Source organism: Henckelia pumila, chromosome 4 (genome assembly GCF_033568475.1).
Source record: "Henckelia pumila isolate YLH828 chromosome 4, ASM3356847v2, whole genome shotgun sequence".
Lineage (NCBI taxonomy): Eukaryota > Viridiplantae > Streptophyta > Magnoliopsida > Lamiales > Gesneriaceae > Henckelia > Henckelia pumila.
Window position 1 is genome coordinate 8,059,625 of NC_133123.1, and position 72,089 is coordinate 8,131,713.

Here is a 72,089-nt window from a genome sequence, read left to right on the forward strand (position 1 = left end):
ATGATGATGATGATGATGATGATTTTTTTTATTCAAAATTTGAAATTTAATCGGATATTATCATTATATTGATTTTCAATAAGTTTTTTATGTGTAAAAATATCCATAAATATTATATATGACAGTATACTAATTTTCGGTTCAAAACTTGATAAAATGTTATATTTAAAAAAATCATTTATTTTTTTTGTCTCCAAATATATGTGAAAATATTCATAATGTTATGTATATAATAATGTCTCAAATTTCAATTAAATTTTTTTTATGTCCATGGTGAAAATTTTCATAAATACAATATATGATAATTTACAAATTTTTTGTTCAAAATTTGAAATTTCATCGGATTTTATCACTATTTTTAATTTTAGTTAATTTTGTTTTGTCCATATATGTGTGTGAAAATTTTCGTAAACGCTACATATGATAATATATCAATATTTCGTTCACAGTTTGAAATTTGATCTTGTGTCATCAAAATTTTTAATTTCAGTTAATTTTTTGCTTTCATATATTTGTGAAAATTTTCATCAATGATATACATGGTAATGCACTAATTTTCAATTAAAATTTTTAAATTTAATTAGACGTTATCAATAATTAATTTTAATTTTAGTTAATTTGTTATGTATATATATATTTAAAATTTCAATAAATACACTCTATGAAATGTACCAATGTTCGATTCAAAATTATACCGAATGTTATAATTAATTTTTAATTTTTAATTTAATTTAATTTTTTATATATATAAGTGAACACTTTCATATTTTTGTACGATAATGCACTAATTTTTCGGTTCACTTTGAAATTTGATCGAGGTTTATTAATAAATTGTAATTTAATTTAATTTTTTATCCATATATATGTACATTTTTTCATGAATGCTATATATGATAATGTATCAAATTTTGTATATTTACCATATATGCAAAATGTTTTATGATATATATATATATATATATATATATATATATATATATATATATATAACAATCTACGAAAATCCCTTTAAAATATATATTATATAAATTAATATTTTGACTTGAGCATACTTGAAATATATAAACAATGCTTATAATATAAAACCATGATATATATATATATATATATATATATAACAATCTACGAAAATCCCTTTAAAATATATATTATATAAATTAATATTTTGAATTGAGCATACTTGAAATATATAAACAATGCTTATAATATAAAACCATGAAATAATAATTCAATCAAATAATTTTATATATATAACTAATACACGTAAATTCTTTTCAACTTTTTCTCGGTTTAGAATTGATTCACAATTCCAAATATGAATATATGTATCTATAATAATGTACAAAAATAATTGGTTCAAATTTATTTTATTTGCAAAAATTTAATTAGCCAAAATATTAATAATAAAAACTATATAATGATTAATACTATAAATAAATGAGTAGAACTTTAGGAGACGATCTCACGGATTTTTATCTGTGAGACGGGTCAACCCTACACATATTTACAATAAAAAGTAATATTTTTGTCATAAAATAATATATATTACTCTTTTATGGATAATCCAAATAGAAGATCCGTCACACAAAATTGATCCGTAAAACCCATTTCGCTGGAGTTTTTGTGTAAATAAATATAAAAATATAACAATTTTCAATTCAAAATTTTTTATTTCGTTTACATGATTCAGAAATTTGAATTTGTTTCAAAATATAATTATGTTATAAAAAGGATAGAGATAAATATTAGTGGTATAGACATTTTGTATGGAGCTAAATACATCTGAAAACTTGCTTAAGTTCATATTTTGATATATTTATAATATATATGAAAATTATTCCATAAATGATAAATATAATATAATATTCCACCCAATCAAATTTTGGTAATTTACCATATATTTGTGTGAAATGTTCAATAAATTTTGTGTGTGTGTTTTCATATAGATATCAATTCACTATTTACCTTTTTACTGATGAAATTTTGAAAAGTATATCATATATACAAAAAAAAATTACCATTTTATTTGAACACAGACTTAATATATACAAATATAAAACAATGATATAATGATTCAATTAAAATACACAAATGACTCATTTATTTTGATTAGATTTATCCTTGAAGTAGACACTTCAATCTTGCATTGGGTGCTTAAGCTACGATTGGTTCGTTGTTACGATTTACATTCATATGAAAATAGGGAGATATCATTTTGTAATGCATATTTCCATCTGTTGATGTGCATATATATTGTTTCTTATTGATGTTTATCTATCGAAAAAAATGCAAATTTGGTTATGTATGTTTGTCATTTTGCAATTTTGGTCTTTTATGTTTTCATATTTCAGTTTTAGTCTTGCATGTTTCAATTTTTGGCAATTTTGGTCTTTTTTTACTCGAAAATGCTTACGTGACACTGTATATGTCAGTTCCACATCAACATTTAATTCGTGCCACGTCAGCTCCACGTCGAAAAAAGGACAAAAACTGCCAAAAAATAAAGATAGCGGACTAAAACTGAAATCTAAAAATATAAAAGACTGAAGTCTCAAAGCGACGAATATACAGGATCAAAAAAAAAAATTCCCTTTATCTGTCTATAAATGTGAGTGTAATTTACATTTTAATTTATTTTATAGGTCACATATATGGAACAATGAAAATATGGTTTTATAGAGAAGGTGTAACCAATCCTAAAAAAGAAATTCATCTTTTTTCTATTAAAACATAATTATTGCATAAAATAAAGTGAAATATAAAATCAATTCATATTATTAAAACACGTGTATGCGAGATTTTTTATAATCTTTTTTTTCGAAGATGTTTGAATTCAAGAGTTTTAGAATTTGAAAAATATGGACGTCATCGATGTAAAAAAACTTTTTGTTACCTTTTTTTTTTGCTTTATGAATATATTACATTATTTATATATATATATATATATTTGTTTACTTTTTATTTTTTATTAGCTTTAATTTTTTACTTATGTTTTATTAATCTATCACATTCCTTATCATTTTAATTTTTTTTTCTGGACATTGACAAAATGTTATCAAGAAATTTTCTCCAGAATAGTGAATTTAATATTGTCGTTGTAAGAAATTTTTTTGTAATTGAAGATTTAGTTTAAATTCTATTTTTCTTATATTTCTCATTTTATTGGCGATGATTTATTTTTTTATATATTTATTTTTTTGTCAAAAACAAGTTACCATGTACTTTTTGGGGAGAATGTGTTTTTTAATTGTACAATATATAATCCATTTAGCTAATTTGTATTTAATTTATTTTTTCAAATTTTAATACTTACTAATATTTATCATTAATTATTAAAATAATATTCCGTGCATCGCACGGGTGAAATACTAGTTAATTATAAAAATAAAGAAAGAACAAGGAAATTTAGAGGAGTAAAATAAATATTTTTTTTTTCAAAAAAAATATGTGCAGGCACATTATTTATTTTCTCATTTATTTTAATTATTAGATTGAATATATTCTTTAAAAATTAAATTAGTTTGATTAACTTTTATGTCGATTGAATAATCATTTACATTGAAATCTTAACTTAATTGAGAAATCAAGTTTTAAAAAAAATTATTACTCCATTCATCCCGATTATATAGGTGACATCTCTTTTATTTGTCTCAAATATATTGGCATACAACATATTTAGTAATAATTTTTTACACTTTACAAATATATCCCTATGAACTATATCTTAAAAATTATGCAACCATTTTTTGAATGCATGAAATAGGGATAATATTTTTTTTACACTTTATAAATATACCCCTATAAACTACATCTTAAAAATTATGCAATTATATTTTGAATGCGTGAATATGGATAAAATAAGATTTGTTTTTACAATGTTTTTTTCTTAATCTGCATGAAGAAAAAAATAAGACAAAATAATCCGGACGGTTGTAATATATATGTAACAGTAATCTACCACAGTCAAAAAATTTATTACGTTCTTCTAAAATCAACCATTTTTTTTTTACTAAAGTAAATTTTTGGAATTGTGAAAAAGATTATAATTACATGTCATCAATAGCCGCGTTGTATGATCCAATAGTCTTTGCCCACGTCAGGCTACTCACAGGAGCAACAAATCACTATATAATGACCGAAAGAAAATAATAAAAGAAAACATAAATACTAGTATATTCTCTCGTTTGCTTCCTCCAAACCCGAAACGTGGACTCGGGGCTCCGATTGAACCGATTCACTTCAATGAAGAGCTTCAGCCTCGCCTCGGCGGCGTCCGCTTCCGTGTCAACTTTCCTGATTTTGATCTTTCTGGGCGGCGCATCGGCGTTGATGGTTACGGTAAACAACGTCGAATGTGTGTACGAATACGTTTATCATTCAGGCGACTCAGTTTCCGGCAACTTCATTGCTGTAGACCACGATGTCTTCTGGTCCTCCGATCACCCCGGCATTGAATTCTCTGTAAATTCACGTCTCTCTCTGTATGTATATGAATGCATGTGCGTGAATCACTGTTTTATTCAAGGAAATATTTTGTTTCCATAGCTAACTTTAGTCTATAGTGGTGGTTATCTGAATCTCATATCGGAAATTATAGCATAAGGAAATTTTATATCATGCTTAAGTCAATCCGGGTTTGATTCGTCGGGTCAACCTTTTCCCACTAAAAAAGCGGGTCGGGTCATGTTTTTGGTAGCGTGTCTGGAGGCGGGCCGAAATACGCGGGTCAGTTTGAGCCGCGAGGCGGTCGGTCAGCCAATTTTTTTTCCTTTTTGCATTTTAAAAAAAAATTATTTCATAATTCATATTTTAAATATTTTATGCATGTTTCATAAGTTTTGAACATATTGTTTGAAATGTTTTATACATGATTTATAAACTTTAAATGATTTATTATAATTTATGTTTAATTCATTAATTTTGAAAACTTATATTATTTCTAATGATTATGTATTGTTCATGAATTTTTAAAATATTTATATCATTTATAAATGTTTTTGTATGTGTTTTTTAAGTTTTTTTTCACGTTTCATATTCTCAATTCTCAAGTTCTCAGCCCGCCATCAATTTGGGCCGCCTTGCTCCACCCCGCTTGATGGTGGGCCGAGGCAGGGCGGGGTGACGTGAGTTTGGGTTGGTGCGAATTGACAGGCCTAGAATATTTTTGGCATACTGATTTTGGGTACATATAATTAATTAGTATATCGATTATGCCGAATTTTGGTACAGTAATCGATATATACCGTTTTATATCGAAAAAAATCTTATATGTTTTTTTAATTTATTCATTTATTGTTTAAAAATATTATATATATTTAATTTTTTATATATATATTTTCGGTAAATACCGAAATTTTCAAATTTCATACTTTTATCGCACCGAAAAATTTGGTATCGTCAATATGTTTTTGATACGATAACCTTGATATAACGAAGATTCGGTATTTTTTCCCACTCCCAGCTAACTTGGTTATTGTTTGTATAATTAAGGCAAACAGATTTTTCAACAGTCTATTGAAAAATCGATTAGACTCAATTATCTCATATGCATTTATTGATTCGTGGTGTAGGTGACTTCTCCTGCTGGCAACATAGTGCACAATTTGAAAGGGACAGCAGGGGACAAATTTGAGTTCAAGGCACCTACAAGTGGAATGTACAAATTCTGTTTTCACAACCCTCATTCCTCTCCAGAAACAGTGTCTTTCTACATTCATGTTGGCCATATTCCCAATGAACATAACATAGCCAAGGATGGTAATTTGTGTTGCCTTTGTTTTTATTTTGAATTGTATGTTTTGATCCAATGTTGATAGTTTTTGACTTCTGTTTTTGCGTTCTGTCCTCTCTTATTTCAGAGCATTTGGACCCCATTAATGTTAAAATTGCTGAACTTGGGGAGGCACTAGAATCTGTTACGGCAGAGCAAAGATACATGAAAGCGCGAGCTGCTCGTCACCGCCGCAGTAAGACCCTTTGGTGTTTTCAAATTCCATTTGCATTCTGGATGCACTTTGGAAGATCTTTACTTGCATGAATAGCCACATGTGTATTTTGCCTCTCACTTATTGGAAAATACTCAGTTTCATGATGCAATGTATGTACGCCTTGATCGAAATTCGAAACTCTTTTAGCAATGCTGCAACATTGTACGTATTAAGTTGATAGTTGCGATCCTAATATGCGTCATTGATCGTGTAATAATCGCTATGTATGCATGTCTGTCTTGGTGCAGTAAATGAGAGCACGAGAAGGCGAGTCATATTTTACACAGTTGGGGAATACATACTGCTAGCTCTCGTGAGTGGACTTCAGGTTGTATACATCAGAAGATTGTTCAGCAAATCCTTTGCATATGACCGTGTTTGATCGGTCAGCGGGACGACAATTTTCGGCTCTCAAAGTCTAGGTTGCTCGATGTTTTTTGACAGGTAAGTTAGGGCGACTAAAGGTGTGATTCGTGCTTGGCAAAAACTATATATATATATGTATATCAGATGTTTGATATTCTTTTGATCACAGAGCTGACTTTGCTTTGTTAGGGGATCGATTTGATGGATGTGGAATATTTCATGGAATTTTAGTGAGTTTAGCCGCTACAAAATTTGTTTGTGGCTGTTTCTTGTCTTTGGTTTTGGTCAAGGAGCTAGAGTACTTGTGGATATTAAAGACATGCTAGAAAAACTTTGCTAACAAAAAAGTGATGAGTGCTTCATATAAACTCTTATAAACACTAGTTATTTTATATGTTAAATTATAATTTTTTTTTAAAATAATAACAAAAGGTACAACGTAAAATATTTTGACAAATGAAAAATTAATTATGTCGGAAAGTGTAGAAGAGCTGGAAAATATGTTAGGGCTTGTTTGGTACAAGTACAAATAATACTTGTATAACTTGTTCTATCTAATTCTTCGTTCTTCTCGTTATACTATTTATTCATCTATTAATTATTTATTTTACATCAATCAAATTATTAATTATTTAATTTATATCATTCAAATCATTGAATTTAAATTACTATATTATTCTTATAAATAATATTATTTATATTTTATTTATTTTTAAAAAAGGAAAAATGATAATTTAATATTTTCATATAAAATTCAATCAATCAAATAACATAAACTATAATCTATCAAATCAAATACTATATTAACTATCATTTTTTATTTATTTTATATTACATTATATTATTTATTCAAATACTATTTATCTTATCCTCGAACCAAACGGTACCTAAATGATTAGTTTTGTTTTTATTTTGACTTTTGATGAGGATAGAAAGTTGGATTGTGAAATTAAAAGCAAACCAATGATTATTTTCTTTTTATTATTTTTTTTCTTAAAAAAAAAAGACTTATGGTGGCGTTTGGTTCTTTCTTTTTTTCTTTCATTTTTTTCCCTCAACATTATCTCGAAATTTAGAGAAAATCAATGTGTGGTTTCTCAGATAGTGCTTGCATATAAATTAGGTCGTAAATAAATCGAATCAGTTCCATAAATATTTCATTTATATTCAAATTAATTTATGTTTGATCTTTTTTTAGTTGAACTCATACTAAATTTATTTTGTTCGATGTTTTGTTAGCCACTCGCAAGATTTAGTTTGTTATTAATATAATATATATATACATACATATACTCATCTTTAAAAAATACACACATTTCTTGCTTCCCAACATTTGTTATCTGACTTTAATATTCAACCGATAGTTCGAACTCTCAATTAGATTTGTATACATCCTAACATAAATTTTAAAAGTTTAATTAACGTGAAAAGTGAGAGTGAAATGCGATCATATTATGATGACTAAGAGAAAAAAAGTAGCATCGAGGATGCTTTTTTAGGCCACATTGAATATATAAATTAAGAAATTAACTTGTCGTAACCAAATTGGTTGTGAAATGTGCAATTATTCAAAATGAGAGACAATTCCATATTTAAATAAAAATGAGTCGCGTCACCGTCCCCACAGCATTGACTTAAAAAAATAGCACATTATTTAGTTTTCTTTTTTTTTTTTTTTTTAGTGAAAAGAGAATTTCATCCTCTCAAAAAAGAAAAGAGAATTTCATTATCACGAAAGTCGATCAAAGATTACAACTTTTTTTCATTAATATTATATAATATAAAAAGTTAGGATTATGATAATATTATTTGTCCATTACCTTTATTTATTTATTATATTTTTTCGATTATATATGTCTATGACTTATTTAATCTACTATAAAATCATAAATGTCGGGCCAATGAGGTCTTGGCTTAGTGGCCAAGATTGAGGCCCTGAGATCAGGTCTCAAGTTCGATTCTTGCTGACTACGGGTTAGTTTCTTAATTTATTTAGGTTGATTTGGTTACTTTCTTTGCTTGAGACAAGCACGTCTGCGATGTATTATTTAAGGGCAATTTGCTCAAAAATCTCCAAATGCAAACATGTTTTGCTTTAGGGTCCCTAGTCATAAAATGTGGTACAAAATAATATAAAATATGGTACAAAATCATACAAGATGTGGTACAAATTAACAAAAAATGTGGTACAAAAAAATGACTAGGGAGTGCAGAGCAAAACATGTTTGCATTGGGAATTTTTGAGCAATTTGCACCTTATTTAATCTACTATAAAATCATAAATGTCGGGCCAATGAGGTCTTGGCTTAGTGGCCAAGACTGAGGCCCTGAGACCAGGTCTCAGATTCGATTCTCGCTGATTGAGGATTAGTTTCTTAATTTATTTAAGTTAATTTGATTACTTTCTTTACTTTGAGACAAGCACGTCTTGAGTTCATGCTTAAATAATTTAATATCGGACGTACTTCTGCTCGAAAAAAAAATTCATAAATGTCGGTCGCTGCCACGCCATCACTGCCTGTCTTTTGGATAAGCTCCAATTCCCAAGTGCATACGAAATTACAAAAATAGACGTCTATAATTCTTCTTTACAAAAAAAAAATTAATGAAAAAATGTAAGGGTAATATCGTCAACTAACTTTACTCATCTCAAGAATGTTATTATTATTTAAGCAGCGTCAGCGACATAAGATTGGCTTCTCATTTTCATCAACTTGCAAATTAAACAAAGGAAAGTGAAGAAATTCATCCGATCGCTCAACTTAATCTCACACATAATCGAACTTGATCTTTGCAGTAACACCAAGAAAATGTTGGCAGTTTTCGACAAATCGGTGGCGAAGAGCCCAGAAGCTTTGATCCAAAACTCTGAAACTCAATCGGTTTGCGCTCTCAAGGATGGGTTTCTGGCGACCCATTTCTCGTCCGTACACCCTGCATCCGTCGTCATCAACCTCGCTTCTTCTGGTTTTATGGCGTATTCTTCCGATAAACAGAACCCTATTCTTCCGAGGTTTGTCCGCTCGATCATATTTCTCAAGCACTGGCTTTGTTTTTGTTTCTTTTTGCAATGATTAATATCTGGGCGAGGCGATGGATCTAGTCTGATCTGCTGTTGGTGGCGTTAATTGGTTGGTTTTTGTGATTTATGTGTGTGTTTTTTGAGCATCTTGTTTGCAGATCGCATTAGATTTAATATCTAGTGTGGCTTAGTAGGACTTCCTGTAAAGATACATATTTTGGCTTCTTGAAGATAACTGGATGTGTGTCGAATTTTAGTTGTAGCATGGTCATGTTTATCATTGTTTAATATCAGTCGAACCACATTTCCTCCGTTTTGATTATCTTATACGATTCACAAATTTCCCAATTTTCTTGAACCCCATATTCTGTGTCTTGACTTTGTCTTTCTGTTTTTCAAAAGAAAATCTTTTCTCGGAGATTTACAAATTTCTTGATCACTTGTTGTCTAGTTTGTCTTTTGGCTGAGAATTTTTCGTTGGAATTTTGTCATTAATTCAGTATCTTCTCATATGGTTTATGTTATTTAGGCATTGGTTTGTTTAGATGAATTCAAGTTTGCAAGTTGCTGCAATTTTTTATTTCCTTCATGTGCATTTACCCATCATATAAGTCTTAGTTATAAACTACTTACGTGCTTTTGTTTGAATCTGAAACACTGGTTACTCCAAAATCAAACTTGAATCGCAATACATAAATTACCTGTATTGCTCATATTACACGTCCAATCCTTAAAATAACCCATATCATGGGCCATATACTACCTAGTCTTCAAAATGTTATCGATAGTGGCTTTATTGGTTGGATCTTGTCATCCACAAAGAACCAAATTTCCCCAATTGATTTTGTCATTTTTTTTTCAGATTGTTTGCAGTTGTCGACGACATATTCTGCTTGTTTGAAGGGCACATTGAGAATGTTGCGCATCTTAAGCAGCAGTACGGGTTAAACAAGACTGCAAATGAAGTAATCATTGTGATTGAGGCTTACAGGACTTTGAGGGATAGAGGTCCTTATCCCGCAGATCAAGTCGTGAGAGATATTAGAGGGAAATTTGCATTCATTTTGTTTGACAGTGCTTCAAAAACTGCATTCATTGCTTCCGTAAGTAGTCTTAATATCGATTAAGTTTGATTTATTGTGTTTGGCATGTTATGATATACACATATTTTTACGGTTCTAAGGGAGGGAATATCGTTAGTATATGGTTCACATCTGTCTCAATGACAGCCGCCTATCTAATATTTGAAATTAAGTTCTACACCTGGTGTTTCAGAAATTATGCATCCTCTTGTAAAGTATGGGCGAATATGCAAGCACGTGTTTCATTCATGTTGAGATTGTTTTTTATGACACAGGATGCTGATGGGAGCATACCCTTTTTCTGGGGAACTGATTCGGAAGGTCATCTTGTTCTTTGCAATGATGGAGAAGTTGGGAAACAAGGCTGTGGCAAATCCTTTGCTCCATTTCCCAAAGGTACCGTGTCTTAAAGTTTAAGGATGTGTTTTTTCCTTTTGTTTGGGTGGTGTGTTTGAGCTGTATAATATGCAGTTCATAGCTGTGGAGGTTTACAGTGGATCAACGTATCACATGCTTTTATGTTTTTTACGCACTTAAAATTTTGAGGACGAAAGTAATCGATGATGTCCAAGTTTTTCAGTTGCAACCACTATCTGCCCCTCCCATCTGTTTTTGCTCGATTTGTACGATTAAAAATCTAATAAGTTGTGTCTGATCTTCAGGTTGCTTCTTCACTTCCTCTGGTGGTCTTAGGAGTTTCGAGCATCCCATTAATGAGTTGAAGGCCGTTCCAAGAGTTGACAGTTCGGGGGAAGTGTGTGGTATAACCTTTAAAGTGGATGCAGAGTCTCGGAAAGATAAAACTGGAATGCCTAGAGTTGGAAGCGATGCTAACTGGTCTCAGCACTACTGAACTAATATTGGATGTTGCATCTTATGTCAAGGCCTTGCTTATTTTCGGGCCCTGCTTTAAAGAATGTTTCTTACTGTTCTGTTTCATTAGTGGCATACCGAATTCAGCCATTTGAATGGCACTGAAACATTAATAAAATAAGGCACTTCGATTTGGAGCCGTCAGTATGTATTATGATCTATTTCTGTTATGTTTTTCTCGGCTATTGCTAATTCGAATAATAAAAGACCTTCAGGTGGGTTTCTTTCGTTGATTTGAAACATGGTTGCCTGAAACTAGTATAGTTTATAAATAAAAAATGAAACACATTGAAAATACATTTGAACGAGTCCGATTCCGAATGCGTGACTTGATTAGCTAAGGAAATACTTTGTTACTTGCACGTTTTTTTATGACTTGAGAAAGTGAACAATTTGTTGATTGCATGATTTTTCTTTTTCAAAATCAAGTATTTGCTCAAGTTATCTTCATTTTTAATTTTATTGGTTTTAAAAAAAAAAGAGAGTAAAAATTATTTTGATACATGAACTATTGATAAAATGTCAAATTGATACATGAACCATTGAAAATGGTTTAATTGATATATGATCAAACTCAAAAGTCAATTTTATCCTTTATTTAAATTACTTTTAAGTGAATATTGTTATTAAATTGATTAACTGAATCACATACATATTTTTGTCATATAAATTATTATATTAATTATAATTATAAATATAAATTCATATTTACTAATTATTATATTATATACGAAAAAGTATTCAACGTAAAATTTATAGATCATAAATGAAAAAGACACATATATATCATTTTTTTTATTTTGATTAATATAAATACTAAAATTATAACATAGATAAACCTAAAAATATCTTTTATTATATATTTTTAATATATATTATTTTTGAATATATAATTTATCAATTGTTATATATATGTACATGTTTGTATTAATTAATATTTACAATGTTTCGTACAATAAGTACGATCCCTTGTTTATAATATAAAATTTAAATAAATATTAATTTATGCTTATAATTGTATTAATAAAATAATTTTGAAAAATAAAATATGTATCTATTTTAATTTAACAAAAATATTAGACTTTAAAATAATGTAGGTAAATGGTAAAATTGACTTTATAAATTGATTATGTACCAATTAAATCATTTTCAATAGTTCATATACCAATTTGACATTTCACCAATAGTTCGTGTATCAAAATGAATTTTACCCTAAAAAAAACATATTTTTAAAATTAAAATTAGGTCTATCTGAAATAATAACAAATGTCGAAAAAAAGAGGAAGTAAAGATTTCGAAATAATAGTGCGAATTGATGTAATATGCAATAAAAGTTTAGTGCGTGAACTATCAACACAAGATTTATTTGAGCAATCACACATGCAAGCTAATTTGTGTGGCGTACGACTGTGTATTCAAAGACTGATAAACTAAGAAGACGGGAACTGAATTAATTTGAACCTCTTCAATCCTTTGCATCCGCTATCCCACCAGCAGTTATCTGGAAGACTTGTACCCGTCAAGAAAAATCGAAAACATGGACGATATCTAATTTCATACATTTTGTGTAACATGTAATTTGCACAGCAGCTCCACACACACACACACACACTCGAGCTTAAGTTAAAAAGTTTAAATGGAAAAAAAATAGAAATGATGAATTTAAAACCGAAATCTGGAAGGATATAGCTTCAGCTTCAGGGAGATTTGGGGCATCAAACACCTTGCAGACACGTTGTTCTCCTTTGCCCTTCCTGAACATTAGTCTTATGGTGGCAGCATGTGCCAGGACATGTCCTCCTGCTGGCTTCTTTGGATCTGATATGAAAACTCCGCCCCCAGGATCAGCTATCACTGCATTCAACAATTTAACGAATCAATGTCACGACTTAAAACTCTTGTCTGACGTTCATGGGAGAGTCTAATCATGCTTAAAAGTTTACCCTGATTGGTCATGTACACAGCCACATTGAATTCTTCTGCAATCTTCGTCAATCTCGACAGCATTTGAGCCAACTTTTGCTGGAAATTATGAAGTTTTGTTATTACAGGAGCTATGCGACCTTGAACTAATGTATCAGCTTGCTAGATTAAACCTGACGATCGGCAAGTTCTCCTCTTCCAGTGAAATCAACTCGGAAGAGAGCTATCACTGAATCAACAATCTGGAAGTAAAAAGCCAATAAGCAAACTCCTTACGGCACATACCAAAGAGTATGTTTGGAACAATGTTCCGTATGTTATTTCCTGTATGCTCGGAGGGAGATATGCCCTTAAAATATATTTAAAAATGAATCGATAACTGAATGTCACTCATTTTAGATACATAAGCAAACACACCCGTGGAACAAAAATCTTCATACTCGCCACAAAAGTTGATTCAACATTGCTGACATAATTTACTTACCAATAGTCTGAAAGGCTCTTCAGCCATTTTTGCTGCCAGACCAAGGAGCAGGTTGTACTGATGCTCGTATGTGTAAGCACGAGCATATATGATCTTTCACAGACAACCAGAGGCTGAAAATGAGATCCCTCAAACAAATTGTTTAACTATTACTTTGAGGAACAAAACATTATCCTTACATTGTCGAGTACTGCTCCTGGATCCATTCCAAATCTTTCAGCTATAGGTATTATTCGATCAGGTCGGCTGAAAGTTCATTCGGTAAAGGAATATAAAGAAAGAGCAAGGAGAGCATGGATTGCTAAATATATGAAATTTTTTTAACAATCGCCACACTGAATTAAGTTTAATCTTGAAATTAAGAAAAACAATCTGAAACATACAAGGTCCCTTCAGTGTCAATATAAGCAACCTTCCCATTGCCACCTCTCATGTTGGTAGGAAGCTGCAAAATTATATGACCGAACAATCAAACAAATTTCACTTCCAGTCATGCAGAGAATTCAAAGTTCAAACACAACATTCATATATAGCAACAAACTGAGAGAAATTAGTGAAGATGTACCATTCAGATTTCAGGTTGTGTATTACATCTCTGTTTACAAGCTAGTAGGAAGAAAGGTACAAGGCTGACTTCACTATTATATTACCTGTGTGGAAACACAGAGAGTATGCGCCAGTTGTGTTTTTCCAGACCTGAGTTAAATATTTAGCAATTTAGAAACAAAGCAATTTAAACAGCACAATTTTATTGGTTGGTGAAGTTTGATTATGTCAAGTTGGAAGAACAATGGCCTAATTGTCACCTGAATTCCCCAAAAGCTTCTGTGATAGCCAGAGTTTCTATACCACCTTCACAAAGCACAGCCAAATGTGAATTATTTCACAGAAATTCAGTGAAAGACAAATCCAAGTGAAAAAACATTGGAAGAATTCAATAGTTACCCCCTAGCAGTTCATCTAGAGCTTGGCTTCCAGTTGTGATGCGAACTACTGCTTTTCTCTACACACTCATAAATGGTAGACTATCAACCTCTAAACAAATTTCTGTCATTTGACACTTGAAATTATTACATAAAGAACACCAAGAAACTAAAAATCTCACTTTCAGCAGAGCATCACTTCCAGTGATATAACCAAAGTTCTGAAAGCAAGAGTAAAAATAACAGAATCAGGATCCATGACAGAATTATTCAGATGTGGACTACGATTGTAAAATGAAAGCACGAACCACTATTTTCTCTACAGCTTCGCAGATCTTGTCAACTTTTGCTTCAGACAGTCCTTTGATTCCAGTCAAATTCTAGATAACGAAGAGAATTACAATTTAAATTCATTGCAAATTGGTATACATAGGATAGTAAAACATTTGATTATCTATCTTCACCTTCTTAGTATGCATCATCAGGCCATTGCATGTATAGATGCCAGCATCCTGTAGCTTCTTCACATCTCCGGCATTGATTCCATGAGCTATCACTGCATTAACCTCAAAAAATAGTTCTCAAACGCATCGACATATTATTCATGAAATTCTCCTAGATATAATGAAGACTTGAAATTCAATTTCCAAAGAAGGATCAAACATTTTTCCACCATATTTATGTGAGTATGCATGCGCGAAGAAGAAGTTTTGCAAAATCTAGCGGAATTTTGTGTCCCAGACAAATCAACATTCGCACTCTTAAAATCATCATGAAAATGTAAGACGCAAAACAGAGATGAGCAACTAATCGCACAATGACGTCCTGAAACATTATTTTCATATGCAACTTAACTCACCGAAAAAAAAATCAGAAGAGATTCAACAAATGAAATGTTTAGATAATGAAATTTATATGACAGAATTAAACGATAAACTTCTGCAAATAGTAAATAAAATATGGATAAATTCAACAGTTAAAATTCGAGCACAAACTGGATGACACCAAAAACTATGCGAATTACAGAACTGCAAATCTCGATCATTAGATATTAGGAAGCGTATATGAATTTAAGAAAACCAATGAACGAAAACTCAGCAGTTAAATAACTTCATACATTTATCAATTGCTTCAAACAAATCGTCCTCATCTTCAATTTCTTCTCTCTGGACGAGCTGCAGCTGGCTCTGCTCTTCAGTTCTGTTGCTCAAAATTCATCGAAGAAACGCAATAATGATTTATCTATTGTTCTGGAATTGTATAAATTGATTAGCATAGATCGATATTAAGATTTACTATTCGAACTAAATCATACTTGAATGCAAGCATTTTTGTTGAGGAGGAGGATTTTGATCGGATGCGTTTCGAAATCAGAGCGCGAATGAGTTTCTTATTTTCAAATTCTGAAGTGGAGATTTATATCGGGTGAACTCGCGGATTGCATGTAGTTTGGGTTATGATTCAGTGCGGCGATACCTCCATTGGAACTAACACGCATCAAATCGGAGCCATTAGTCGTTAATTCAATTTAAATTTTTAATCCATTTTTTTTGGACTTTTGGATCGGAAAAAAAGGAAAAGATATGAACTAGCTTTCTCGTTTTAAGAAAAAAAAAATTATAATTATATATTTTTAGAGTGTAAATACTACCTAAGTTTTGTTATGCGAGTTATGAGAAGTTTTTTCCCATTAAAATATTTAGAGAATTTAAATGATCGGAGTGTAATTTGGGTTAACGAGAGTCTAGTAAGATCATTGTTCTAAAAAACGAGATTAAACGAGGATAAAACGGGATTAAACGTGAAACGTGATGAAAACGTTAAGATTCATGTAAAAACGGGAAAAAACGGTCAACTCTAAGTTGACCATATTAAACGTGATTAAACGTGTTTAATCGAGATTAAACGTGATTTTTGTAAAAAAAAAATAATTTTTTTATTTTTTAAATAAATTATATCAATTTAAAAATCTCAAAATAAAACCATTTTCTTCAAAATCAAATAAATAAATCCGATCATATATTTTTCAAAACCTTTTTCTTCAAAATTTTTGTGTTCTGGATAATGTTCAAATTTTTTTAAGCGGTCTAGCCATAGACATTGCTAACAATGATAGTTTTGATATTTTTTTTGCTTTTAAACATTTGAAAAATTGTATGTTACTATTAAATTTATTATATATGTGTGTTATTTAGCCTATATATTGGTAATAGATAATTAAAATTTTAATAAAAACTTGAAACGTTTTTTCACGTTTAAACTTGTATTAAAGACATTTAAACTTGTGAAACTTAAAACTTGATCTTGACGTTTCGCCGCGTTTCATGTTTTTTAGAACCTTGAGTAAGATAGTACCCATTTTTAGTGGGTAATTTATAATCAAGTGCTAAAATATCAGTAATTAACTTAATTATAATTCTCCATTTACTCTATATTTTTCCGGTAGAAATCTCTATTATATTTTGAGTTGCCATTTACTATCCATTACTGCCATGATTTGAGTATTTTCATGTGAGGATAATATTATTTTTCACCAAAAATTGTAATTTTAGTTTTGTAAGTTAGCTTATTTTGAATTCTAGTCTTGTAACATATATGAGTGGACAATATTAATTCGACGAGTTTATATTAAAAAAAGATCAAAACCCTAAAAAAAATATAAGTTACAAAATGAAAACTAAACTTCAAAAAATTACATGATTAAAATCCAAAAAAATCAACTTAATTACCATACTAAAATTACAATTTGTCCCGTTTCCAATAATCAAGTACTTGGTTTTAACTCCCAACACAGTTTCTCTATTTTAAAATAACAATAACGAAAAAACAAAAAACAAAAACAAAAAACAAACATACAGCACATTCAGATTCTTGCAATGAGAAGGGGCTTGCTATTGGCCTATTGGGTTTCTAATTAGTGGATTTATGAAGAGATGGGTTTGGGCTTGGGAACATGAACTATTTACTTACCAGCTAGATATTCATATTATAGATGGAGTGACATGTGAGCTTTTGCTCTAACCGTAAACAGTAAATGTTTAATCGTACAATTAACTATACGCATGTGATAAGTAATATTCTATTATTTATTTTATACATTAGTTTTTACAGATTTTGAAATAATTATGAAGAGTTAGGAGGACCACTCTACTCTACCAGTCTTGCAAGCTGTGATATATATAATTACCTCTTTCTGTCACCCACTAACTAGCTAATTCAAGGACCACTGTACGAATGTGTATGAGATATAGTTTTCTTAGGGTTTGTTGTCTTTTTGTGAATACTATGTAAATAACATTTACATATCCTCATTTCATGTCCATTATGTACAAGTCAACTCATCTATTATATCGGTCAACTCATCTATTGTACATGGTGGGCATGAAATGGGCATATAGTGTTGGGCACCATAAAAGAACTATATATATATATATGATCCGCAACAATTAGTGATCATAGGTTCGAATTATATTTTAGTTTGGAAGATAAATCAGGTTGGAACTTTTTATGGAGGCAAAATTAGAATACCTACTCGCAAAGTGTGTTTTATATTTCTACTTTTATTCACTGTTTTGAAAGGGAAAGCACCACACTAATTGGGAAGGCATATTTTAAGTTATTTAAAAAATAGTTTAGGGGAGCTATTTTAGAAGACAGAAGAACGTAAGTATCCCACATGATTTTCTATCATAAATCTATAATATCTTACGCGATTTTTTATTTATCGCTAATGAGTACGCTAATATTAGCGTTAGGCTCAAATTTTAAAATAACATAATTAAATTTAAAAATTACACATAATTATCCAAAAAAACACACATTTTATATATAAAAAATACAAATAAATAAAAAAAGACACATAAAAACACACATGATTTTATATTTTTAATTTTTAATTTTTTTACAATTTATTTAATTTTTTAAATAAAATATTATTTTTTAAAATTAAAATAATGGTTGAGATGATCCGACCATTGAATTTTTATATTTTTTTTAAAAAACAATATTGATGGGCTTCATCGAGCGTTAGAGGTGTGCATTAAACGATTTAAACCGAAAAAACCGACCGGATCGTAAATTTTGGTTTTTTTTGGTTTGATTTAAATGGTTTTTTGGTCGGTTCTGGTTTTGATTTTTGATATCTTCGGTTTTCCGGTCCATTTTACGGTTTTGAATTTAAAAAAACCGAAAAAATCGAATCGACCATTTAAAATATAATAAATAATAAAAATAATTAATATATGCTATTTTCATTAGGTTTACAGATTTGCCTCCTCCCTTCTTGAGTTTTCACGTTAATCCCTAACTTGATAACCGTCAATCGCTATATTTTTTATTATTTTATTGTGATTTCGGTAAGATAACTAACAAATTAGTTACAAAAATCATAGTTGTGTCTATTTTTATTACTTAATTTTGATGTTTTAGGATAATCAAAAACTTTTTTTGATCGCTGTTTTTTTATTATATTTTTAAAAATAATTTAACATACAACTTCATTTATAAGTCAAATTGTTACTCCATATCCTCGCCCCTTGGAGGAACGAGTGAGGAAATGGGCCGAGAAAGTTGGGTTTCCTCGCTCAACTTCCTCAGCCGTTGTATCTGCTCTAATGTCCGACTACACTATTTTCTTTCATAAGCTAATTAAATATTGTAAATTAAAACATGCGTTTTCACTTTTCTGAGGGATGTTAGAACCAATTCTTATAACTATCTCAAGTCGAGTGGTAAATATGTGACTGATATCACGTCAATAATTTGATAAAATAAAATAAATTTTTTTAAAAAAATTCAAATTAACGGAGAAAGATCATGAATTGATGGATAATATGACTAAAAAAGAAAAAGTGCAAATTACATTGTCAAAAATCTAATTTTACCCAAGTGTAAAAAAGTGTGTGTGTGTTTTTAATAAGAGTAATTAAACTTAAACTAAAAGTGTGAGCATCCCATCAAGTATTATTATTTTAGTGATCAAAATTCAAACATATCTAAAGAAATAATATAAACATGATCGACTATATGAGTCAGCGACATACATAATATATATGTTCCGATTAAAATGGGAATCAATACATGATATATGAACAGCGGAAAGAAAGTGATTTAATTTGTTTAAATAATGTAAAAAACGAGATTAATTATTGGATCGGCTTTACTTTTATTTCAATATACCGCATTAAAGTTTAAAGCAAATATAATTAATCATGTTTTAATAAAGTAAATTACTTGCTGCATTTTATTTTTTGAGGCTTACCCCATACATGTTCTTGATTGCACCTGCAAACCTAGCTAGTCTGACTACTTTTTTTTTAATTTTTTGTTTTTTTTACTAATTTGGAAATTAGCCCAGCTACATGGAATTATTGAATCCGAATTTATGGAAGAAACAACATTCATGAACACGATTCATGCATTACCAATGTTATACCAACAAATTCGATAAATTGATCTGGAAGCATCTACAGAATTGGATTTGCGGGAGAACATATATACAGAATTGAATTTGGAAACCTAATCGAAAAATATAATTTAATTGCACATAACTATTATCACAAATTAATCAAACAATAAAAACCGGAAACAATTCATTCTTGGACTCGAAGTTTTGATAGGGATTGGCACTTTTTCCCCATCGATCGGTATTATAGATGGATTTCTGCAATTGACATTCTTCAAATCTTCTCGGTAAATGATATGCTATTGTGGTTCCATCTTCATGCATGTGAATCTTTAGTAGGGCTATTATGTGACAATCCATTTTTATGAAATGTGTCCATTTGATCCATATATATACGTAATTAATACTTCTCATAGTTCGAAACGAGTCAGAGATCCTATCTCAAAATTGATCTGCGAGACAATCGTAATTTTTCGTGTTGATTCTGCAGTTGCATGTTGAGCCTAGGAGTGTAAACGAGCCGAGCTACTCGTGAGTAGCTCGGTCAAAACTTAACTCGAGAACATACAATCGAGCTCGAGCTTTAAATATATGTGCGAGAGCTACTCGATAACACATATAAATATAATATATAATATAAATATATGTATAAATATAATGTATATAATATTTTATTTATTTATTTTTTCATATGATTTTTTATTTATATATAATTTTCGAACTCGAACTCGAGTAGCTCGAGATATAGACGAGCTCGAGTACGAAATTAACTACTCGATCGAGCTCGAGTAGTCAAATATAAGTCGAGCTCGAGCTCGAGTAGTATGCTACTCGAGTCGATTACACCCCTAGTTGAGCCTAATTAAGTAGATGTCTTCAACTACGAATCACAAAAGGAGGACCACGAAAAATATGGAAGATAATGAAATATATTATTTTGTTTTTGTTTTATGACGTGAGAACTTCGGTGTATATTGGGTAAACCCCCAAATTAACGTAATAGCGTGCAAATCAGACTAACCAGTTAAACTTGACTAGACAAGCTATGTGAAACACACTAATTCAAGAAGATGTTGGTAACCTCTTATCAAAGTCTTACTTACTCCATCAACTCCAACACGTCGAGTACCATAATAAATTACAATATTGCCCAAATCCAACCCACTGTATGAGCATCTCAACCCTAAAGGCTAATAAATAAAAAAAATAGGAACACTAAATACCTTTGCGCAGTCTCCATGTTGGAGAGGGCGGTGGCGTGACAATATTCAATTTACATCAACAGAGGGACCACCCAATCCCACCAGCTCGCAGTTACTGATATATCTCTGTTATATTATTAATTAGTATTACTACGCAGCTTCCTCCAGCTTTTTATGTGCCAATCTCGATCTTTTCTTTTATTTATAAATTTTCCTAACTTCTCAAGCGTAACCCTATTCAGGCCTATATTTATATCCCCCATTTTCGAGTTTCTCCAACCAATTATTCATCAGAAGATGAAAAAACATAGAACCCATTTCTAAGGGTTTTCTAGTAGTTTTTTTTTCCCCTGTAGCCTAAGAATCTAGAAGAGTGGTGTATATCTATAATCTATGTATATCGATCTGTTTCTGCGTCGTGCAAAAGGATTAGTTGAAGCTGCCAGCATGATCTAAACCTTTCTCTCGTTTCTTGAGAAAAGATCGGATCATGTGGTTGCTTCACCTGATGCTGCTTGCATGAAAAACAACTAGCAATCGTCTTTTGGGGCACTTCCAAGCAATTTTACCCTAAAAACCCTAATCCTCTTGGACCCTGCAGTAATCAGTACTTTTCACCCCCCTTTCAGATTTTCTCAAGATATGCTTTCATTAAATCTGTCATATATGTTTACCTCTAGGCAGACTCGGGTCTTCAATTTTTTTTCCATTTTGATCCGAGATCTTGTGACAGAAAGATTTCATGAATTTTCTTGTATTTACCATATTAGGATTTTCCGTACATTCGGAAAGCCATACTTTTTATTGGATGTCCTAGGTCGAGGGGATTAAGTTTTTAGGAGCTATATATATGGACCAATACTCTCTTGAGCTAGTTTGGGGTGGGGCGGGGTGGTATCCTGAAGTTAGACACAAGTCCATGATTTTAACATGACATCAGAGCGATCCCTGTGTTGGATTGTCCTTACAGGTCACCCTCTAATGTCTTGTAAACTTTAATCCATAGTTGTTCATTTATGGGCATGATCAAGGGGTTAGTAGATGTCTCACGTCAGTTAGATTAAGTTATTGAGAGTTGTATATATGGATTTGGACAATTCCCTATTGAGCTAACTTTTGCGGTGAAATTAGGTATAAGTTAATCATCTTAACACTTTTTTTTATGGTTGCATTTGGATTTGATAAAAGGATTTTGGGGAATAATTGCAAAATGACTCTATTTTGTGGGAATTTGAGATCCATTGTATTATTATTAGTAAATAAACAAACAAACAAGTTATATATAAAACATGTCAATGAGTGGATTTCAAGAACACCCAAACAAGTGAGATATATGTATTGCTATTATGGATTTGAAATTAATAGCTCTAAAATATTATTCAATCCAAATCCAACATACATGTTTAGAGTATACAAAAGTCACAAATTATATTATTTAAATTCTCTTATATTCGTTTGGGTATATCGAATTTGATTTGAATTTTTATTTTTATTTGGTACTTAAGGTTACATTTCAATCGCATAATCTAATATCTCTTAAAAAGTGAGAGTTTAATTGTGTATTGTCTATCATGTCCTTAGGTTTATTTATTGCTTTAAATTAGTTTTTATTTATTGTGTGTTATATTGACAATGATGTCCTTTAATTGATTGTTTTTACTTTTGGCAAACTCATTGTTTCAATTTTAAAAATTATCTTATCTAATATATCTTAAAAATGGAGAGTTTAATTGTGTATTGTCTATTTGTCCTTAGGTTTATTTATTGATTTAAATTAGTTTTCATTTTAGTGTGTTATATTGAAAATGATGTCCTTTAATTGATTGTTTTTACTTTTGGCAAACTCATTGTTTCAATTTTTAAAATTATCTTAAATATTAATTGTCCAAAAATATTGTTAAATTTGTTCATAATCTAATCTAATATCTCTTAAAAAGGGAGAGTTTAATTGTGTATTGTCTATCTTGTCCTTAGGTTTATTTATTGTTTTAAATTAGTTTTCATTTATTGTGTGTTATATTGACAATGATGTCCTTTAATTGATTGTTTTTAAATTTTTAAATATAATTTGTAGTTGATTGATCAAATATATATTTTAAACTATTATGCCAATGCAAATTAATCTCATATCAAATACCAAGTTTGGAGCTTAGATTCAAACAATAGATGATTATGTTTCAAATTGTAAACCACAAATATTTGCCATTAATCTAAATGAACAGTTCATAGTGATGAATGATTTTATCAAACTTTTGGAATGGAACAACAGAATCATGAGTGCGCATAGCTGTTATTAGCTGTTTCTAAGCCACAAGTTGCATAGACAAGGAGATCCCATGCATCATTAGCAGGGTCAGTACTTAGAAGATCTAAGCTCTTTGGCAATCTAGAGATCAACAAGAAAGATACATAGTAGCAGAAAGATCACCACGAGTAATCATATACAGTCCATTTGCCCTCGAGATGAATCATGTGAGTGGCAGATCCTCGGCGTCGCGACCACGCTTCATTATTCGATGTGGCAATTACACACCAACGGAATGGAAAAATCGCCTAAAGAGGCCAAAATTGCGCGTAAGAATAAGACGATCTCGACGACTTCAAGGAAGTTTGGACATGGGAGAGTTCCATCAAGATCACAACCGAGTAGATCCAGCTTGATATAGCTAGATAACATCTATACGAGTTAATTAAAAGTAAGAGAGTGTTTGGTAGAGCCCTTCTTAGCTTCTAGCTGCATAGAAGTGCTTTTGCGTGTGTGAATGTTAAATTATGCTTTAACTTCTACAACTTTTACCCAAAAGCAAAAAGTTTTTGATGCTTTTTTTGGCTTCTGTTTTTTTGTTTAAGGTATAAAATTACAAGTTGACATATATGCCCTTAATAACTTATCATATTACATATGTTTTATTATTTTTTTAAATATTTTTTTAATTTTACATTATTATTACAATTATTTTTTTAAAAAAATATTTTTTAATTTTACATTATTATTACAAGCATTTTTTTAAAAAAATATTTTTTAAAATTTTACATTATTATTCAAGAATTTATTTAAATATATACATATTGCATTTTCATAAACTTTTGTACATATCTTGTATATTTATACAATTTTTTAATTTTTTATATTTTTATTTTTATTAATATTATATATTTTTTCAAGTATTCATCTTATAAAAATAAAATATTTTTGATACAAAATTCATAATGTAATAATAATATATAAACTCATTTTTTATAATGTGAGTATAAAAAATTAAATAATCAAATAATGGTATGATTGTTATTTAGTTAAAAAATTAAGTTTAAAAACAATTATTCTCCATTTATTGTGAATTAGAGAGGGAGTACTTGAGCTGTTGCATTAATATAACTAGTGAATTAGAGAGGGAGTACTTGAGCTGTTGCATTAATATAACATAAGTGAAATTTGTACAAGTAGTCACTGGAAAATTGGCAAAAAAGGAGAGAATAGGATTGAAAAGCCATTTGGGAGAGATGCTCTAATACAATAAAAGAGACATATGCATGTTGCTGAATATTTGATTGTAAATTAATTAATTAATAATAATTTGGTTTATAGATTACAACATGTGTTGGCAACTTGTTGGCTAGCTGACTCTATATATGCACATCCTGATGTGATGGTTTTTAAAACAAACATTGTAGAATATAAAACTAATTTGTGATGGTTTTTAAAACAAAATTAGGCCTCCATTAAAAGTACGAAATTAATTTTTAGGCCGGAATCGAATTTACAAAATTGGGCCTTCATCAAACAAGGAAGTACGATTATTTTTTTAAAAAAAAAATAATAATGTGATTATTTTTAAAACAAACAACGTAGAATATATGAAATGTTTAGAAGCCTTTGTTTTTTGCTCATGATGATTCCTAACAGAATATTAAAAATATATCATAATACATAGATATTATAAAAGTCATGAACGTGTGATTAATATCTAAAGTAATTTATGCATAAAACATTGACGTTTTAGATATTAATTTTATTAAATATCTTGAAATATAAAATACATAAAGTGATAAATATAAGAGAGAAACTACGAATACTTTAAAACTAAAAACAAATATAACGGTTAATATAATTTGAAATATAAAAATGAATAGGTTTTTCCCCTTCTGACGGTGATTTGATGCATTACAGCAAGTCAGCAATACCTTGAGAAAAGAAAAGAAAATAAAAGAAAAATACTTACATTGGGCCAACGGCTAAAACTTTTTTAACTTGGTTAATATGCTTGGGCTAAATGTCCACATACTGGCCCGGTTTCCATTAATTTTACACAGGCTCCTTTTATATTCCAATTTTTTCAGGGCCCCCACAAATGATGGGCATGTCCGTCTCTGCACACAAGTACTTGCGATGTAGTGACTTGTTTACATATATGTATTGTAGCAAATATGAGATTATAACGCTTTCGGCTGTTTAAGTTGGTAGAGTAGTTAAAATTTTGGTCAGAATTCAGGATTTTGATTCCTCCTATCAACACCGGGAGTTTACCTAATGCATACCGAAAAATAACGGCTGCAGATTTCTACCTAAAACAAATGAGAATACAAAGTTTAAACCTAGCGATGACAGCTATATTCACACGTATTTTTATAATTTATAATATTATAATGTTTCTATCATTTAGAAAAACTGTGTTGGTCTTTTAGTATTCGGATTAAATTGCTTTTTCGAAATTACAATTACATACATTTTTAACACAAAATAAAAAATAAAAACACTTAGCACACGTACCCTAATTAGTCATAAAAACTAAAATGCCCATTCTTAAGCTCCAAACCTTCAATGCTACAAAACGAAAAAACTAACTCCATTATTTTCATAATTTATAGCATTTGTTTCTACAACATTTCGAAATTATGTGTGCCTCATTTTCAAAATAATTCTTTTCATACACGCAACGTGTGTGGTGCGATAGTAGGGGTGTCAAAAACTAACCCAATTCGCCAACCCGACACGAGTCGACCCAAAAAATATCAGGTTCGGGTTGAATCGGGTTGATCCGAAAGCTAACCCGAAAAAATTAATCGGGTTCGGGTTGGGTTCGGGTCAACCCGAATTAACCCGAGATAACCCGAACATTTTTATTATTTATTTTTATATATATATAATTAAGAAAGATTTGCTACATTTTGATATGTTGTATATTTGAAAACATTTATTGTATATTGATATAATAGATTTTCGTGATTTAATGTTTATTTTGTACAATTTTATTTTTTTATTTTTTTTTTATTTTTTGTAGTAAGTATATTTTAAATTTTTACAACTAAACTTTCAAATTTAAATTATATATAAGCTTAGATTTTGTTATCATGTGATTAAATTAAATTTTATTATTATTATTGTATGTTTTGAATTTTTATTTAATTATTTTCTTAAAAAAAAAAAAATTAGGTTGATTTGGGTTGATCGAGTTAATCGAGTTAGCCGGATTCGATTTGAGAAATTTTTAAATATTTATTTCGTTAACCCGACCCATTCGAATCGACACCCCAGCGATGGGGCATATACAAATGAAGTCCTTTTGAATTCGAAAGCAATGGCCCAAACTTAAAGAGTTCATGGCCCAGGCCTTTGCTTCATCAAAGCTTTAAAGGGAAAATTCGATGCTGGCCAAACTGAAGCTAGATACAAATTTAAAGCTGGTATTCTTCCAAGAATTCCCCTGCCACCAGCACACTTCAAATTCGTTCACGAATCCATTCGCGCCGAAATTTGCTTTTAGCAGTATCCAGGTAACCCTAGGCCATTTCTTAGAAGTTTTTATTTGTAAGATCTAATGGTTCACGGGTTGTACTTGAATCGTGTCCAATATGTTCGATGAAATTACTTAAAGAAAAACTATTTTGTTCTCTGTTGCAGCCAATGGCCATACTGTAGTCACTCGTTTGCTATATTTGTTGTTTTTTCCCCGTCAACTTGCTTTGAGTTTCTTAAACTTTGTACAAATTTAAGGTCGAAAATCCTATCATCTGTTGCTTGGAAATATTTGATCCTGCATTTATGTACGTTGTCTGTAAAAAGACAAATTTTTGCTCAGTGGATTACATAGATTCACGTAAGAACTTATTCTTGCTGTCTGAACTTCTTTGTGATCGTTTGTGGGGAAAAGTTGTATTTTTTTTAAAGCTGTTTTTGTTTAGATTTATGTGGCAAAAATGAACCCCTTTGTTCCTATGATTTTCATATCAACAGTGGACATATTGTGCTATCAACCGTGTACTATTTATCCATACTTTGCATTAATGGGGGTCCCTTCCAGACCATTTTTGGTCTATATGGTACTCTTTTTATTTCTTAAAATTAAAATATCCTTCCCCATTCTTAGTATATTAATTTATTGATTTATCCAACATTCCATCTGGTGCATATTATTCATTTTCTAAAATACACCTTGATCTTGTTGTAGTATACATTATTTTAACATCTTAATCTTTTCTAATTGCTAAAATTACTTTAATAATAACTTGATGTATTAAATCCTGATGCTTAAGATTACTAATGCTATGTTACATAATTATTGATATGGTAACGGACAAATCTGTGTGCGTCATTACTAATTATTGAGCATGTGTTTCTTTGGCTTAGAAATTATGATTTAGTCCCTAAGATTGGTTGTATGACTGTTAAAGCAGAAATTTGCATGCTATCCTTTAGAATATGAAATGTTTCTCAATGAAATTCATCCATGTTTCACACATGCTTTGCCTTATGGCAGCTCAATGAATGTGCAAAAGCAAGGTTGATTCACTTGGACCACACTCACTCATCTCTTCCTGTCTAGCTGCCTTGTGCTAAAGAGAGAAGGAATATATAATGAGCATGTGTACGTCTAAATTATATGAAATCAGTAAGCCCAACATCAAACCATCCAGTCCTTCATCTGTTACGACAATGCAAGACATTGGATACTTTCAAACGAGTTCACGCTCAAATGATCACAACTGGCCTCATCCGCCACACATATCCTGTCAGCCGCATTCTCTACTTTTCTTCCGCTCTGGCTCCTGTAACCTACACACTAACCATATTCAACCAAGTCTTGAATCCAAGTATCTTTCTCTATAACACCCTCGTCTCTTCCCTCACTCGAGAAGATCACATTCAAGTTGCACTGTCCATATATTCTCGCATTCTGACTCACTTCAGTGTCATACCAAATAACTATACCTACCCTTCACTTTTCAAGGCTTTTGGGTCCCATCAATGGCTCAAAGAAGGCAAATCGCTACATGTACATGTCTTAAAATTTCTTGGTACCCCTATTGACGAGTTCATTCAAGCCTCATTGGTTACTTTTTATTCCAGATGTGGTAAAGTAGGTATTGCTAGATATATATTCGATCGAATTAGGAAACCCGATTTGGCGACGTGGAACTCTATGCTATCAGCTTATGCATGTAATGCTACGCCTAGTTTAGCTGATAATATACATGGAAATACTGGTTTTTCTCTGGAGGTTTTGAGTTTGTTCAGCTTAATGCAGAAGTCTTTTGTGGTGCCAAATGAAGTAACGTTAGTTACTTTAATCACTGCATGTGCTGATCTAGGTGCTCTCAGTCAAGGTACATGGGCACATGTTTATGTAATTAGAAATAATCTTATCGTCAATCACTTTATTGGCACGGCATTAATCACTTTGTACGCCAATTCTGGCTGTCTTGATTTAGCTAGCCAATTATTCAACCAGTTGGCACATAGGGATGCATTTTGTTTCAATGCCATGATTAGAGGATTTGCAATCCATGGACGTGGTAATGAGGCACTTGGTTTGTTTCGGAAAATGATACAAGTGGGTTTTGCCCCTGATGGCACAACAATATTATCGGTAATGAATGCTTGCTCGCATGTGGGATTGGTTGATGAAGGGCGAAAATATTTTGAGTCAATGAAAAGTGTATATAGACTTGAGCCTAAGATTGAGCACTATTGTTGCCTAGTGGATCTTCTAGGCCGAGCTGGGCTTGTTGAGGACGCCGAGGAAATAGTTTTATCCATGCCTATGAAGCCTAATGCCATTTTGTGGAGGTCTTTACTCGGAGCCGCTAGAGTTCATGGGAATTTAGATATTGGTGAAGTTGCATTGAGGAAACTATTGGAATTAGAACCCGAGAATAGTGGGAATTTTGTGCTTTTATCGAATATGTATGCTTTTTTGAACAGGTGGGAAGATGTTAAACGAGTACGAACATCGATGAAACGTCTTGGCATCGACAAAACTCCTGGAAGTAGCATAGTTGAGGTGAATGGTTCGATGCATGAGTTCCTCATTGGTGACAGGAGTCATCCAAAAGTGAAAGATATATACTTGAAGCTCGAAGAAATGAACAAAAGGTTACAAGATTATGGTCATCTTCCAAGAACCCGAGATGTGTTGTTTGACATTGAAGATGAAGAAAGGGAAGAAGCTCTTTCATATCACAGCGAAAGGCTAGCTATATCGTTTGCTCTTCTTGAATCTGATGCTAGTGCACCTATCAGGATTATAAAGAATCTTCGGGTTTGTGTGGATTGTCATTCCTGCACTAAGCTTTTTTCGAAAATATACAAAAGAGAGATTATAGTCAGAGACAGAACCAGGTTTCATCACTTCAAGAATGGAACTTGTTCTTGTCTGGATTACTGGTAGAACTTGGTGGTGTTTTGTGGGGATAAAAAATTTGAAGTCGCTTTTTTCTATTTCTTTTTTTTTTTTTTTTTTTTTTTTTCAAAAAAAAATTTCATCTCAACGTTTTTCAATCCTTTGTGCTGCCTATATTTCAAAAAAGAAATTTCATCTCAACGTTTTTCATCCTTTGTGCTGCATCTATACTATGTTATAAAGTTGAGAGACTTTAGAAATCCCTTCTCTTAGTCTAATATGCGGACATAGAGCTGTCAAACGGGCCAACACATGGCGGGGCGGGCCGGCCTACCAAAAACCCACCTTTTGGCGGTCGAGGGCGGGCCGATCCACTATCCCTGCGGGCTAGAAATCCTCAACCCAACCCAACCCAACGTGGGCTGCGGGTTAAGCGGGCCGACCCGCGGGTTGGCTTATTACAAATAAAAATTAATAAAAATCATTATAATTAATTATAAATAAATAAATAAATAAATATTAATAAAAAAATTTTAATTATTGATTTCATGTGTAAATTTTATATAAAGTAATTAATAAAAAAAATTCACAACTTTCATTAAAAAATACATATATCACAATAAAAATAAAAAATAATTCTCCAGGCTTGCGGGTCAACCCAGGCCCACGGCGGGCCAACCCGCGCGGGTTGCGGGCCTATACGGGTTGGCCCAACCCACTTAAATCGTGTGGCAGGGCAGGTCGACCCGGCGGGTCTAACCCAAATTGACGGTTCTATGCGGACACCATGTTTTCTTGACCATTTTACTCTTTAGCTTCACACATTCGTATTTGTTTTCATCTAATATTTTATTTCTCATTCACTCAATCTCACTCCACCTTTTCACTTATTACCCCACTACCCATCCACGTCTTCTCCCACATTTTTTTAAACAAAAAAACTGCATATCAATTAACTAGCTCACTGGGCACTAACTCCAATTATCCTCACGGATTTTCAATTTCATCATATTTTTCATTTGACTTTTAATTTTTCAAATGATTTTTTTTCTCAATAATATGTTGATCAGAAATAATAAGAAAGTGATCGTAGCAAAAATATTTCGTTATGTTGCGTGTGTCAAATTTACTAGTATATATTTATATTTAAGTGTATATTTTCGAGTTTAAGGGAGTAACCATTGTTTTCTATAAAGCACACAAAACCCAAAAAATGCGAGAAAAGGGTATTAGACGTGTTATTAACTTATTATTAGCAACATAATTTACATATGTGTTTTCTTAATATATATATTTTGTTTAAACACATAAAACTTAAATATGCCATTACAATATTACTAAGATAAAAACATGATAGCGAAATATTTTTCAAATTAACAAAACATAGGTGTCCGCAGCAACTAAAATAAAGATTGTTTTGTTTGACGTCCTTTGACTGCCTTTGACGGCCAATTATGATCATCTTATACTGTTAATCTGTCATTACTAAATCATTATTGTATCAAATTACCCGATGAGACGATCCATCTGTACTTGGATTATTATGCGCTAATTTCAATAAAATAACGGATCAAATGGGATTAAACAAATGAAGAGCAAAAAAGTTCGTTCGTCTTTTATACAACTTTTTGAGTTCATATGAATCTGGCTTTGATCCCGGTGAAGTTCAATAAGATGGGACTTTAGTCACATAATTATTATTAGCTTGTTAATTGTTAATGTGGGCCTATGAATTGTAAGGAAGTGGATTCCTAGAAACTCACGATGACAGAATAAATAAAATGAAATTAGCAAAAATATGTGGCTTAAACTTGTTCAACTTCAACTTAACGGGACGGCAAGACAAATTTTAAAAAATAAAAATTAAGGTGAGAAGGAAATTGTGTATATCTCAATAATACAATTTTAAATGTTTTTTTTAGAAAAAAAACTACTAGTGTTCTTGTGAGCTCAAAATAATAATTTTTAAGTTCAGAACATAATTGATGTTCTTGTATAAAATCATATTTGATAATTGATATAATATACTCGGTGAACCATGTATTGAACCCGCACCAGTCTACTCAAATACTACCACGTGATTATAACCACCTCGACTTGGGAGGAGATGCTCGTGTTAAACGTGGGCATCGCCAATGAAAACAATCCAATTCTAAAAAATTAATTTGAAAAGATGTGTTTATATATCTTTATATGTTTACTTCTTGTGCATGCCAAAGGTTTATATTTAATAAGAGAGATAAATATTAATTATTAAATACAATAAATGTAGAGGTCATTTGATAACTATATATACTTAAAAGAGCAATGTTATATGTACAACAAATTTTGTACAACAAATCTTACAACACAATGTAAAAATTAAATATATCAAAATCTCACGATAAATTGAATACAAAATCTCGTAATAAAATAACAAATCTCACGATATAATTATTGTAAATATCGTTATACACGATATTTATTGTACCTTTAGCATTATCCTACTTAAAAAATTATAACGATGAAGGTATTTTTTTTAAGCTTAAAATTAATGAAAGTTATATACGTGCAACAGTATCGGTGGTTGCTTGAGTGCTAATTTAATTTATAATTCAACTTTTAATATGCGCAAAACACCACCCACTCTTCGGGGCCCGTTAGCATATTTGATTTATGCTAACACTAAGTATAATAAATAATAAATATTATTATACAGCCCATTTAGATTTAATAGATATTTTTTAAAAAAAGTGTTATTAAAGTTATAATTTTTGGCTTTTGAAAAAACTCTAATTTTGACTTAAAAAATGTTTTTTAAGCGTGTATTTTGCCATTCAAACACTTTATTAACAAAAAAAACATTTTTTTATATTAAAAAGTGTTTTTTTAGCTTGATTTTTGATATCAAACGGGGCCATAGTTAGGACATAATCTATATATATATATATATATTCCTAAAAAAGTTATAAAACAATATTATAATATTTTTTTAGGCTAAAAAAATATTATAATGGTGGATGAAGGGCCGCATGGAGTTTGAAACTTTGAACCAAGAACGGTAAAGTTTTAAATTTTTTTGTGTCTCATTTAAATATATTTTTTAATAGAAGGATAAAGTTTTAGGTCACCTTAAATGAAAACACGTCCACATTCATTCTGATGTATCTTACCATATCCGTGAATATGATAACATAGTGAAATCCAACATGTTGAATCCATCCAAAAATTGATGACACTAGTATCCGGCACTTCTCGTACCTTTTTCGCATTTTGTACTGTTTATTATTAGAAAATTTAATGTTCATAAAATGTCTGGAATAATTTTCGATAATCAAATATGATCCATAAATAGTCCGTACGATGTTTATAACAAAATTTAAATATATGAACATTAAATTGCTCGACCGTGATACCTTTTTATTATTCATTTTTTTGGTGAAAAATAAAATTTTAAATAATTGTAAAACCCATTTTATTACTTTTTCAACATATATATATTTTTTTCGTTTTGTTCATCCGCTTAATTAAAATTCAATCACTTTCCAAAGATTTCATGTCATCGTTTATATTTTGACATAAGATTTCAAAATAATTTACATTAGGATTCTACACTATTGATTGGTAAGTGAGACCCTACCTATACAGGCACTGCCTTGACATGCATCTAACAGTTGATATTTATCAATAAATGTGGGGTCCATGAGTTTTTAGTGGACCCCGCATATATTGATAAATTACCACCCTTAGATCTATCATGGGGTAATGCCTGTATAGGTAGGTTGAAATGATCCTTATTTGATTGGGTTATAAAATGATTTGATATATATATTTTTTGGATGTGAAAACAAAACAAAGTTATGTTATGTATCTATGTTATTAGTTAAACTATATTTTTCTCCGATTATTTCAATTTTAATAATCAATAAATTTAATATTAAAATTAAAATTTAAAAAATGTACTTAATTATCTATTCTCTCTGCCAGTGTGCCACCACCAGCTAGTTAATTAATTAATTTATCCCAAATGATTTTGTCTAATTTATTTCCAAAAGTATCGACACCAAACAGAGCCTTAACATTGTTCTTTCTCTCTCCCTCCAAATCTTCTCTCTCCTCTCCACAGGCCACCAGCTGAAATTGGACCCAAAGAGAGCCAAAAATCACAACAATGGCTTCTCTCTACCTCAAAAATTCCACCTCTTCCTTCCATTCCCTCCCAAAAATACCGAAAACCCATATCCCTCCGCCCCTCAACGTCCCACTCCGCCGCCTCCCCGCCTCCAAATTCCGACGCCTCCCTCGCATATCCGCTTCTCTGATCGATCCGGATGGCGGGAAGCTTGTTCAACTATTCGTTCCAGAATCAGAAAAAGCCTCCAAATTGAAGCAGGCTGCAAGCCTTCCGAAGATCAGGCTCTCCATGATCGACCTTCAGTGGGTGCATGTGCTCAGCGAAGGCTGGGCCAGCCCCTTGAAGGGATTCATGAAAGAGTCTCAGTTCCTCCAAACACTTCATTTCAATTCTCTCCGTCTAGAAGACGGGTCCTTTGTGAACATGTCGGTGCCCATCGTGCTCGCGATCGATGATGATCAGAAGAGTCGGGTCGGGTCGTTCACCAGCGTGGCACTTGTCGATCAGAAGGGCGACCCGGTTGCTATTTTAAACGAGTAAGGGCAATTCACTTCGTTTTTTTTTTTTTTTTTTTTTAAATCTGGGTCCTTTAATTTTCCTTTTGATGGTGTTCATCTGCAAAGCACGTTGAATTTTTGTGCTAAAAATGTGATTTTTGCTTGCAACTTTGAATACAATGATATATTCCTGGTGATACATGCAAATATGCACCAATTTTCATTCTGTTTTGGTTGCATACGTGGGGTACTTGGTGTGTTTAAAATCATATTTCTTATCAGCTATACCACATATATTAATTAATTTGATCATGTAAGTTTTTTTTTTTTTTTTTTTTTTTTTTTTTTTTTTTTAATATGAGTTTTTTGAACCATACGTGATTGTTATAGAATATAAATTTTGTTCCTTAAAGTTCTAAGTTGCCCTCTCTCCAAAGTGATGGACTGGCCACTAAATCCGACAATTCTAAGCGGTAGATAGGGCCATTTAATAAGATTGCCTCTCCTCATTAACAATTATGTCAACTTGCAGTGGACCTAGACTTGTTGCTGATGCATACCTGCGTTGCAATTGACAAGAGTGGATTAATATTTCTGGCTTTAATACGAAAATATGGTCTAATTTTTATTTTTATTTTTTCAATCTTTTGATAGCAAAATATCAATCAGAACCATTTTGCATTGGTGGTGTTATTTTATTTTACAATTTTCTGAACAAGATCAAAATCATGGATTCCTTAGCGTATCTTTCTTCGAGTATTTGATCAATGTGTGTGGCATTCATTTTACCAACCTATGATGCATGACGCTCTACTCATCCTCAATGTTAAAAGAACATTTTTTGTCTTGAATTTTCCCTTGCAGCATTGAGATCTACAAGCACAATAAAGAAGAACGTATAGCAAGAACTTGGGGTACGACTGCACCTGGTCTGCCTTATGTTGATGAAGCAATAACAGACTCTGGAAACTGGCTGATAGGTGGTGATTTGGAGGTCATACATCCCATTCAATATAATGATGGCCTCGATCGATTCCGTCTTTCTCCTGCACAGCTTCGTAATGAGTTTGAGAGACGCAATGCAGATGCGGTGTTTGCTTTCCAGCTAAGAAACCCTGTGCACAATGGTCATGCTCTATTGATGACTGACACGCGTCGCCGACTTCTTGAGATGGGATACAAGAATCCCATCCTCTTGCTTCATCCTTTAGGGGGTTACACAAAAGCTGATGATGTTCCACTTAGCTGGCGAATGAAGCAGCATGAAAAGGTAAATTTATTTAATGCTCGATATCAATCATGATACTAGTACTATTACCGAGCAGCATGTCGCAAATGAAGTTGTTGGAGAACAATAATTGTTTATATCTGGTTTTCTGTATGATACCAACAATCAAAACATGATGCTTTATATGATTTAAAGGATTCGAGTTCTATGTTACCAGTATTTTCGACTTTTGGCACACCGGCAGTTGCATTATCTTACAAGATTGAATTTAACTGTTTAGTTCACTTTGAGTTCATTTTACCACAATACAATTTGTGAAAGCTTCAAGGCGGGGCTATAAATTTTTCTTATGATGATGTCATTCAGTATTACCATCTACCACCATGTTGCCTTACTGATAATGTTTCATATTTCTTTATGTTCTTTTAGGTGCTTGAAGATGGTGTCCTTGATCCAGAGACTACGGTGGTATCGATATTTCCGTCTCCAATGCACTATGCTGGCCCAACTGAGGTACAGTGGCATGCTAAAGCTCGGATTAATGCAGGCGCAAACTTTTACATTGTTGGGCGCGACCCAGCTGGCATGAGCCACCCCATCGAGAAACGGGATTTGTATGATGCTGATCATGGAAAGAAAGTACTAAGTATGGCTCCTGGATTGGAGAAGTTGAACATTTTACCATTCAAGGTACTCACGATCACTTTGTCGCCCCTTATGTTGACTAAAAATCTGAGTCAACTTTCCATTTGAATGTTATGAGGGATACTGAAAAGATTAATGCTGCATATTGACCAGTAGCTATTAATCATTGCAGGTGGCTGCATATGACAAGACTCAGGGTAAAATGGCATTTTTTGATCCATCAAGGACTCAAGATTTTCTATTCATATCTGGCACCAAGGTATCTCCCTTACCACCATCACTGCTTCCGTGTAAATATAAAGGAGCTTAACCGAAGCTATAATATAGTGGTAGAAATTTCATGTATCTTAAAAAATTTAGGGACGTTGTGTTAGAATATATTAAACTAGAGGTAAATTTAGAAGAAGAAAAGGCTCCTACCTCCTCCCTTTCTGTCTCATCAACTGCATCAATGGTGATTTTTAAAAGAGATTCTGTGCATATTCTGGAATTATATGCTTGCTAATATCCATTGTATTGAACAATTTTCCTCGGTATAACGTCCATGGTTTTATTCAACTCCAGATGCGAACTTTGGCAAAGAACAAGGAAAACCCACCTGATGGATTCATGTGCCCTGGTGGCTGGCAAGTGTTGGTGGAGTATTACGATAGTTTAGCTCCCTTTGAGAATGGTGCTCTGCCTGTACCTGTTCCTGTCTAAAGTTGATTCCTGTGTATAATTTGCCTTGGAAGAAAACTTGAATCCTGTGTAAAATTATGTCTTTGGAGAAAACTTAAACCTCCCGTATCTATCGTACCATGTATGATTGGCATCAAACATGGTAAAAAATCTCAGTCTAGCTCAATAAAGCCTTGTGAGGTGTGACGGCATGATCGATTTGCCTCAATCTGTATTATATTTGCCACTTGTTGGCTTTGTGCAGATCATATTTCTGCACCCTGTATGATATTTGATTTCTGCTTGACGGAGAGGAGTAATGGTGGGTTGCTGCTGAAAAATCTTCTGTTAGCGCATTAGCTTTCTTCATAGAAACGTGATAGAGTTTTAACACTTTTTTTTTTTTTAAAAAAAGAATATCATTTCATTATACTCATGCATGAACTAATATAGAAAATACATGTATTATAAAATGCATCAGAAATAAACAAAAGAATCATATACTACGGATCAGAAAGCTAAGCATAATTTCTACTATGTTGATGCCTCAAAAAGTTCTTGAAACTGAAAAAACTGGACACTGGTCTCTCAGTTACTGGTATGCATTTGACAAGCCAACCAATCGGCCACGAAGCAGCTGCGATTCCGATGCACAATCCCCACTGTCCCCAATTTAACCTCTCTGTATCTGCAAACTTCTTAAGAAACTCCACCATAACCACTTGAAGAATCAAAGTTATCCCAACAATCCCCAAGAACAGCTTGTTCTTGTGTATCCCCTCGAACACATTCTTTTTCTCGAGTTTACGCGCATTGAACTCATTAAACACTTGACACAAAACAAAAGTGTTGAATATCAATGTGTCGTTCACCCTTTTGCTGATGCTCAGAATGGATTCTCCTCTGAATTGTAATATCAAGAGAACAGATATCTGATACAAGGCTTGAGATAGCAAATTCCTCCACATAACATTGGTGATCAGTGGCTCCGTTCGACCCACAGGCTTCTGGTTCATGAGTTCTTTTGTGGGCTTTTCTGTGGCCAGGGCTAATGCTCCCAAAGTGTCCATGATCAGGTTCACCCACAAAAGTTGAACCGCAGTCAACGGTACCTCACCGGCTGAAACCGCTGCCACAAAGTTGATGACAAGAGCTGCCACATTTACTGTGAGCTGAAACTGGATGAATTTCTGAATGTTGTTGTAAACACATCTTCCCCACCTCAAAACGGTAGCAACTGAAGCGAAGTTATCGTCCAAGATTACGATATCCGAACTCTCCTTTGCCACTTCTGTGCCTTGAATCCCCATTGACAGGCCTATATCAGCTTCCTTCAGAGCTGGTGCATCGTTTGTGCCATCTCCAGTCACTGCCACAACATGGCCTTTTCTTTTCAGGCACTGCACCATCAGAAGTTTGTCGAAAGGAGACGACCTTGCCATGACACAGATTTTGTCGACTTTCTCCATTCTTTCCTCATCCGTGTATCCACGAAACTCCACCCCTTCAATCACTATCCCATCTTGGTCAGGACGCAGTATTCCACACTCGGTGGCTATAGCTTTTGCGGTGAATACATTGTCGCCCGTGATCATCTTAACTTTCACACCAGCAAATTGACAATCTTCCACGGCTTTCTTCACGCCAGGGCGACACGGATCTTTCAATCCCACCATGCCCAACAGGGTCAACCCACTTTCTTGAATTTTTGGATGGTTGTCACCCCTCTCATGCTCGACCTCTAGAACTTGCTTATGTGCAAATGCGATGCAGCGAAGACTACTGGCAGCCATCCCTTGAATAATCTGATCAAATTTCACCCTTTCAAGATCATTCAAATATTTAATATCACCTTTCATATCATAATAATGAGAGCACATTGCAAGTATCATTTCAGCAGCTCCTTTCCAGTGTACATGACTCCCATCACCTTCAACTTTCTTCATCAGAACGCCGCTTCTCTTCTTTTCGGAATTGAATGCCTCAACCTTCAAAACATTGCAGTTTCGTTTTACCGCCTCCATATCCATGTTTAAGTCAAGCACGGCCCATGAAAGAATCGCCTTCTCCGTAGGACTGCCAGAGAACTCAAGATCAGTTCCTGATATCCCAGACCTGTAGACACTACCTGTTGTGTTGAGGCCAATCCCTTGGTAGAATAATTCAAGAACATCACTAGAAATCAAAGAATAATCCATCCCTTGTAGAGATTCATTTCCCAGCCAAAACTTGGTTACTTTCATCTGATTCATAGTCAGAGTACCTGTTTTATCGGTACATATAGTTGTGGCAGATCCCATCGTCTCACAAGCTGAGAGCTTTCTCACCATTGCCTGATCTGCCATCATTCGTTTCATCGAATAAGCAAGAGTAAGTGTGACTGCAAGCGGCAGCCCTTCTGGAATCGCGACGACTACTATAGTTACAGCAGCAGCAATAATCCTCACCACAGCATTGATCACATCATCAGCCTTGGTCCTACTGCCATTGAACTCTTTATTCCCATTGTTATCTTCCGTGTTTCCTGTGAAGTAGCGTACCAGAAGCACAACAAGAACTAGAAAGGCTACTGCTAAACCAACCTTACCGATTGATGAAGTTAGCTTGTTTAAACGCGTTTGGAGGGGCGTTTGCTCATTCGAATCACGACTTATTGTGCTCATCATTTCCCCCCAAATAGTGTTCATTCCCACAGAAGTGACCAGCATTTTACCATACCCATCGGCCACCTTGGTACCTGAAAACAGAAAAGGTTTCTGATATGCATTAATCTCCACATGATCACTTTCTCCAGTCATGCTAGATTCATCCACTTGCAAAGAGTGGCCTTCTATGAATAGCCCATCCGCAGGTACTTGATCACCAATCTTGAGACAAACAACTTCTCCAACAACGATCTCAAAGATCGTTATCTGTTGCCTTCGACCCTTTCTCACAACTTCTACAGGAATATTGCTGCTCACTTTCGAAAGCTTCTCGAACTGCCTGTTTTGCCTGAAATTACTGATGGCAGAAACAGAAATAACGAGAAATACAGCAACAAATATGCTTCCTCCATCATACCAACCCTCTTTAGGACCATTCTCTTTGATACCGAATCCAAGAGAGAGTGCAGCACAGAGCAATAGAATTAGAATCGTCGGATCCTTGAAAGCTTCCCACACAAAATGGAGGAAACTCTTAGTTGGTGGCTTTTGATATGTATTCGTACCAAATGCTTCACTCCTAGAAGATATATCTTCTAAGTCACCAGTGATCCCATGCTGCAAATCTGTCTTTAGAGAAGAAGAAATCCCTTCGACTCCTCCAAGTTTAGCCAAATGATCAAGGCTTTTGTCCTTAACAACTTTTGCAATGCTGGATTGATATTCAACACCAGTGAATAAGGGATGCTCTTGAACAACATCGAGAATGACTTTCGAAGGCGATTCGGGCGAAATCTTGCTCCATTTCGTCGATATCTCTTGTTGTTTGAAGCGAGGGAAGAAAGCCCTTGAACAATAAATGGTGACGAAAGCCAAATGCCATCTTTTTTTACTGCGTACGCTGAGATTCACAGTGTCATGCAGATCAGTGCTTAATAAGTTCATGCACTGCGAATTTGCAAGAATGGCCGAACCCGAACTCATGTTGATTGGTTATATATATAATATATAAGAAATAAGAGAATTAAAAAACCGAACTCGATAAAACAAATTCGGCGAAGAAGAAGAAATTCAAGCTTGTGGATGATTCTCTCCATTGCATGAATGTTTTTGTTATATAAGGAGAAGGTGAACGCGTAACAGTAACTTCGCGGGAGGCTTCCTTTAACCGTGTCGTAATTTAAGCATTATAATTATTGAAACGAACACGTGTTACTATATATCGACTTGATTATTTTTATGACGAATTTTTTTTTTCAAACTATAATTATATTTACTCAGAGTCTTAAACTTAATGAGAAAGATAAGATTTTTTTTCCAAAAAATAAAGAAAGATACGATTTTGTTTTTTCAGGGAAAATGCAATTTTGATCTTGTATGTTTGTCATTTTGCGATTTTTGTTCTCAATGTTTTCATCTTTCAGTTTTAGTCCTATTTGTTCCGATTTTTTGCAATTTCAGTTATTTTTTTTCAAAAATGTTTACATGGTAATATACAAGTCAGCTCCACATCAGCAATGCGATGGTTTTAAAATTGCAAAAAAAATAAAATCAATATACATGGAAAAAGGACTAAAATTGCAAAAAAAATAAATATTGCAGACTAAAACTGAAACATGAAAATTTATAAAATCAATATCGCAAAGTGACAAACTTATCGGACCAAAAAACAATTTTCTCAATTTTTTATTTTTGTCTAAAGAAATAAGACAAGATGTTTTCTTTTTTTGATTCGATTCCAGAATTCGCAGGTACGTATTCCTTGATAAACTCCACCATTAATGAAAGTTTGATTTGAATGTCATAAATTGCATCCAATGATCGAATTTCCTGGAAATTTCATGTGTAAAATAACTTTTTAGGGTTTTAATTTTTATCTAGTCATGGGAAAAATGGAGAGTTAAGTAGTTAACAAATTCTTATTATTTTTTATTATTATTTAAAAGTTAAGAAACATAAATTCACCTGTGTAATCAATTACGTACACGTTGCAATATAATATTTTATACACAATAAAAATAAGTTAAGTGCTCAAGAAATTTTCAAGAAAACAACTGAAATACATTTTTAAAAATTTTACTTATCGAAAGGTCAAATTATATTTATTTGGTGAAAGATGAAGATCACCTAATTTTAGAAAATTAAGCTCTTTAATATAAAATCAAATGGTTATACGGTTTGTTTTCAAGGGGAAGAAAAAAATTAAACACAATTTAGAGATGAAGAATTATGTATATTTTAAATTATTTTTTCCTAACAAAATATTATCTTACTATTTTTTTTTGTGACGTGGGAACCCGCAACCGCTACTCTTAGGTGCGCTCTGGGTGAACCCCAGACTAACGCAATAGCCTGCAAACTTCGCTAGTCAGGTAAACCGCTACCCTTAGTTGCGTTGAAAAACTTTCAACTCAACCCACTTAAATTGTGTAATTGGGTGGGCCGACCCGGCGACCCTAACCCAAATTGACGGCTCTACTATACGTACTAATAACTTCTTAATGATTAAGTAAATTCTTATTTAACATTACAATTGTACTCATTATATATCTCTTTTTGATTACATTTTTTCCTTAAAATATTTTTTTTTTAATCTTCAATCTTCTCTTTATCTATATTTGTAAATTTCATCCTTTCTTCACATTTATTATTATTATTATTATTATTATTATTATTATTATTATTATTATTATTATTATTATTATTATTATTATTATTATTATTATATAAGATATATCTCTCATCATATATTCTTTAATTACTGAAACATATTCAAAGTTTTTAACACGTCATGTATATATTATATCGGATATGCGACACATGAAAACGTGGATTATAATATTAATAACACATTACAATGATCTACGGGTATGGATAGTTATAAGAACTTTCAAACAAAACAAGAGAATTTTGAAATTTCTCTGAAGGTTGGTTTTAAGGAGGGAAAATAAAATATATTAATTTTTATTAGTATTTAAAAGGGTCAGTATTTTTTTCTCCTTCTGTAAATAGAATGGAATAAAATATATAAGTTGATATTCTGTAACTTTTCGACAGTCTCTTTAGATGATTTCATAGAATATTTTCCTGCCGTTGGCATTGATTCCTAGCGAAAAATCCTCGACTTTTCGTTCTTTCTCTTTTTTTTTTTTTTTTTTTTTAAATGAAGAGGAACACGTAACCATTACCTATCATTTAGTACACATTTTAAATTTTTAATATAAATTACTAAATATTCTTTTTTTAGGAAAAACTTGTAATTTTATTAAGTATAATCCTTCATTACAAGTCTAACCAACCACGAGAGAAACTCACCATTCATCCAAACAAAAAAGATGACTGGGAGAAAGATGAAAAAACATCAATATTATGAGCTACATAGTTCGCTGAGCGACGAACATACAAAATATTAGAGATTGTAGCTTCCTGCATCCTCTTTTTAATCTCTCCAGCACACACACCAAGGTAGCCCAGATATTCTTGATCAATCGTGACTGCTTGTACAACTAATGAAGAGTCCGAAGCCACTTGTACATTTATGAAGTTCCTTTTATATACTAGGTTATCACCCTCCAAGATAGCAAATAGTTATGTAAGGTCCAAAAGTTCACTAGCTCGATCATGAAAATTTTAAATGATTTATATGATTTATGCATGTTAATTATCAAATTTAATTATTATGTGAAAGTTATGTGATTTATGTTATTTGATGAGTTGCAAATTATTTTAGTGTTTTCAGGTTTGAAATTAATTCTGGACCGATGAAACGATGCTAGTCTTTGAGTTGGGTAGAGTATTTTATTTTAAAAGTTTGTTTGCAACTAATTGGCCGACTTTCAAGCTCATTAGTCACAAACATAGAAGGCGTCAAAATCTTTCAATTCTTTTCCCTTCTACAAGCCGCCTTCCCCTTCTCCATTCTCACGTTTCACGTTAAAAAAGCTGCATCAAAGTTTGGATTAAATTCTTCAGATGTTGAGGCTAGGTCGCTCTCGCTCCCACGGTGCAGGTTAATTCCAAAGTTCAATCTATCAGACAAGTTTTTAACGTTTTTAAACCACCGTTCAAGAGTATAAATATGTTGATATGAACCCTAGGTTGATTTTTGGTGTTGACTGATGTACGATTTTAGAAAATTTCATGAGTATGTTGTATAATCGTGAAACGTGATGTATTCCTGATGTTTTCGGTATAAGTTTATTGAGATTCAAGGCAGTTATGTTGAAAAATCAGAATTTTTGGCAAGGAAGTTTTGAATGTAAATTTTCGGTTCAAATCTTTGAAAATTTGGATTGTATCGTGTGTATCTTTCGAAGTTTTTCATGTTTCTGATGATATTTTTCAAAGAGTAAGTGTTTCAAAATTGAATAAAGATGGAAAAATGTCGAAGGAATCGAGAAAATACGGACGAAATGACTCACATGGAACGATTATTCTATGTAATGCATGTTTATGCCTTTTACCTTCTTGAAAGCTATTCTTCATGAAAGTCGTGAAATGTTATGAGGTATTACATGCATGATTGGATTTATATTAGTTTTAGCATGCATGACGTTTATCACAAAAGTTTAAGAGCATGAAATAAAAAGGTTATGATAAGATGACACATGTAAATACTTTTGATGTTTTATGTGTTTGTGTGGTAGAATTACGGGATTGGTACTCCGGGATGAGCTCCGGAGGAGTCTTTCCAAAGAATGAAGGTGCGCATATTAGTCAAGGTCAGTATGGACGATATTCGGTGTGCATATTGGCCAAGACTGGTATGGACGACAAAGAGATTGTGCGCATATTGGCCAAGGAAATATGGACGATATTCGGTGCACATATTTGTCAAGGCTAGTATGGAAAAATGTTAAAAATTGAATAAAGATGGAAAAATATCAAATGAATCGAGAAAAGGCGGGCGGAACGACTCACGTGAAACGATTATGCTATGTAATGCATGTTTATGCTTTTTACCTTCTTGAAAGCTATTTTTCCGTAAATTTAGTAAGCAAAAGTTGTAGTATTTTAAGTTGTACTTTTAAAGCAACACACACCTACTTTTTCATGCTTGCACCTATACATACACACACATGTACACCTAACACCCAAACTTTTAAACACAAGACAAAAGAAAATCAAACCCTAGCATTTCTCTAAGGTAGAGCCGCCACTTTCCATTTCTTCTTCCCCATTTCTCTTGAACTCAATCGGCCGCCCCTCCCTTTCACTTTTCCGGCCGCCGCCGCCCTCCACCACCGCTGCCGTCGCCAGAGGAACACCTTGGAAGTCCAAATCTAGCCGCTGGTCGAGATTTACCTTGAGTCCATCTCCATTTCTTTAAGTTTTTTTGGTTAGAAGGCAAGTATGGCTTTCCTTTGGCCTCAAGCTAGCTATTTAATCTATTGTTCTATTTTTCTTTTTAAATTTCGAAATGATAATGTTATTTACAAGCTAGGGTTCGGTTTTTACTAAATTTCAGCAAGGTTAATGTTCAAATTTCGAGATTTGCATTTGTATTGAAGTTTAATGGGTTGTATGATGAATTATGATATAAGACTTGTGAGGTTTGATGCATGCCTTGAATTTTCAGAAATTTGAAAAGTGAACCATGCTTAAATTTGAAATTTTCAATGTATTTTGATGGAGTTTAAAGTGGTGTTATGAGAATTTTATTGCAAGTCATTAGTCTCTTTGTTTGCTCAAGTGTTGGATGCATTTTGGTATGTCATTTGCCATTTTCGAAATTTTTGGATGGTGGTGTGGTTGAGGGCTGCCAAGTGTTTGTTTTAAGTCCTAAGGGATGTTAAAAGAATGGTGTTATAGTTTGGAAGGGGATAGAGTGAAGGCAAAAAGGGTATGGAGTCGGAATTGGAAGCGTAGGTGAACTTGATTGATCAAACGGTGTATGATGGCTGCTGGTTTTAGGTGCAGGGCAGTAGGCTCGTTAAGTCTGGTCAGGGCGTGGCTTAGTCCTAGGTCAATTTTAAGATTTCTTGGTTGCGTCGGTTCAAATTGGGCTCGATTCGGTTAAGTTTCGGATAGGATAAGGGTCATTCAAGTTAAAGGGTTGGAGCAGAATTTTAGAGCAATGTGTGTGCTGTTGGATTGTTTGATTAAATGAACATTTTGAACAACTATGGTGGGTTAGGGATGGTCCTAAGTCAAGTTTAGGATGTTGTGGTCGTGTCGGTTCAATTTGGGAGCGAATCAAGTTAGTTTTGGTCAAGTTAAGAATTTCTCAAGTCGGGGTGTCTAGTGTAGAATTTTGACAAGTTTGAGGGCTGCCCGGAAATCCATTTTGATCGGGTTGCTCGGTTGGTCTTTGGAGGTCCTAACCCTATCCTTGGGGTAGTTTGAAGTGTTTATAGAGTGTCGGTTCAAGCGGGATTGGATTCAGTTATGGTAAGATAGAGTTAAGAGTTTTAAGGTTTGATTGCTCGGTTAAGACATGTTCGAGGAGAATTGAAGAATAAGTTGGGTATCTAATTTAGGAGCAGCCACTCACTCACCTAATATCCACATTTTGAGTTGGGTTTTCAGTCCCTAAAGTTGCATATTCGTGTGCGTGAGTCTCTTCTTTGAGTCGAGTAAATGTTTACAAAGGAATTCATTTTCCATAAATGCATGATATATCCTTGAGTCGAGTCAAGAAAAGAATGAAAAAAACATTTTATGAATGAAGTGAGATGATTGTGACTACAGTAAAACATGTGTTTGTGTGGGGCTGGGAGACGTTTTGGCCTCCCTTACCAAATCATTATGAGTTTCCTTACCTTAGCATGTGTTCATGTGGGGCTGAGAGATATCTTGGTCTCCCTTACCAAATTCAGGGCAAGATTGGGTTTGGTGATATCCTGACCTCCTTGCGTCATAGTGCACTGCAGTCATGATCGCGATCGAAATTACAAAGTCACAATTCAAGGATCTGAGTTCACAGTCACAGTCACAGTTACAGTTACAGTTACAGTTCAGTTTTAATTTGACTCGACTTATGTCATATTCAGTTTCTGTCACGCATGAGAACAAGTAAAGTTTAACAAAGTTCCAAGTTTCAAAGTGTGAGTTTCATGTGTGAGTTCATTGCGTACAGGTAGTCTCATTCTCTTTTATCATACAACTTTTCAGTTCAAGTTTCAAAGTATTATATGTACAGTACTTTAAGTATCCCGACAGGTATTTTTAACCCTTGTTATTTCACTATCTATACTTGTTGAGTCATTAGACTCACTACGCTTGCTTGGTACAGATTAGATTATCGTTGAGTTGAGGGGCAAGACTATCGAGTGGACTGCGATGCGAGCACGGCACATCCCTCCGACTTATGCTAGACTTCCTCAAAGAGTTTACTTTAATGCTTTAAAGACTTTCTTTTGTTGATTGGTTACGTGTAAGCTTAAGGATTTATAGGATTGTTTAAGGGAATGTAAAAGTCAAATTGTTGAACTTTTGAATGTTGTAATTTCACAAGCTTATGTTTATCGGGATTGTTTTCCTTTTTGGTTTATATTACTATCTGAATTGAATTGTTGAGTTGAGACAGGTGGGTTGTTGTATTTTCAAACAAGTCATGGCAAAATTTTTATAAATCAGTATTTTTTTTATTATTTAATTTAGTTTATAAGATAGGGTCGTTTCATATATGTTGGGATGCAATAATTGTCCATACTGGTAGAGCAGTCGAACCATGACGCTTGGGCTGCTGTGCGGTTTAAAAGATTTAAGTTGCATTATTACCATCAGCTATAGCTTTTGTTAAAGTGACAAACACTCGATCCTACAATTGGTATTAGAGTCAAGGTCATGGGTTCAATTTCCATTGATTGCAATGAGTGCAATTTTTGATAGGGAGATTGTTGGGGTGCAATAATTATCTCTGCTGGTAAAGAAGTCGAATCATGACGCTTGGGCTGCTGTACGGTTTAAAATATTGGAGTTGCACCATTACCACCAGCTATAGCTTTTGGTAAAATGGCAAGTGCTCGGTCTTATATTGTGACATAAGCTTTATTTTTATCACATTAGACACGTAAGAGAGCATCGGCGTCAAATAAGCAATCTCTAGCGTATTTAGTGATCTCGGCTAACAAATAAGTCAAAAACAAACAAACAAACAAAGAACTTATAGAATGGAACTTTAACAAGTTATATGCAAAAAATCAAAACAACCCAACTTACAGAAAAATTACATTTTCTCCTAAAAAATATTATGTTTATAAAAGAAATATGTAGGATAATAATTTTTTTAAAAAAAACATGTACCCTTTCAGTCTAAAGCTCTTTCTTAATTTTAGTTATATAGCGTAGATGCTGTCAGAATTTCCTATTTGAATGAAAAACACTTGTAAAAATGAAGTAATTAAAATAAATGTACATATATAATAATTTCAAAATTATTTATATATGTACTTAATATAAAAATTAGGTGAATCTTAATGATAATTCAAGAGCGGTTAATTAATATATTAAAAAAATATTGTGCTGAAAGTAAGTGGATAGACATTATATGAGAAGAGACAAAAAAAATTCAAAGTAATTTATAATCGAGAAAGTCAATAAAATAAGTGTAATTTTTTTTTGTAAAAAAAATTTACTGTGGCACATCATAATCATTAGAAAATGTATAGTTTAAAAATCAGAAAATACATTTCTCCATCCAGGGGAAAACAATAAAAGAAATTAACATAAAAACAAAAAATTTGACCAATACTCAGACCACCACAATAGATTCAAATAAAACATAGATAATGATAAACAATATCAACTAAAATTATCTTATGTAACAAAATTATATTAGTAATGCAAAATAAAACCACAAAAATTATTCATTAAATTTAATATATAATTATGTTTTCGCTATACTTTAACCTCTATAGATTTTGTGTAGCTTTCTCGGTTTGCTTTATAGAATTGCATATTATAGATAGTTAATTTTATATCGGAATGAATTATTTTAAATTAATATACAATTTTATGTGAGAACTAAAATTTCAATTTTATTCTTCTATCTTTTTTTGTTGCAATTTTTTTTTCATTTTTTCCGCATTGTTACTGACATGGAACAAATGCAGTGCCGATGTGGCATTGACGTGTACAATGTTACATTAGCACTACCAATGAAATATGACTAAAATTGCCAAAAATAAAAGTTGCAAGACTAAAACCGAAATTTGATAACATAAATGACCAAAATTACAAAATGACATAGTGATAAGTGCATTTTGTATGCATTATTTCATATTATTTTTATGTCTATTTTGTGTGTATTCATTTTATTTTTATGTGTTTTTATGTGTTTTAGTGCATGTGTGTGTATTTCACTCCTTGGGTTAATTTTGTAGGAAAATGGATTTTTGAAGAGTGAATTACGGATCAGCCTTGATCGAAAAATCATATTTAATTTTAGATACATTGAAATCCAATCTCCACCGTTCAGATTAAAGTTAAAGATGTTTTGAAGCTGCTGTTCAAATTTTAGCTCAATCCGACGGCTAGATCTCGAGATATGAATTTTTGAAAATTGTCGCTCGGTGCAGATTTTTTGTACTGCGCGCGGGCGAGAATCAAGCTCGCGCGCGCGCGAGTCCGACGTACAGCCTTATGTTTTTATATGCCGCGCGCGCGCGCGTGTTCGGGGGTCATATGTGTTCCGAAAAATCCTTATTTTGAGAGGAAATTAACTGGTAGGCGTTCCGGACCATATATATAGAAGATATAACATATTTTTGAGGGTTTCGGAAGCTCCAGAGCGCAGACAACGCAAGAGGAGGTGGCTACAAGGCTTGGGAGAGAAGATTTCTTCTTTCTTTTCTTCTTTTTATTTTTATTTTTGAATTATTGTTTTTAATTATTGAGTAGTTTATATTCAACCAAGACGGCGTGATTGGGCCGAACAAATTCATGTAGAAAACTTGGATGTTTGTTTGGGATTTTTTAGAGTTGATTTTATTTTATTGATTGTCAGATTTATATTTATCTTGTGAATAGTCTGATCAACTGTTTGCTTGAATGTTAATCAATTCCAAATCGACAGAGGAGGTTTTGATTTTGATCACTCTGATAATTAACATATTGTAAAACCGACTAGAAATAGAATTCGGTTTCAGTGTGCGGTTTAGGTGTAAACTGAATTTTCACAAATATTTAATGCATTCAAATTTGATTAGAATTACGAAAGATTAGTTCATCAATATTTGAATAGGTTTGATTGTTCTAGAAATAGACCTTTGAACAAATTAGGAGAATTTCCGTGAATTAAGATTAAATCTGAGTCCTGAATCGACTACATGTTACAAAATTTGTTCGGTACCTACGTGTGTCTTGGTTGTCTTTGTCTTAATTATTTTTATCTTCAGTTATTTTTATTCTTATTTCTTAATCAGTTTTTATTTTCTATTCTTATTTTATTTAATTCAAAATCCTTCTATTATTTTGTCTAGATTAAGTAAAATAATTAATTCTTGAGAATTGACTGCAGTCCCTGTGGGATCGATACTTGGACTCTCTGTCCACTTACTATTACTTGACCTGGTACGCCTGCCAGTAGATTTATATCACACCGATTTAGCCGGTTAAGTTTTTGGCGCCGTTGCCGGGGACTGTTTAGATTATATTAGGATAGATTATTTGCTTGAGGCTAGACATTTTTTTTTATTTCTATCTTTTCGTTCTTTTCGTTTTTATTTTATTTTATTTTAATTTTGATTTTTTTTATTTTCTTTTGCTTGTGAGGTACTTGGAGATGGATCATCATCAGGTGTTCACAAGATTTGGCCAGCAATACTTGGAGCCATTCTATGCTGTTTGGGGGAGATTCAATGATTTGGCGAACAGATTTCGATGCCATAAATTTTCGAGCTACACCCTCACTCAATTTTTTTATGGTGGTTTGGATGAGATTACAAGAAGTTGGGTGGATTATGGAGCGTTGGCCACTGGCAGTCAATTGTTTAGAAGAGATGAAGACAGTGCGATGCACTTGTTAAATGATATGGCAGATTTTGACTACCATTGGCATTGTGATCCTTCACTGCAGGGTTGGAGTCACCAATATCCTCCAGATATCAACTCTAAAAATTTTGCGAACCAGCCACCGGAGCATCAAGAAGAGTGCATAGGGCATTCCGAAGATTATGTGGCTCAGTTGGAAAATCTTGTGCGACAGCAGACAGAGTCAAATAAATTCTTAGAAAGCCGCATGAGTCTTTTGGATGAACAGATTGCGCTTCTTAGAGAACCAATTTTTGAGATCTGTCAAGAGAGTGAAGTAACTGAGCCAGAGCATGAAGAAATCATTTTTGAGGAATCTTCTTGTGAAGAAGAGCCAAACGTAATAGTGGAGGAGGAAGAACTATACAAGGAGAGAGATTTTACCTCGTTAGTGGTCATTTTATGTACACCGTTAGAAGATACTTTTTTGCCATTGACGCCACCTCCACAGTATTACATCCTCTTTGAGCTTCAGCCTAGAATCAGAGTCTCTTTCCAAAAGAAAAATTTCATGCCGAGTACTGTTGGACCGACAAGCTTAAACTGCAAATATCACGCCAAGCTTGAGGGCGAAGAAATTCAAAACCCATACGTAGAATCGTATGATTCTTACTATGGGCGGCAGCCGCTCTTTGATGGTGGCTTCTGCATAGTCGGGCTATAGACTATAATTTTAGCGCTGACTGGGAGGCAACCCAGTGTTTTTGCTTTTGTTTTTATTTTGTTTTTTTTTATATTTTGTTTTTATTTGATTTTGTTTTCTTTCCCATGCCAGTTGGTCATGCCTGCCGATATATCTAGACTGATGCTACTGTCCCAGCTGATGCCGTCAAGAAGGAAGAGAATGAAACAAAAACCAGGGGAGTGTTATTTTTGTTTTCATTGTGTTTTTGTTCGTTTTGAATTCTGTTCATTGTCTGAAGCATTGAGGGCAATGCTTTGGATAAGTATGGGGGGTAGACTAGTTTATTTCATTATGTTTTGTGTTTGTGTTGCATAAAGTTCGTTTCATGTCTGTTTGCATATAGTGTGTTTTTGTTGTTGTTTGTGTTGTCCTGCATGGGTAGGATAAGTCATGGTAGCCTATGATGATGAAGTTTGAAAAAAAATGGATTTTTGAAAATTTTTTGCTCTTGACTGGACATGAGAAACTGTAGGTTGAACCGTGAATATTTTTAAACACTAATGTTAGACCAGTGAATTGTAGCGAAAGATTTGATGAAGTTTCTGTCTGTTTGACCATTGCACGGCAATAGGTGGTTTGTGGATCTTGATTGTGTTCTATGAATTTTGATGAGGATCTAGTTTACACTTATGATCTTGGGCGCACCTAGAAAAATTTATATACAATTCCATCCGGGCCTTGAAAGGATTAAAATCCTAAAAAAAAAAATCAAATTTAAGGCTAAGTATGCGGATTCAATGGGATTGATGCTCCATCCGGGCTATAAACGAGGAGATTAGAAAGAAAAAATAGAATGATTTTTCGTATCCTAGCCAGTTATAGCTAAGTCTGTAACACCCGGTATTTTTTTAATTACATAAATCCGCCTGCATAATTAGGATATTTAATTATTTAAATTTATGATTTATGGGTTAAATAATTATGTGAATTATTTATGCATGATTTAATTTATTTTTAAGCATTTAACCCATAATTAGTTAATTTTATGATTTTTAGTATTCTTATTATTTAATCGCGTAGACGGGACCGTGGACGGACGAGATGACAATTTTCTAGCCAAATTATTTTATGAGCCTTTTTGGAGCCTTAAATTATTGTTTTGAGTTTTATTATCTCAAAATTTTAAGTATTTAATTTTATTTAATTTTAGGGGTCATTTTTATCCAAAAATTAGTCAAAATATTGACTTTTTAGTATTTTTAAAATTTCCCTAAATTAATATTTCGAGATTTTATTTATGTTATCAGATTTTTAAATGTTTAATTAAGAGTTTAAGTTGTATATTAATTATTTAAAACCTTTTTATTATTTAACCTATATTTTAATTAACACAAAATTAAACCTAATCTACCCCAAACCCCTTAGCCGATCGTTCACCCCCTTAGCCGCCTCCATTCTCCATCTTCATCTTCTTCCTCAAGCCTAGGAGGTTCCATAGCTCAAATCTTTTAAAGCTTCGAAGGTGTGTTCGCCCCGTCGTCCCGGAAACGTCCTACGTGCGTTCTAATCAACTCCTACGGTGAAAGGCATGATTTTCTTCTTGTTTTTAACATCATATCAGTATATATTATGTAGGTTAAGGTAGGCATGGAAATTCTTTTAGAAACTTTTCAGAAAATCGTTTGAAGTTTGTTGTTGGTGCATTGCCTTCGAATTTCATAGCATGTTCACGTCTTCTTCCTATCCATGCATGGTTCGGCTGATGGCTAGGTCTCCGGGAGTGTGGGAACGTGGTCTGGGCTCGAGTGGCTCGAGTGGTTCGAGCCAAACGAGCCCAGGTGGTCACCTTGTTCAGCAAAGGGTTCGGCCGAGTAGCAGTTAGGGTTTTGGGTTTGAGGGGCTTCGGTTCGATGTAGGGTAAGCATGGGGTTGGGACCTTGGTATGGTTCGAACCGGCAGGACCCTGGGGAGGTCCTGCCGGCGGGGCTCCGGCCACGGCGGCCGGAGCTGGGCTGCAGCAGGCCGGGAAGGCCTGCTGCACAAGCCCTTCGGCGGCCGAGAAAGGTAAGCTAGGCTAGGGTTTCAGGTTAGGGTTTCTAGTGGGTTCCGGGTCGAGTCTTGGGTCCGGGTCGGGTCTAAAATAATATGGGTTAAGTTAAGTGGGTCCGGGTCCGGGTTATTTTAGTTGGGCTCGGGTATTTTTATTTTTAAGTTTTTAAGTTAATTAGGAATTAAATGGGCTAATTAAATTCCCAAAAATTTAATTAGTATCATTTAATTTATTTGGAGTCCATTAAATTATTTTGGGTTATTTTATTTATTTTTGGGCTTTTAATAATTTTTATTTAAATTTTTAAGTTGGCCAGAAAATTTTATGGGCTTGGGAGCCCATGAAAGTTAGTGGGCCAGTTATTGGGCTTTTGGGCCCATTGGGCCAGGGATAGTGCTATTGGGCCTAAGCTAGTGTTAATGGGCTTGAGTGTAGGGCCAGCAGTCCAGAACCATCCATGAGAAAAATTTCATGTGTCCTGATTATATATTTAATTATTTTTATGCATTTAAGTTATTTTAATATTTATATGTTAGTAAGAAAATTAAATTAAATATATATGAAGGACACACAATTTATTTAAGTACATGCATTCATGAAATCAATTTTTACGCTATGATTTAATTTCTATGGTTGAGCAAATAAAATATTTTAGGTGGAAATTGAAGTAGTGTGGCCATTTATGTATGGGCAGTTTCTGCCATTTATGTATGGGCAGTTTTCTGCCATTTATGTATGGGTGGTTCGCCACCAGCCTCGTACGATGGTTTCTTAGACTGATCAGTCGCACTATGGGTCACACTTACGGATAGGACCATTCGATGTTCAGAAAATAAATGCTCAATAACTTATGTATGTATGATATTATGTATGTTATGTATGTTTATTTATGTAATTTATGTTATGTAATTTTTAAGCATGCTCATTCATGTATATGTATGTATTAGTATTAAATTGATTTAAATTATTTTAAACCCTTGTTAGTATGCATGTTGGGCCTCTAGGCTCACTACACTGATATGGTGCAGGTGAGTACGTAGAGGAACAGGTTACTCCTACCGGTGGTGAGGATGTATGAGCCGTGCTGCAGTAGCCCCGTGACCGTGATAGCTTCTGAGTCACCGTGCATGATGTCATGTGATACATTTTTAATATTTTTATGGGTTGAGATGTTTGAATATTTTATTAGGTATTTTTAGTGCATGCACACAATTTTTATTTATTTTATTTTATTTATGCAGTATATTTTAAATTATAGGGTTGACTCAGATGTTTAATTATTTTAAAGAATGCATTCTATTTAAGTATTTAAATTGTTTATTTATTTGGTCATGAATTTATTTGAAGTATTTTATTCAGTGCATATATGTATGGGCATATATGTACATATTTTAATTAGTAGTTTATAAAAAAAAAAAAAAAAATTTCCGCATATTTATTTATTAGAGAGTTAGGGTCGTTTCAGTTGGTATCAGAGCACGGTCCTTGGAGGGGTCACTACTGCTATGCGAGCTCAGAAATCCACGCTACCGGTCTGTAAGTTTTAATGTTATTAGTATGATTTAAATTTCTAGAATTTAAGTTAGCCTTAATTTTAAACACTTAGTTATGCAAGGCGATTTACGTAAATAAATATGTGGTGGTGCAGAATGCCTCCCAGACAGGTGAATCGACGTGGGAGACCTCCACATCCGCCTCCACCTCCACCGCCACCTCAGCAGCACCCCATGACAGCACTGGAGCAGGCCAGTGCCACGATGATGGCGGGTATTACTGCCTTGCTGGAGCAGCAGGCTGCCCGTCCCAGACTGTCCCACGAGGAGGACGTCGCAGAGAGGTTCCAGAAGAAGGGGCCTAAGGAGTTCTTGGGGACCACCGATCCTTTGGTGGCTGAAGGATGGATTCGCTCTCTTGAGTCCATCTTCGACTATATGGGGATCACAGACACCGACAGGGTGAGCTGTGCGACATACATGATGCGAGGCGATGCAGCCCTTTGGTGGGAGGGTGCAGTCAGAGGAGTCCATCTACCTACACTGACGTGGGCTGAGTTCAGGCGTATCTTCTACGCCAAGTATTTCACTGAGGATGTGCGCAGTCGCATGATCCGGGAGTTCATGAGTCTCCGTCAGGGAGACAGATCTGTGGTGGAGTACGTGAGCCAGTATGAGAGGGGCTGTCATTTTGTGCCCATGATTGCTGATAGTCCGCAGGAGAAGCTGCGACAGTTTGTTGAGGGCCTGAGGGCTGAGATCAGGCATGACGTACGCATGGCAGACGTCTTTACCTATGAGTCTGCAGTCAGCAGGGCCTTGCGTTCCGAGGAGGGACGGAGGGAGATACAGAGAGAGCAGCAGGGTAAGAGGCAGTTTGTGCAGACGGGGTATCAGCGACCATCTTCGCAGCCACCTGCGAAGAAGCAGTCTACAGGGCCATCTAAGGGCCCGAATCAGCAGAGGCCTCAGGGGAAGCCACAGCAGCAGACTAGGGGCGGGGCCCCTACTCCAGGGAGATATCCAGTATGTCCGAAGTGTCAGAAGATGCATTCCGGGCAGTGTCTTATGGGAGCAGGAGTCTGCTATCGTTGCAAAGAGCCGGGGCATCAGATTGCCAACTGCCCGCAGAGGCAGAACGTCAGTGGGCGAGTATATGTGATGCAGGCAGAGGAGGCTGACCCAGATACCTCCTTGATCACCGGTATACCTAACCCCTAGAACTTTTTCAATTCTTTGCTTTTGTTTAATTGCGATTATATCTGAATGCCTGTTACATGAGTTTAATTATCAGCATGCTAGAATAAGAATTTTGTTTCTTTGTGATTAGAATTAAGGATTTTAGTGTTTTAACCTTGGGAGCATAGTGGTATGAATTGTTGGGAATCTTCTGCGTGCAGGGAGAATTCTAGTTGGAGGCAACTCCACGTTTGCGTTGCTAGATTCAGGAGCCACGCATTCGTTTATCTCCCGAGATTTTATCAGACGGATAGGCATTACACCGGAGGTTGTAGACAGTGGTTACGATGTTACCATGCCATCCGGACAGGTTATCACTACCACTAGTGTTATCAGAGATCTGGAATTGGAGTTGCAGGGACACTCAATTCGAGCGGATCTAGTGGTTCTTCCATTGACCGGGTTTGACATGATTTTGGGTATGGACTGGCTATCAGTTAATGGAGCTTCGATTGATTTCCGACGTAGGACAGTATCAGTGAAGCCAGCAGGAGGTGAGATGTTTACTTTCTTTGCATCTCAGTCTAGCAGTATTCCTCAGATGATATCACTTGTCCGTGCGAGGAAACTGTTGCGCAGTGGATGTCAGGGTTTTCTGGCTAGTGTGGTCACTACCTCAGATGTTTCTAGCAGATCGTTATCAGATATAGAGGTGGTACGTGACTATCCAGATGTTTTTCCTGACGATGTTGCAGGAGTTCCACCAGTGAGGGAGGTGGAGTTCAGTATTGAGTTGTTGCCGGATACTGTGCCTATCTCTAAGGCACCGTATCGACTTGCTCCTACAGAGATGAGAGAGTTGAAGGAGCAGATTCAGGAGTTGTTGGAGAAAGGCTTTGTTCGTCCTAGCTTTTCTCCATGGGGAGCTCCAGTGTTGTTTGTGAAGAAGAAGGACGGCAGCATGAGATTGTGCATTGACTACCGCGAGCTCAACAGAGTCACAGTGAAGAATAAGTATCCGCTACCGAGGATAGAGGATTTATTCGATCAGTTGCAGGGAGCTTCGGTATTCTCCAAGATCGATCTGCGATCTGGTTACCATCAGCTGAGAGTCAGAGATTCAGACGTGTCTAAGACTGCCTTTAGGACACGGTATGGACACTATGAGTTTTTGGTGATGCCCTTTGGGTTAACCAATGCTCCAGCAGTGTTTATGGATCTTATGCATCGTGTTTTCCAGCCATATCTAGATCAGTTTGTCATTGTATTCATTGATGACATATTGATCTACTCGAGGAGCATTGAGGAGCACACACAGCATTTGCATACAGCCTTGCGGACTTTGAGGGAGCATCGACTGTTTGCAAAGTTCAGTAAGTGTGAGTTTTGGTTGGAGCAGGTGGCGTTTCTAGGCCACATTATTTCTAGAGATGGGATTGCAGTGGATCAGTCCAAGGTGCAGGCAGTGAGGGATTGGGGGATTCCAAAGAATGCTTCGGAGATTCGTAGCTTCTTGGGTTTAGCAGGATACTATAGGAAGTTCATCAAGGGTTTTTCCTCTATTGCAGTACCCTTGACTTCCTTGACCAAGAAGAACGCGAAGTATAGTTGGAGTCCAGATTGTCAGAGGAGCTTTGATCAGCTGAAGGATGCACTTACTTCAGCACCGGTGTTAGCTATGACAGTGCCACATGAGGAGTTAGTGGTGTACACCGACGCGTCCAAGCTTGGTTTGGGCGCAGTACTTATGCAGAGTGGCAGAGTTATCGCATATGCGTCGCGACAGTTGAAGATTCATGAGCAGAACTATCCGACGCATGATTTGGAGCTTGCAGCAGTGGTATTTGCGTTGAAAATCTGGAGGCACTATCTTTACGGCGAGAAGTGCAAGATTTTCACCGATCACAAGAGCCTCAAGTACTTCTTCACCCAGAAGGAGTTGAACATGAGGCAGCGCAGATGGCTTGAGCTTGTTAAGGACTATGACTGTGACATTAGCTACCATCCGGGTAAGGCTAATGTAGTGGCAGATGCTTTGAGTCGGAAGTCGTCAGTGATATCATGTTTGACTGTACAGCTACCACTACAGACCGAGATTCAGAGATTTGGTTTGGAGTGCTATCCGAGTGGCCATGCACCGAGCTTGTCAGTGTTGACAGTGCAGCCAGTTCTGCGAGATCGGATTAGAGAGGGACAGTCTACTGATGAGGAGCTACAGCGATGGAGACAGAGAGATGAGGCCAGAGGTAATCTCTTGTATACAGTGGAGGATGGCATCGTTCAGTACCGTGGGAGGATGTGGGTACCGAACGTTGATCAGTTGAGAGCCGAGATTCTAGCAGAGGCTCATGCATCTCCGTACTCCATTCACCCCGGAAGTACGAAGATGTACCGAGACTTACAGTTATCATATTGGTGGCCCGGGATGAAGAGTGACATCGGGAGAGTGGTGTCAGAGTGCTTGACTTGTCAGCAAGTCAAAGCAGAGCATCAGCGTCCAGCAGGACTTCTTAGACCTCTCCCTATTCCGGAATGGAAGTGGGAGAATATTACGATGGACTTTGTGGTTGGCTTACCGAGGAGTACCAGAGGGTGTACAGCGATTTGGGTGATTGTGGATAGACTCACCAAGTCAGCTCATTTCTTGCCGGTAAGAACTACTTACACTTTGACACAGTATGCAGAGCTTTACGTCAGAGAGATTGTTAGACTGCATGGCATACCAGTGTCTATCGTGTCAGACAGGGATCCGAGGTTCACCTCAGCGTTTTGGAAGAGTCTGCACACAGCTTTGGGGACTAGACTTTTGTTCAGTACAGCATTTCATCCCCAGACAGATGGTCAGTCCGAGAGAGTGATCCAGGTTCTCGAGGATCTTTTGAGAGCTTGTGTCATCGATTTTCGAGGATCTTGGGAGACTAGACTGCCATTAGTGGAGTTTACCTATAACAACAGTTTTCAGTCGTCTATAGGTATGGCTCCTTATGCAGCACTTTATGGGAGGAGATGCAGATCTCCTGTGCATTGGGATGAGGTTGGTGAGCGGATTTTGTTGGGGCCAGAGATTGTGCAGCAAATAGCTGACATTGTGACGCAGATTCGAGACAAGATGAGGGCAGCACAGAGTCGGCAGAAAAGTTATGCAGATGCCAGACGACGCGATTTGGAGTTCGCGGTAGGTGATCACGTATTCTTGAAGGTGTCACCTATGAAGGGAGTAGCGCGTTTTGGGCGGAGAGGCAAGCTTAATCCGAGATACATAGGGCCATTCGAGATATTGGAGCGAGTTGGCACGTTGGCCTATCGTTTAGCTCTACCTCCAGGGCTAGCGGCAGTGCACAACGTTTTCCATGTATCCATGCTTCGGAGATATGTCTCCAATCCGTCGCATGTATTGGATTTTGAGCCCTTGCAGTTGCCACCAGATCTTGTTTACGAGGAGAGACCAGTGCGTATTTTGGCTAGAGAGGAGCGGAGACTTAGGACGCGGATCATACCGATGGTCAGAGTCCAGTGGCTGAATCACTCGGAGGAGGAAGCTACTTGGGAGACCGAGGAGGATATGAGGACTCGCTACCCAGAGATGTTCGGGTAAGTACTTTAATTTCGAGGACGAAATTCAATTTAAGGGGGGGAGAATTGTAACACCCGGTATTTTTTTAATTACATAAATCCGCCTGCATAATTAGGATATTTAATTATTTAAATTTATGATTTATGGGTTAAATAATTATGTGAATTATTTATGCATGATTTAATTTATTTTTAAGCATTTAACCCATAATTAGTTAATTTTATGATTTTTAGTATTCTTATTATTTAATCGCGTAGACGGGACCGTGGACGGACGAGATGACAATTTTCTAGCCAAATTATTTTATGAGCCTTTTTGGAGCCTTAAATTATTGTTTTGAGTTTTATTATCTCAAAATTTTAAGTATTTAATTTTATTTAATTTTAGGGGTCATTTTTATCCAAAAATTAGTCAAAATATTGACTTTTTAGTATTTTTAAAATTTCCCTAAATTAATATTTCGAGATTTTATTTATGTTATCAGATTTTTAAATGTTTAATTAAGAGTTTAAGTTGTATATTAATTATTTAAAACCTTTTTATTATTTAACCTATATTTTAATTAACACAAAATTAAACCTAATCTACCCCAAACCCCTTAGCCGATCGTTCACCCCCTTAGCCGCCTCCATTCTCCATCTTCATCTTCTTCCTCAAGCCTAGGAGGTTCCATAGCTCAAATCTTTTAAAGCTTCGAAGGTGTGTTCGCCCCGTCGTCCCGGAAACGTCCTACGTGCGTTCTAATCAACTCCTACGGTGAAAGGCATGATTTTCTTCTTGTTTTTAACATCATATCAGTATATATTATGTAGGTTAAGGTAGGCATGGAAATTCTTTTAGAAACTTTTCAGAAAATCGTTTGAAGTTTGTTGTTGGTGCATTGCCTTCGAATTTCATAGCATGTTCACGTCTTCTTCCTATCCATGCATGGTTCGGCTGATGGCTAGGTCTCCGGGAGTGTGGGAACGTGGTCTGGGCTCGAGTGGCTCGAGTGGTTCGAGCCAAACGAGCCCAGGTGGTCACCTTGTTCAGCAAAGGGTTCGGCCGAGTAGCAGTTAGGGTTTTGGGTTTGAGGGGCTTCGGTTCGATGTAGGGTAAGCATGGGGTTGGGACCTTGGTATGGTTCGAACCGGCAGGACCCTGGGGAGGTCCTGCCGGCGGGGCTTCGGCCACGGCGGCCGGAGCTGGGCTGCAGCAGGCCGGGAAGGCCTGCTGCACAAGCCCTTCGGCGGCCGAGAAAGGTAAGCTAGGCTAGGGTTTCGGGTTAGGGTTTCTAGTGGGTTCCGGGTCGGGTCTTGGGTCCGGGTCGGGTCTAAAATAATATGGGTTAAGTTAAGTGGGTCCGGGTCCGGGTTATTTTAGTTGGGCTCGGGTATTTTTATTTTTAAGTTTTTAAGTTAATTAGGAATTAAATGGGCTAATTAAATTCCCAAAAATTTAATTAGTATCATTTAATTTATTTGGAGTCCATTAAATTATTTTGGGTTATTTTATTTATTTTTGGGCTTTTAATAATTTTTATTTAAATTTTTAAGTTGGCCAGAAAATTTTATGGGCTTGGGAGCCCATGAAAGTTAGTGGGCCAGTTATTGGGCTTTTGGGCCCATTGGGCCAGGGATAGTGCTATTGGGCCTAAGCTAGTGTTAATGGGCTTGAGTGTAGGACCAGCAGTCCAGAACCATCCATGAGAAAAATTTCATGTGTCCTGATTATATATTTAATTATTTTTATGCATTTAAGTTATTTTAATATTTATATGTTAGTAAGAAAATTAAATTAAATATATATGAAGGACACACAATTTATTTAAGTACATGCATTCATGAAATCAATTTTTACGCTATGATTTAATTTCTATGGTTGAGCAAATAAAATATTTTAGGTGGAAATTGAAGTAGTGTGGCCATTTATGTATGGGCAGTTTCTGCCATTTATGTATGGGCAGTTTTCTGCCATTTATGTATGGGTGGTTCGCCACCAGCCTCGTACGATGGTTTCTTAGACTGATCAGTCGCATTATGGGTCACACTTACGGATAGGACCATTCGATGTTCAGAAAATAAATGCTCAATAACTTATGTATGTATGATATTATGTATGTTATGTATGTTTATTTATGTAATTTATGTTATGTAATTTTTAAGCATGCTCATTCATGTATATGTATGTATTAGTATTAAATTGATTTAAATTATTTTAAACCCTTGTTAGTATGCATGTTGGGCCTCTAGGCTCACTACACTGATATGGTGCAGGTGAGTACGTAGAGGAACAGGTTACTCCTACCGGTGGTGAGGATGTATGAGCCGTGCTGCAGTAGCCCCGTGACCGTGATAGCTTCTGAGTCACCGTGCATGATGTCATGTGATACATTTTTAATATTTTTATGGGTTGAGATGTTTGAATATTTTATTAGGTATTTTTAGTGCATGCACACAATTTTTATTTATTTTATTTTATTTATGCAGTATATTTTAAATTATAGGGTTGACTCAGATGTTTAATTATTTTAAAGAATGCATTCTATTTAAGTATTTAAATTGTTTATTTATTTGGTCATGAATTTATTTGAAGTATTTTATTCAGTGCATATATGTATGGGCATATATGTACATATTTTAATTAGTAGTTTATAAAAAAAAAAAAAAAATTTCCGCATATTTATTTATTAGAGAGTTAGGGTCGTTTCAAAGTCAGCGGGTAATTATTGGGGCTAATGCAATACCGGGTGAAAAATCCGGAGGTGTGTAATTCATTATCTCAAGGGAGGTGGGTTTGTCTAGAGGTCGTTGGAAGGAATGAGCACTTGAAGAGTTAAACTTGCACTAATTTGTCATAGGTCGCTAAGCAGTTTTGAAACGAATTCGGTCTAAGTTGTATGAAACTGGAATGATATTTCACACACACATGTTCACGTTAAACCGAAGGTGTATTATGAAAAGTTGAGAGCATGTCTGTGTTTTTTGTTTTGTGATTAAACTTCTCAGAGGCTTTGCACATTTATGAATCGTCCTTACTTATGTTTTTGTTTGCCTTTTGTTTTTGCATGTCTTGCTCGAGGGCGAGCAAGGTTTAAGTATGGGGGTGTTGATAAGTGCATTTTGTATGCATTATTTCATGTTATTTTTATGTCTATTTTGTGTGCATTCATTTTATTTTTATGTGTTTTAGTGCATGTGTGTGTATTTCACTCCTTGGGTTAATTTTGTAGGAAAATGGATTTTTGAAGAGTGAATTACGGATCAGCCTTGATCGAAAAATCATATTTAATTTTAGATACATTGAAATCCAATCAGATTAAAGTTAAAGATGTTTTGAAGCTGCTGTCCAAATTTCAGCTCAATCCGACGGCTAGATCTCGAGATATGAATTTTTGAAAATTGTCGCTCGGTGCAGATTTTTTGTACTGCGCGCGCGCGAGAATCAAGCTCGCGCGCGCGCGAGTTCGACGTACAGCCTTCTGTTTTTATATGCCGCGCGCGCGTTCGGGGGTCATATGTGTTCCGAAAAATCCTTATTTTGAGAGGAAATTAACTGGTAGGCGTTCCGGACCATATATATAGAAGATATAACATATTTTTGAGGGTTTCGGAAGCTCCAGAGCGCAGACAACGCAAGAGGAGGTGGCTACAAGGCTTGGGAGAGAAGATTTCTTCTTTCTTTTCTTCTTTTTATTTTTATTTTTGAATTATTGTTTTTAATTATTGAGTATTTTATTTTCAACCAAGACGGCGTGATTGGGCGAACAAATTCATGTAGAAAACTTGGATGTTTGTTTGGGATTTTTTAGAGTTGATTTTATTTTATTGATTGTCAGATTTATATTTATCTTGTGAATAGTCTGATCAACTGTTTGCTTGCATGTTAATCAATTCCAAATCAACAGAGGAGGTTTTGATTTTGATAACTCTGATAATTAACATATTGTAAAACCGACTAGAAATAGAATTCGATTTCAGTGCGCGGTTTAGGTGTAAACTGAATTTTCACAAATTTAATGCATTCAAATTTGATTAGAATTACGAAAGATTAGTTCATCAATATTTGAATAGGTTTGATTGTTCTAGAAATAGACTGTTGAATCTGACATTTTGGTGATAACAAACAACAACTCATTGTATAGGAATGTGCTACCAATCTTTTGTATTTCAGGAATCTACTACAACTCCTACCGCAACCGTCTAAACCCTTCAAGTTATCTACCGGAAGCTTGTCAACCGCCTTTGTCTCTCGACCGGTTGCAGTCACAAGCCTATCAACTGGTTATTCAAACCAGCAGAGGATAAATATATCTACCGGTAGAGTGCCAACTGCTTATCAAGATATCTCAAGACAAGTACTTGTGACAAGACGTTCATTGCAAAATCTTTATCAAAAGCAGAACCGGCGTATCAGAAGATCTGTTGACTCTTGCATCGAGACAACAGGTTGCACTAAAATGGCAAAAACGCAGAATGGCTACAGATAAAGCATTCGACCGTTTATACCAGTTTTGGACCCTGGAAGTTGTCTGCATTTAAAGAAGTGTACGATCTTCATGCAGAATCATCAATGCATTTATGAAGCATTAAATGTGCATTCAATGCAGCATCAGAACGTTCAAAATAAAGACGTTGATGATTGACCTATATAAAGGGAAGATTGCTCAAGAAGTGACAAGAAGACAAGCAACACGAAAAATCTCAATCAACTCAATCACTTGAATACTATCAGAAGTCCTCATCTGATATACTGAAGCAATACTTGAGCACACTTACAAGATCATTCACTTGCTGCTCAAATAAACCCTTGCCTACAGTTTACATATCTCATCTTCAATGATCATCCTAGGGTTTCCAAGCCTCTCGACCGCTCTGCAGTTTGAGAAGCTCAACCGAACTATACTCATTATTGAAGAGACTTGAAGCTACTCTGAAAGCTTCCACCAGTCTGATAAGAACTGAGAATCTTATCTGTGTAAATCTAGGAGTTTCGGATTAGGCATTGGATAAGTCCTAAGTCTGAAGTGGGTGTATTGCAAGACGTTGTAATAACCAAAGTCTTCTAGTAAATTCCTTCCTAAGTGGAAGAAGGGGAGACGTAGAAGGATTAAGCCTTCGAACTTCCAAAAATCGTGCCTTAGTCTTTACTGCTATTTATCTTACATATTGCTCATACATTGTGTTTTAAACTTTGCATCACTAAAACCTCTGAACTATTTCCGCACTATTTAAGTTGTTCAAACCGTTTTAGAAGTTGAGAAAATAGATTAAGTGAACTAAACTTCACTTGATCATTTTGAAAAGAAAGAAGAAAATTTTCAGAGTGTATTCACCCCCCCCCCCCCCTCTACCCTCTGAACCGATCCCAACAAGTGGTATCAAAGCGGGTTCCTTTCTCAACTGCTGTTCTAAAGTTTTAAAATCATGACTTTTCAACAAAATTCCTATGTTTTCTAAAGAAGATTATGATGACTGAAAAATTCGCATGCAGGCACATCTTGCAGCACAGGACGATGACATGCTATATGTCATAACAGACGGTCCCATCAAAATCATGAAGGTCAACCCAGCTCTAACCGATGGTGCAGGACAAATGATTGAGAAACCAAGAGCTGAGTGGACTACTGAGGACAAAAAGAAGGCCAATCTTGACAATGTGGCCCGGGACATCCTATACAAAACACTGGACAAGAACATGTTCAGCAAAATCAAGTCATGCTCCACAGCAAAGGAGATTTGGGAGAAGCTCACTCAGCTGTGTGAAGGAAATGACCAGACCAAGGAAAACAAGCTCACCATGGCCATTCAAAAATATGACAATGCCAAAATGAAGCCAGGGGAAACCATGGCTGAATTTGATGAACGGTTTAGTAGTATCATTTGTGACCTTATTGCTTTAGGAAAAACTTATACTAACCGTGAAATTGCTGTGAAGGTTATGAGAGCTTTGCCCAAAGAATGGGAAATCAAGACAGTGGCCATGAGGGAGTCAAAAGACTTAAGCAAGGTTGAACTGCGTGATCTCTTTGCAGATCTCAAAGCCTACAAGTTCGAGCTCAACATGAGGACAGAAGATGAACCATCTAACTCTCAACCAACCAAGGCCTTAACCTCAACGGTGATGCGTCCACCAGTCGAGGAAGCTCCAAAGAGATCAGCTGAGCAAATCAGCAACGAATTCATGACACTCTTTGTCAAGAAATTTGGTAGATTTATGCGTAAAAACAATTCTAAATTTAAAAATTATCATAAATCGGACCATACAGACGATGGTCCCACTTGTTTTAACTGTGGCAAGCCAGACCATTTCATTGCAGATTGCACCAAGCCTAAGAGCAATGATCAGAAGCAAGTCTTCGAAAGAAGAAGGGGCAAGGAGGACAAGAGGACGTTTAGAAAAGGTAGAGACCAAAGGGTTCTAGTAGCAGACGAAAGCAAAAGAAAGTGGGCTGAATCTGACTCTGACAACCCCGATACCGGAAGCTCTTCAGATGACAGCGAAGATGAAAAGGTGGAATGCCTCATGGCTGACATCGAAGAAGAAGCTGAGGAGGTATTTGACTTTGGTTCACCTGAATTTACTCACAGTGATCTAGTTACTGCTTTACACGAAATGGCTAATGAATACAAAGCATTATCCAAGGAATTCGAGGAGGTAAAAGCAGAAAGAGCTGACCTAAAAGATAAGTCAAGCGAATTAAGCTGCATGCAGCGAAAATAGCTTGATGGTCTTAAGGTCAAGCTAAGTCTGCTGGCTACTGAGAATGACACCTTGAAAATAGTGTTCCAAGCAACCTTGACTGAGAACAAAAAACTACTTGAAATAATTAAGGCTTGGAATAAATCTTCTGTAACCATTGACAAGATTCAGGAAATCCAAAGACCGGCACATGACAAAACCGGTCTAGGGTTTGGAACAAATGAACAGTCTATGGAATCTTGTATTCAGTCAAGCCTGGACAAAGGCAATCTTAACAAAATAAGATTTGTCAGGTCCAGCACGATATATGAACACGATGAGTGCAGCTTTGACAAAAATCAGAAAGTATCTAACGAACGAAGCTCTAAGCATAGAGGGCTGGGATATGTGAATCCCCAGATCTCCAATCAAAGAGGAACTTGGGTCAAACCAAAACCTAATGAAAGAAGAAAGGGAAACCAATCTAATTTCAAAAGGCCATGGAATGAGTCTAACTACTCTAAGAGAAGATGGTCAAAGGAGAAGCCTTACCAGTACTTTAATTGCAGGCCAGTTCAAAAGAGGTACAGGCTAACTGATAAAGATCAAAAAGGCAAGCAGCACACAGCAACCTCACAAGCACACACATTTACTGCTTATCAACCGCACAGATTTCTGGACACACACACGGGCAAACCTGTAAGGGTGTTTCAGGTGTGGGTCCCGAAAGGGCTAATCCGACATGGACCCTACTAGATATGGGTACCAAAAGTTCTTCACTTTTTGCAGGTACTAAAAGTCCAAACGGGCGAGAAGACCACTTCTATCAAGGACACTACCTGGTACTTAGATAGTGGTTGCTCACGGCACATGACAGGGAATCCAGAACTTCTAACAGAAGTGGTGTTGTGCAAAGGACCAAAGATCAGCTTTGGAGACAACTCCAAAGGTAAAACCGTGGGTAAGGGTAAGATTATCCATGGTAACATCATTATTAAAGATGTGTTGCTTGTTGACAAACTGTGCTGTAATTTGATAAGTATTAGTCAACTATGTGACAATGATCATTCGGTCGAGTTTCACAAACACACTTGCATCATCAAAAATGATAAAGGTGAGACTCTTATGACCGGTGTAAGAGACCTAAACACCTACAAGGTAAACTGGTCTTGCTCACATATTTCTTCACCTACTTGTCTTACTGCTCATCATGATAAAAATTGGTTGTGGCATAAGCGGTTAAATCATCTAAATTTTTTTAAGTCCATTTCTAACTTGAGGAAGCATGATTTGGTTTCTGGTCTGCCTGAAGGAGATTTTATAAAAGACAAAGTTTGTCCTGCTTGTCAACTAGGAAAGCAGGTGAGAGCAACCTTTAAAAATAAAGGTTGTATGTCTTCTTCCAAATGTTTAGATTTACTTCACATGGACCTATTTGGTCCTATACCAGTAAGAAGCATAGGGGGAATGAGATATGCTCTTGTTGTTTTAGATGACTTTTCTCGATTTACCTGGGTCATCTTTCTCTCTTCAAAAGATCAAACTGCACCTCACCTGATTAAGCTTTTTAAACGCTTGCAAAATGAACAATCTACCGTGATAGATAGAATCAGGAGTGATAGAGGGACTGAGTTTTTAAACACCACTCTTATGACTTATCTAGATGATCAGGGAATCAAGCATGAGCTGTCAGCTGCTAGATCCCCACAGCAAAATGGGGTGGCTGAAAGAAGGAACCGTACTTTAAAAGAAGCAGCCAGAACTATGATTGCTGATTCAAATGTTTCTCAAAGGCTTTGGGCAGAAGCAGTTAACACAGCTTGTTATACTCAAAACAGATCTATGATTAATAAACGATTTAACAAAACTCCATATGAGATCTGGAATGGCACAAAACCTGATATTTCTTACTTCAAAATTTTTGGGTGCAAATGCTTTATCCACAACAATGGCAAAAATCATTTGACAGCCTTCGATGCCAAAGCAGACAAAGGAACTTTTATTGGTTACTCAGCCGTTAGCAGAGCTTATCGAGTGTTCAATCAAAGATCACTAACGGTCGAGGAAACCATTCATGTTGTTTTTGATGAATCTACTCTTTGTACAGAACAAACTCAAGGGAGCATAAATGATCTGAGTCATAGACTGGAAAACACAAATCTACAGGAAGAGAGTGACAGTGATCCATATCCTCCAAAGAAGGATGATCCAGTTCCCTCTACCGTGTGTGATCAAACAAGGCCAGAAGAGGATCCATCAGTTGATAACGATCCTCCTGCCAATAATGATCCAGTAAACGAGGACGTTCATCAACCAATTGATGACAACCCTTTAGGGAATTATTTTAGGTGGAACAAAGATCATCCACCTGGGTTGGTCATAGGTGACCCTTCTGCTCCTCGAAAAACACGTGGTCAAATGATTAATGAATTCTTGCATGCAGCTTTCATATCTCAGGTAGAGCCCAAGAAGATAGATGAAGCTCTATCAGATGCCAGTTGGATTGAAGCTATGCAAGAAGAGTTGAATCAATTCACCCGCAACAATGTTTGGCATCTAGTTCCTCGATCGGAAAATCAAAATGTGATTGGAACTAGATGGGTGTTTCGTAACAAGCTCGATGAACATGGCACTGTTGTGCGTAACAAAGCTCGACTTGTTGCCCAAGGATTCAGACAAGAAGAAGGCATAGACTTTGAGGAATCCTTCGCGCCAGTTGCAAGACTAGAAGCAATCCGCATCTTTCTTGCCTATGCAGCTTTCAAGGACTTTAAAGTTTATCAAATGAATGTCAAGTCTGCATTCCTCAATGGTCTACTTCAAGAAGAGGTGTACGTTGAACAACCACCAGGTTTTGTCAATCCTACTCATCCTCAATATATCTATAAACTTGACAAAGCCCTCTATGGATTAAAACAAGCACCGCGTGCATGGTATGATACATTACTAAAATTTTTACTGGAACATGATTTCCAAATTGGAACGGTCGATAAGACCTTGTTTAAATTTGTAAAAGGTAATCATGTGTTACTAGTACAAATTTATGTTGATGACATTATATTTGGGTCAACTAACCCCAAGTTGTGCTCAAAGTTCTCTAAGATGATGCAGGAGAAATTTGAAATGAGCATGATGGGCGAGCTAAACTTCTTTCTTGGATTGCAAGTAAAGCAACTTGAAACTGGAATATTTATCAATCAATCCAAGTATGCCAAGGAATTGGTAAAGAAGTTTGGAATGGAACAGTGCTCAACTGTATCTACCCCCATGAGTACATCAATCAAGCTTGATAAAGATGAAGGGGGAATCCCGGTCGAGGTAACAATGTATCGAGGCCTTATTGGCTCATTGCTTTATTTGACTGCCAGTCGACCGGATATCATGTATTCAGTTTGTTTATGTGCTAGATTTCAAGCAGCACCTAAGCAATCTCATTTCATTGCCGCCAAACGAATAATTAAATATATTAAAGGAACTACTAATGTGGGTCTTTGGTATCCCAAAGATTCAAATCTTAATCTTATTGGCTATTCAGATGCAGATTATGCAGGTTGTAGAATTGATCGCAAAAGTACAAGTGGCATATGTCAATTCCTTGGAGATAGACTAATTTCGTGGTCAAGTAAGAAGCAGACATCAATTGCTACCTCGACCGCCGAAGCAGAATACCTTGCTGCTGGCAGCTGTTGTGCTCAAATACTCTGGATTCAACAGCAGCTTAATGATTATGGAATCCGGTCGAGTGAAGCTCCAATCTACTGTGACAATACAAGTGCCATAGCCATCACTCACAATCCAGTGATGCACTCTAGGACAAAGCACATTGATGTCAGACATCACTTTATCCGAGATCATGTCTTAAAGAAGGAAATCAGGCTGGAATACATCTCTACCGATCAGCAAGCAGCAGACATATTCACCAAGCCTTTACCGGACGCTAAGTTTTCATATTTTCGAAATATTCTTGGCTTAGTAGATCTAAGTTAGTATGCATGTTTTTAGGGGGAATGATTGCCAGTATGACGTTAATAGCTTAGCTGTTACATTGCCATAAATATTGGCATATCATCCGCCTTTAGCTAGTCTCTGACAGGCTCCGTACTAGCAGCTTTGTGCTTTGAACCAAATGACATTAATTGGGCGCGGTGATTATACTCTTCAAAACTTTTTGAATTTCAAAAATACTTTTCATGACGTCACCCTATGGCCCATAGGTTCCTATATATACTTCTTTACACTCGTATATCAACCTTTCACCGTTGCTAAAGCTTTCATATTGCATTCAAAGTTCTATCGTATTACTATCAAGCTTTTGCTTACTCTCTGCTCGAGTTCTTATCTACATCTATCATGTCGATCCAGAAGACTTGCCTTGCAATCAACTTTGATTCCGTTATTGAGGCAAACAATGCAGGAATCACTGAGGTCTTCACCATGCTTGAAGCCTCTGGACTAAAGAAGTTTCTGGGAAGCAGCGCCATCTGCGATCTGCCTGTATTGAAGGAGTTCTTTGCAACCGCTCAAATCGAGCATGGGACTGTCAAATGCTTGATCCGGATAGAGTCTTACTCCTTCAATCAAAAGTTCTTCGCCAGCACATTTGATCTGCCCTCCAGGGGTTTGACAAAATGCGCGGATCTTCCCGATGGTAACTGCTCATACTGGTTGAAGGAGTTCTCAACCATTGATGCTCCGATCAAACTGCCGGCTCAGAAGACATCTCTTAAAGCTCCATTCAGGCTATTGACCAACATCGTGGCCAAAAATCTTCTTGCCAAGGCTGGATCATACGACAAGGTGACGATGGAGAAATTCCAATACATGGCTTGTATCGCCTCCAAAATCAACATCAACTGGTCAGAAATATTGTTCACTACCTTATGTGAAATGATCAGGGGAAAAGGGCAATCCGAGGGATTTGCTCTGCAAATTTGCCACATCTTGAGCGTCCTTGGAGTAGACTTCTCCAAGACTGAGCCTCTGCATCCCACCAAATGGCTCAACAAGTCTACAATCTTCAAATTTCTGAACAAGAAAGAGGTTGCGGTCGACACTCTGCCTTCAACCGCAAGTGTTGTTGCTGTTACTCAACCGCTTTCAACAGTTCCGGTAGCGGCCAAACCAGCCCATACCAAGAAATCTGCCAAGCGTCAACTTATCATAGAGTCTGACTCTGAAGACGAATCACGTGAGAACGTTCCACTGATTCAAGCCTTCAGCAAGTCATCTCCTTCTGTCTCCAAAGCAGCCGTTTCATCCACGCCTGCAGGCGAGAAGAAGAGGCAGCACAAGAAGTTAAAGTCCCTTTATGGACTTGCTCCTACCATTCCAACACCAATTCTGCCAACGGTTGAGACTACTACCACTGCTGCTACTACTGCTCCACGTCCTACCAAGGGTGTGATAATCAGGGAAGGTGCCTCATCAACTCCAAAGGTCACTCTCGCTGATCCTAAGGACAAAGGGAAAGGTGTGATGATCTACTCACCTAATGCTCAACCAGCAGCTACTGTGGAGCTCAACTTGATCATCTCTCATGTTCTCCGCACTGTCAAGCGTCACCTACAGCGCTTTGACAGATGGCATCATTCCCGTACTCACCTGACGCTTGCTCAAATATTTCCTAAGTGGAAAGCTCTGAATGTTATTGAGCAAAAGATGCTTCTTTTTGCTGACACTGAAGACATCGTGGAGGCTCTGGGAAGAAGACAGCTCATCGACTTGAAGCTTCGAGGAAGCCTGTTATCTCTGTTGATTAATGAGCGTGTCAAGAACTTCAAATCCAAGAGTCCTACCGCCGCCGATGACTTTGTAATTTTGACTGGACTACAGAATAGTCTACGTCAAATCACTCAACTACT

General features: G+C 35.1%; 6 protein-coding genes across 6 annotated transcripts; 4 read left to right on the plus strand and 2 right to left on the minus strand.

Moving 5' to 3' along the window:
- Positions 1 to 4,069: 4,069 nt before the first annotated feature.
- On the plus strand, positions 4,070 to 6,587 carry LOC140866942 (transmembrane emp24 domain-containing protein p24beta3-like). Its single transcript, XM_073272003.1, has 4 exons — positions 4,070 to 4,461; positions 5,571 to 5,757; positions 5,859 to 5,966; positions 6,236 to 6,587. The coding sequence occupies exons 1-4, from the start codon at positions 4,243 to 4,245 to the stop codon at positions 6,367 to 6,369; spliced, it is 648 nt and encodes a 215-aa protein (XP_073128104.1). The 5' UTR covers positions 4,070 to 4,242; the 3' UTR covers positions 6,370 to 6,587.
- Positions 6,588 to 9,068: 2,481 nt separating this feature from the next.
- LOC140865319 (stem-specific protein TSJT1-like) lies at positions 9,069 to 11,474 on the plus strand. Its single transcript, XM_073269917.1, has 4 exons — positions 9,069 to 9,366; positions 10,238 to 10,478; positions 10,733 to 10,853; positions 11,120 to 11,474. Exons 1-4 carry the CDS (start codon positions 9,164 to 9,166, stop codon positions 11,308 to 11,310), a joined length of 756 nt encoding a protein of 251 aa, XP_073126018.1. The 5' UTR covers positions 9,069 to 9,163; the 3' UTR covers positions 11,311 to 11,474.
- A 1,321-nt stretch (positions 11,475 to 12,795) lies between these two features.
- Positions 12,796 to 15,871, minus strand: LOC140860441 (meiotic recombination protein DMC1 homolog; the record flags this gene model as incomplete). Its single annotated transcript, XM_073263454.1, is given in 14 exon segments — positions 12,796 to 12,857; positions 13,008 to 13,184; positions 13,274 to 13,352; positions 13,427 to 13,495; positions 13,738 to 13,830; positions 13,917 to 13,983; positions 14,121 to 14,182; positions 14,388 to 14,433; positions 14,544 to 14,589; positions 14,683 to 14,740; positions 14,843 to 14,881; positions 14,969 to 15,040; positions 15,125 to 15,216; positions 15,778 to 15,871. Coding segments are annotated over 14 exon segments (1,056 nt in total), but the record flags the coding sequence as incomplete, so codon positions are not given.
- Positions 15,872 to 26,865: 10,994 nt separating this feature from the next.
- Positions 26,866 to 30,049, plus strand: LOC140865802 (pentatricopeptide repeat-containing protein At5g43790). The gene is made up of 2 exons (XM_073270576.1): positions 26,866 to 27,038; positions 28,022 to 30,049. Exon 2 carries the CDS (start codon positions 28,145 to 28,147, stop codon positions 29,930 to 29,932), a length of 1,788 nt encoding a protein of 595 aa, XP_073126677.1. The 5' UTR covers positions 26,866 to 27,038; positions 28,022 to 28,144; the 3' UTR covers positions 29,933 to 30,049.
- Positions 30,050 to 33,937: 3,888 nt separating this feature from the next.
- Positions 33,938 to 37,335, plus strand: LOC140866155 (ATP sulfurylase 1, chloroplastic). Its single transcript, XM_073271061.1, has 5 exons — positions 33,938 to 34,534; positions 35,360 to 35,765; positions 36,153 to 36,413; positions 36,541 to 36,627; positions 36,933 to 37,335. Exons 1-5 carry the CDS (start codon positions 34,035 to 34,037, stop codon positions 37,068 to 37,070), a joined length of 1,392 nt encoding a protein of 463 aa, XP_073127162.1. The 5' UTR covers positions 33,938 to 34,034; the 3' UTR covers positions 37,071 to 37,335.
- Positions 37,336 to 37,473: 138 nt separating this feature from the next.
- Positions 37,474 to 40,747, minus strand: LOC140866154 (putative calcium-transporting ATPase 13, plasma membrane-type). The gene has a single exon (XM_073271060.1). It carries the CDS (start codon positions 40,655 to 40,657, stop codon positions 37,547 to 37,549), a length of 3,111 nt encoding a protein of 1,036 aa, XP_073127161.1. The 5' UTR covers positions 40,658 to 40,747; the 3' UTR covers positions 37,474 to 37,546.
- Positions 40,748 to 72,089: the final 31,342 nt, after the last annotated feature.

Bases quoted from the DNA above. Each gene is read 5' to 3' on its own strand.
- LOC140866942 (XM_073272003.1), top strand. From the start codon at position 4,243: ATGAAGAGCTTCAGCCTCGCCTCGGCGGCGTCCGCTTCCGTGTCAACT. The intron at 4,462-5,570 runs GTAAATTCACGT...TTCGTGGTGTAG, and splicing joins ACCCCGGCATTGAATTCTCT to GTGACTTCTCCTGCTGGCAA. The intron at 5,967-6,235 runs GTAAGACCCTTT...GTCTTGGTGCAG, and splicing joins AGCTGCTCGTCACCGCCGCA to TAAATGAGAGCACGAGAAGG.
- LOC140865319 (XM_073269917.1), top strand. From the start codon at position 9,164: ATGTTGGCAGTTTTCGACAAATCGGTGGCGAAGAGCCCAGAAGCTTTG. The intron at 9,367-10,237 runs GTTTGTCCGCTC...TTTTTTTTTCAG, and splicing joins CAGAACCCTATTCTTCCGAG to ATTGTTTGCAGTTGTCGACG. The intron at 10,854-11,119 runs GTACCGTGTCTT...TCTGATCTTCAG, and splicing joins CTTTGCTCCATTTCCCAAAG to GTTGCTTCTTCACTTCCTCT.
- LOC140865802 (XM_073270576.1), top strand. From the start codon at position 28,145: ATGAAATCAGTAAGCCCAACATCAAACCATCCAGTCCTTCATCTGTTA.
- LOC140866155 (XM_073271061.1), top strand. From the start codon at position 34,035: ATGGCTTCTCTCTACCTCAAAAATTCCACCTCTTCCTTCCATTCCCTC. The intron at 34,535-35,359 runs GTAAGGGCAATT...TTTCCCTTGCAG, and splicing joins CCGGTTGCTATTTTAAACGA to CATTGAGATCTACAAGCACA. The intron at 36,628-36,932 runs GTATCTCCCTTA...ATTCAACTCCAG, and splicing joins TATTCATATCTGGCACCAAG to ATGCGAACTTTGGCAAAGAA.
- LOC140866154 (XM_073271060.1), bottom strand. From the start codon at position 40,657: ATGAGTTCGGGTTCGGCCATTCTTGCAAATTCGCAGTGCATGAACTTA.